Below are 72,089 nucleotides of genomic sequence, written 5' to 3' on the forward strand. Positions count from 1 at the left end.
TGATTACATCATTTGAACACCTAGATTCAGCCTTATCTGAAGCTAGAACAACTCCTAAGACTTCCCAGTCATACGAGTCATTAAGTATCCTTTTTCCTTTAGCTGGTATGACTGGATACAACAACTGGAAGAATCCTAGAAAACAAACTTCTGTAAAGTCAACTTGACTCTGGACAGTAATATTAACAAATAAGAGTGAGAGATTACAGATGCAGTTGTGAAAATCATTGTACACACAGAAATTAGCATAACTAAATGGTCCTGGGATATCATGTTTGATATAAAAGAGAACTTTCCCTGATGGAAAATATTTGAAATAATAGTACTTTTATCTTTTTCTATGACTCTTACCGAGATCAGTAAAGGTGGACACAGAGTTTGTATAGAGACTGAGTAACTTTATATCACAGATTGCTCCTGAGAAAAACATGAAAGAAACCAATCAATAGAACTATTAAATTGCTGCATAGATAGGCAGATAGATATACTTAATCCTCACAAAACTCTAAGAAGTTTGTACTGTTAAATTCCCACTTTATGGATGAATTACTTCTGACTTAGAAAGCTAAGAACTTGTCCAAAATTCCAAAGCTAATTCATTACAAACCTTTTGTTTCTCAGGTATTATGCACCAGACAGGCTCTGATGATAAAAGATGAACAGGAGATTCACAGTAGAAAGTAGAAAGCTGACAATAAATAGGAAAATCTGTGGAATTTTTCAAAATGGTAGACTTGTCATATGCTACAGCATTCTCTCCCAAATAAGTCCATATTAGTCTGCAAAGATTTCTAAAAATTCATTACCATGCTAGAGGAGAAGAAGAGATTCCTTCAACAGAACAGAGAATATGAGAAAACCTTAAAAGATTGAAATCAGAAGGGACTGGATGAAAGTATGAAACTATAATCCAAAATTAATTCAAGACTAGATTTGTATAAAACAAAACTTTTACGTACCAGGAGCAAGAGGAATCTCTGGGATGACTGAAAGGGAAATTCAGGAGGTATGATCCCTCCACACACCCTAGGAAAGCATTGAGGATGTGTGGTTGGAAAGACAGAGCAGTGCCAGGAATAACCTCTAAGACGAGAAGGGAAAGCATGGACTCTTGGAAGACTAGCTGTTGGCACACAGCACCACAAAATATTTCTAACAACTCTCCCAGAAGAAAATCACAGAAACAAACCCAACATTTACAGAGAGGCTAGCAAGGAATCTCAGATGCAAAGATGAGCACATAACTAAAAACTACCAATCATTTGAAAAAGACTAATACATGAGAGGCCTCAAGCACAATAATCAGAAAAAATTTACATGCCAAAGAAATAAAGTTAAAATGGCACTGATACAAGAATTTGGAATAAGTATGATTAATTACCAGAGTGACATGAGAGGATATTGTAGCCATACTTAGAGTGAACTAGATCTCTATTAAATTTAAAAAGTGATAGATGAAATAAAGGAAAATTTGAGGGACATGCTAAAAATCAAAATGAAAACAATAAACTGGAGAGATGAAATATTAGCTCAAAAACTCCCCCAGAATATAGAATAAAAGGAAAATGAGATCAAAATTATGAAAGAACATTTAACAGATATTAGATCTCAGAATTAAAAGGTCATTGTAGACGACATTTCGGGCCAGATGTGGCCTCGGGCCATATGTGGCCCAGACCTGGGAAATGTCCCTGGGAATGTCTCCTTGTTGTTCTGTTCCGAAAACATGCCTGTGGGCTTGCACGCTAGCCAGGGCGCCCTGATCCTGCAAACAGGAGGGGCTGGAGAGTTCAGGATGCAAACACCTGCTCTCCGGAGACAAAACAAGGACCTGCTGAGAGTAGGGACAGTGTGGGAACAAGAAAATTGTGGTGGGACAGTTGCCAAACAGGCTGTGTTAAAAATAAAGACAGTAAGAAGGGGCTGCAGTAAGAAGGGGCTGCAGCCTTGTACCTTCTTTGTGTGTGTATGTGTCTCTTTGTCTTTGTGTTCTGTGTTCATTCCTCGGTCCTGCATAACGGGCCACGTCAGTCATGGCCCCCAAGAACCTATTCCTCCATAAAAGTAACCAGAATCCTCGCAACAGGTATCAAAATACACTTTTTGAGGACACTAAAAATTAATGAGAGGAACATTTATACCAAAAAAAAGCTGAATCTCACTAAGAACAGTGAGCTCTGTAGTGTTTTAACATCTCCCTCTCCCAACTTTGCTATAACTGAAAACCAACAGCCTTGCAACCATGGTAGCTGTGAAATAAGAAGGCTTGCAGACCCTGGAGGGGACAGGCATGTTTGGAGTTCCCCAAAACGTCAGCCCCACTATTTAACTTGTCTGGCAGTTCCCTGGGGAAGCTCCATTCCCAGGGCTTTTCTTTGTTTAACTGGAATCAGAACTTGCTCTGTCTAAACAGCCCTATTCCCAATGCATTTGCTGAAAACGATAGGCAGTAATAGCTTAACACTGCAGCTTCCTGAGCCAATAAGGGGCTAACAAGAAGTTTACCAGAAAATGTAAAGAGAAAAACTAGAAATGAGATGCCCATGTGCTTTTAAAAGCTCTGAACCATTCCTAGGAATATAGGGTAATTATAATTTAGAATAACTATTTCAGTGCATGTGCAGGACTATATGTATGCCTAGGAAAGCTGAACAGTGATTAATCTCTCACTTTTCACTGATGTTGAAGTGCTGTGCAAGCAGGAAGTGAAGGCTAAGTCAGAGTTGGAAACTGCTTACCAGAAAGATGAAGGCATGCTCCAATACACACACATAGCCGCTCAACAAAGCCTGGGAAACTTACTGGATCAAGGCATTGCATTATTAAAAATGTCCAGTTTTCAACAAAAAAATTATGAGGCATGCAAAAAAAGGAATGTATGGCCCACACAAAGTCAGTAGAAACTGTGCTCGAAGAACCCAGGAGGAATTCTTAGTCTTACTAGACTAAGAATTTAAATTAGTTACTATAACTAAGTTCACACAATTAAGGAAACTGTGTCTAAAGAATTAAAGGAAAGTATGAAAATGTTGTCTCACTAAATAGAGACTATCCATAAAGAGATAGAAATATCCATAAAGAAATAGAAAAAAAGAACCAATTAGAAATTCTGGAGTTGAGAAGTACAATAGCTAAAAGGAAACATCTCCTAGATGAGCTCAACAGAAGATCTGAAATGTCAGATCAGGGTTTGAAAACTTGAAGATATATCAATTGAGATTATTAAATCTTAGGAACAGAAAAAAGTAGAATGAAGATTAACAGACAGAGCCTCAGAGACCTGTGGGACACCACCAAGCACACCAACGTGGATATAAAGAAAGTCCCAGAAGAAGAGGAGGAGAGAGATAAGGACATAAAAAATACTTGAAAAAATAATGGGCAAAAATATCCCAAATTTGGTGGAAAACATTAATTTACACAACCAAGAAGGTTAATAAACTCCAAGGAGGATAAACACAAAGAAATATGCATCCAGACACAGTGAAACTGTCGAAAGCCAAAGAAAAAGAGAAAATCTAGAAAGCAGCAAGAAGAGAGTGACTCATGACAAACTAGGGATCCTTAACAAGACCAAGAGCTGACTTCTCATTGGAAATCATGGAGGCCAACATGCAGTGGGATGACATACTCAATCAAGAATCCTATATTCTGCAAAACTGTCATTTAAAGATGAAGGAGAATTTAAGACATCTCCAGATATTAAAAAAAAAAAAAGATGAAGAAATGAGATTGGTCTCTTGCAGAACTTCCCTACAAGAAATATTTAAGGAAGCCAGTAGGCTGAAATAAAAGGGCTCTAGATAGTAACTCCAATACACATGAAGAAATAAAGAATACTGGTAAAAATAACTAAATAGTATTATAAAAGACAGTATAAATGTATTTTTGTACGTAACTTTTTTCTTATCCTATTTGATTTAAAAGACAACTACTTGAAGCAGTAATGGTAAAACATTGTTGATGGGTTTAAAAAAAAGAATTAAAGGGTCATGGGCCATTAAAAGTACCAAGCAAGATGAAGATAAAAAGATCTGCATAAAATTTCATAGTAAGAAGGACATAGAGAAAATGCTAAAAAGATCCAGAATTATACTAACTTTAACATTTGATAATTCATCAATGACATTGGATACATGAAGACAATGGAACAGTATCTCCAAGGCTAAGAGGAAAAATATTTTTCAACTAATTTGACAACAAATAAACTTATCAACTATTTAGGAATTTAAAAATATATTCAGTCTTGTATTGGCCCTCTCTGAGAGAAGTGCCAAAGAATTTGCACCAACAAGATAAGACATAAATCCAGTAGATAGCAGTAGGTTTTAGGAGCAACATTGGTTAAAGAAATCAGGAAAATAATATTGCACAATTGTTAGTGAAGCTATATGTAAAACTTACTCTTAAGTGTAAATAGGAGTAGTAAGGGTGCTGATGGTAGTAATTGATGATAATTACCTAGTACTTAAACTAAGTGCCAGACATTGTTTTTAAATGTTACACATGTATTAATTCATTTAGTCATCATAACAACCCTAGGAGCTATATTCCTAGAAACTGATGATACAGAGGCACAGAGAAGTTGAATAATTTGCCATTTGTCAAAGAGTTAGTAGGTGGGTGAGCCAGAATGTGAACCTATAAATAAATAGCACTGATTGTAAAAAGTGCATATATCGGAAAGATGAAATAATATTCTAGATGATATTAACATCAGAAGTGATAAGTTAGAGAGAATGAAGAGCAGTAACAGTGTAGTAAAAATATTTGTCTGTTCATAGGAAAATTTTAGATGCCAGTGAGTTCTACATACATTTTAAAAAAATATAAGCTTAAGGTCACTGTGTTTTAAAAAATTAAGAGTAGCCCATAAAAAACACTTAATTTTAAAACAGAAGAGAGAAAAATGTAACAATGAAAACACAATTGAGGGGTTACGAATAAAGAGGGGGAATGGGGAGAAAAGAAAACAACAAGTCATAGTAATTGGATTTACAAAATGTGATGGTAGAAATAAGTCTGTACATATTAGCAATTATATTACATATAAAGGAGTTAAATTTCCTAATTAAAAGAGAGACCAGGTTAAAATTAAAATCCAAATATACACTTACCACGCAACCCAGCAATTGCACGCCTGGGCATTTATCCCAGAGAAAGAAAAAGATATATTTATAACAAATCTATACACAATTGTTCATAGCAGCTTTATTTACAATACTTAAACCCCAGAAACAACCAAAATGCCCCTTAATAGGTGAATGGTTATACAAACTATCATATACACATACAATGAATACTATTCAACAGTAAAGGGGAATGAACTATTGACACATGCAACAACTTGGACAGACGTAAAGACGTTACGCAGAGTAAAAAAACCAATCTCAAAACAACCAATACCGTACGATTTCACTTATATAACATTCTCGAAAAGACAAAATCATAGAGACTGAAAACAGATTAATGATTGCCAGGGATTTGGATTGGTGGGAGGGGAGGGTGGGTCTCACCATAAAGGAGTAGCATCAGGTGATTTTTGCAGCAATAGAACAATCCTGTATCTTGATTGTGGTGGTAGCTACATAAGTCTACACATGTAATGAAATGACATAGAACTAGACACACACATCGTACCAATGACAAATTCCTGGTTTTGATATTACACTGTAATTTTCTGTCATAACCACTGGGGAAAATTGGATGAAGAGTGCATGGGACCTCTCTGTACTATCTTTGCAACTTGCCATGAATCTATAATTATTTCAAAATAAGTAGAAAGAGCTATTTTATGCTCTTTTAAAGAGGCAAACAAAAAACAAAGTGATATAATCAAGTTGACATATAGAGGTACAAGAAAATATCAAGCAAATTCTAACAAAGCAGACAAAAAAAGAATTCAAGGCAAAAAGCATTCAAATGACAAAAAATGATATTTCTTGTTGGTATTTGAAGAAATAATGACCAAAAAATTTTCAAATTTTATGAAACTTCAAGCCAACTGATTCAAAAAGCTCAATGACTCCAAGCATATGAAACAAGAAGAAAATTACACAAAGGAAATCATACTCATTTGTTTAAAACTAGTGTTGGCTCAATCGCAAAGATGTGGAAACAACCCAAATGCCCATCGATTCATGAATGGATTAGCAAAATGTGATATATGTATACCATGGAATATTACTCAACTATTAGAAATAATGGCGATATGGCATCTCTTTGGTTCTCTTGGAGAGAGCTGGAACCCATTCTATTAAGTGAAGTATCCAAGAATGGAAAAATAAGCACCACATGTACTCACCAGCAAACTGGTTTCCCTGAGTGCACATTTGGGAATAACACCAATTGGGTATTGGACAGAGATCGGGGCTGGGTGGAAGGGATGGGTGTATACCTACTTGTTGAGTGCGATCCGCACTGCCTGGGGAATGGACACGCTTGAAGTTCTGACTGGGGGGGATGGGGTGGGGGAGGGGAGGGGTGCACACCTACATGATGAGTGTGATGTGCATTGTCTAGGGAATGGACACAACTGAAGCTCAGACTCAGGGGGATGGGGAGGCATGGGCAATGTATATAGCCTGATCTTTTGTAACCCCATAATGAGCTGAAAAACAAACAAACAAAAAAAATAAAAATAAAATAAAAATAAAACCAGTGTTGAAGAAAAAAAAATCTTAAAAGCAGCCAGAGGGAAAAATATACATCACATGCAGAGCAGTGATATTTCTCAGCCTATTTTTTTGTTATCACTCTACTAAGGAGCTTCTTTAGACATATTTTCCTAACCAACTCCCCATTATGAAATTTTAATACCAGATATATGCTCTATAACTATTCATGGACTATAAGTTTATTTGCACTTCATATAGAAAAAAAAAAAATGTAAGATGCTTTCACCTCTAGAGGGCAGATTTCTAGCAAGTTCCAGAAGGCAGATTTTCAGCACGTTTTTCTTGTGGGACACAATAGGGATTTCTCTGACAATCCATGAGTCCTATGCACTGTCTTTCCAACAAGGTCTAGATCTCAGTCCTGGGATAGGGAGATGGGGGATCTTCCTCGGGTGCCCTATTTCAACTCTAGAGTTAGTGACTGCTTCTTGTATCTGTTAGTTCTATATACTTCTTACTGTCCAATCCCTCATTACTCTAATTCCCTGTTATAGTTAATAATTCCTCATATTAAACTTTCCCTGTTCAAATTACTATGTGGTTTCTCTCTCCTAATTGGACCCAGACTAATACAACCTGATATCAAAACCAAACATAGACACTTCAAGAAAGAAAGAAAAGAAAAAAAATATACACCAATATCCCTCATGAACATAGATGCAAAAATTCTAAACAAAACCAAATTCAAAAATATATTAAAGGAATAATACATCGTGACCAAGGGGATTTTAATCCAGGAATTCAGGGTTGATTTGACATTCAAAATCAATATAATTCACCATATCCACACACTAAAAAAGAAAAACCATAGGATCATCTCAATAGATGCAGAAAAGCATTTGACAAAATTCAATATATACTCCTGATAAAAACTCTCTCAGCAAACTAAGAATATGAGGGAACTTCCTCAACCTAAGAAAGAGCATCGAAGGAAAACCTACAGCTAACATCATAATTAATGATGAAGACAAAAATTAACTCAAAAGTAATCATAAGCCTAAATGTAAAATCTAAAGCCCTAACTTCTAAAAGATACCATAAGAGAAAATCTGTCTGACCTTGAGTTGGTCAAAGATTTCTTAAATATGATACCAAAGCACAGTCCATAAAAGAACAAATTAATGAGCTGGATTTCATCAAAAGTAAAAACATCTGTTCTTCAGAAGACATTGTTAAAAGAATGAAAAGGTGAGCCATAAATTGAGAGAAAATCTTTGCAAAGACAAAGGACTTTTATTCAGAATATATAAAGAACTCTCAAAACTCAACAATAAGAAAACAAGCAACCCAATTTAAAAATGAGTAAAAGATTTAAACAAACACTTCACCAAGGAAGATCTATGGCAAATAAGCACCTGAAATAACACTAAACTTTTTTTTGTCATTAGGGAAATATTAAATTAAAATCACAATGGGATGCCACTACACATCTATTAGAATACTTAAAAGTAGAAAGACTGACCACAGCAAATGTTGGTGAGGATATGGAGGAACTGGAATTCTCATACACTGCTGGTGGAAATACAAAATCTACAACTACTATGGCAATACACAGTCTTGTACGTGATTGTTCATAGGCAGCCTGTTTGTAATAGCCCCAAACTGAAGGTAACTCAAATTTCTATCAAAGATGAATGGATAAAAAATTATGGTGTATCTACCCACGAAGGAATATCAGCTCAGCAGTAAAAAAAGGAACGAACTATTTAATATTTATATTAATATTAATACATGCAACATAAGTGAATCTCCATTATACTGAAAAAAGCCAGACCCTCCTCAGCCTCCCAAATATATATATATATATATATATATATATAAAAAATAGAGAGAGTTATATTTCTATTTATCAGGACACTTTATGATTCCATTTAAATAAAATTCTAGAAAATACCAACTGATCTCTAGTGAGAGAAAGTCTATCAGTGGTAGCTTTGGGATGGGGCAGCAAAGAAAGTTGAGAAGGAAGAATTACAAAGGGGCACAAAGTAGTATTTAGGGGTGATTGTGGTGATGATTCCATGGGTGTATGTATACACATGTCAAATTTATCAAATTATAAACTTTAAATATATGTAGTTAACTATATACCTCAGTAGACCTTTTCCTAAGAATAACTACTAAAGGATATATTTCAGGAGGTAGAAAATTGAAAACAGAAGGAAGTAGTTACATAAAAAAAGCAAAGTTGAACCAAGAAACTGGTGTCCACTGACGATATGTTCTCTTATGTATAGTTGTCTTGAGACTCTAGGTTTTCAGAGGAAAGTCTATCCATAGAATCACCAGAGGTATTTTTACACCATGATTTCAAGGACGTTTGCTGACTTAGAACTAAGATATTTCCACCCCCAAAGGTCCTTGGTAACAGATGAGGAGAGAAACAGGAATCTCAAAGAATTGCTGAGGAACACCTAGTTAAAAGAGGCTGTGGACTTTTACCACCATCTAATTGCACTATTCCTTATTGCCCCTTCAAATCTACGCCCCAAGATAATAATAAACCAAGTGACAGTGAATACGGACTGATAAAAATAAATGCATTCACAGACAAGAGAAAAACAAGTTTCACGTAGCCACAAGAGCCAGTTAAGAACTCACAGGTACTTTTTCAGCTACCCAGGTGGAAGACATCATTAAAACAGGTGAGTAAGCACATCTATGAAGACTGCCTTTCTCTACCTCTAATCTTGCCTGTGGTCAGTGGAGGGGAAGCAAAGCCAAAGAAATTCTGTGTCTCTGCCAAGGTCTTCTCTCAAGGAGAAGAAAGAGAAGAAAAGGGAGAGAATTCAAATGAAAGTGTAGAAAACAAAAAATGACAGTGAAAGCCTCTCTTCCTAACAAGGAAAGGCTGGTTTTGACTGTGACATGGCAAGATAAAATGTTCTCCTGGTAACCAACCAGCAAAAGTCCCCAGCACTCCATGGGGGGCAGACACAGATACAGTCACTTAACCTAACATCTAGTTGGAGAGAGGGAGAAGGATGTCAAAAATACCTGCTTGCAGCTCATAATATTTCTTTGCCTTCTTTCATGGATGACATTGACTGGGTGGGAAATGTATAAATATGCCGCAGGAATTCAGAAAGTGGGAGAGATCAATGTGGTCTAGAGTTATTCTAGAAAGTTTTCCGCAGAGATGGGCTCTGAATTGGACGAGTTTGGACTGGTGCAGGGGCAAGCATCCCAGGTGGGCAGCAGGATGTGTCATAAACAAAGCCAGAAAAACCCAAAGTTTTTTTTATTTGTATCTTTGAAAGTATGTGTACATAGAACTGTGTATATGTGTATATCCTTGTATTGTACCTTGTGTGTATATTTTAAATTTACATAAAGAATGTATTTGTAACACTTATTACTTTCTTCACTTTGTACTGTTTTTAAGGGCCCTCTATGGTGTACATAAATCTAATGAGTTGCTTCTAACTGCTGCATAGTGTCCCATGGTACACCTCCACTACATTTTTCTTAACCTTCTCACAGAAATACACAGGAAAGTCTATTTAATTTCCAACAACTACACACACAGATACACAATCAACTGCGATAAAATTTTGTATGTGATTCTTTAAGGACCTGACTGAAAAGTTCCCGGTGATATATCCAGATTGGATTGCTTGGACTTAGAACATGATTAGACACAATTTAAAACAAAACAAAACAAAACAAAAACATCGCCATACTGCTTTCAAAAATGATCATATTAATTTATACTCTTACCAACAGTGCCACAGAGTTATGTATAAAAGTGTGATTTATATGACCCAGTTGGATTTATGCCAATAATGGTAGGATGGTTTAGCTTTAGAAAATATATTAATTGGGCCGGGCATGGTGGCTCACGCCTGTAATCCTAGCACTCTGGGAGGCCGAGGCGGGTGGATTGCTCGAGGCCAGGAGTTCGAGACCAGCCTGAGCAAGAGCGAGACCCCCATCTCTACTAAAAATAGAAAGAAATTATATGGACAACTAAAATATATGTATAGAAAAAATTAGCCGGGCATGGTGGCACATGCCTGTAGTCCCAGCTACTCGGGAGGCTGAGGCAGTAGGATCGCTTCAGCCCAGGAGTTTGAGGTTGCTGTGAGCTAGGCTGACACCACGGCACTCTAGCCCGGGCAACAGAGTGAGACTCTGTCTCAAAAAAAAAAAAAAAAAGAAAATATATTAATTGAATTTATCACATTTAAAGACAAAAGTTAGAAAAATCATATAACTACTTTAATAAATCTGAAAAAGCCTTTGACAATAACTCAACTTCCATTAATGATAAAACACTTAGCACACTGTGTTTTACAAGAGAACTTCCTCAATCTAGTATTCACAGAAGGCACTAAAAAATGCAAATATCATACACCAAACATCATATATTTAATCAACATGGTGAAATGTTGAAACTAACAATGCAAACAAGACAAAGGTGCCCAATATGGTCACTTCTAATCATCTTTGTTCTGAATGTGTGCTGATATAAAAGCACTCTAAAAATAAAGCACTTGCATTTCTATATATCAGCCACAAACATTTATTTGGAAAATGAAATTAAAATACTAAATATAGAATTAATGTACATATATACATACATATGTGTGTACCACATATATTATAGTATATAATTTATGTTTCCAAATGTAGATGTGTGTGTGTGTATATAAATATATGTGTGTGTTTCAAAAAATAATAGACTAGCTTGTAATCTCCTTTTGAGAACAACTAGAAAAATTGGATAATTTTATTTTTAATCTTTTGGAAGCATCAGAGAGTGACCAAGGTAATGAGAGCTTGAGAGACCTAGAGCCCAGAGACAAAGTAAGAGAGGAACACAGAGTAATCGGGAAATAAAAGGAAAATGAAGAAGCATATTCAAAGTGCTGATGCCCTCCCCACCAGAATAAACAAGCAAACAAAAACACTTGTCACTCTGCAAAATAACCCTCAAAATGAAAGCAAAATAAGATTTAAAAATTGTAATTTTAAGAATTTGTCACTAGCAGATTTAGACTTACAGAACACTAAAGGTAGTTCTTTAAGCTGAAGAAAAATTCTCCCAAATGACAGTACAGAAATGCAAGGAAGAATGAAAAAGAAGGAAACTTAAGTGCACAAACCTTAATTAATAAGGATTATACAAAATAACAGTAATAATATATTGTGGTGTTTTAAATATTTCTAGAATTAAGCAGGGCACTGTAGTGCACACCTATAGTCCCAGCTACTCAGGAGGCTGAAGTGGGAGCATCACTTGAGCCCAGGAGTTCAAGTCCAACCTGGGAAACACAGTGAGACCCCATCCCTAAAAACATAAAATAAAATAAATAAATATTTCTAAAATTAAAATACCTGACAATAATAGCAAGAAAATATGAAGGAGTTAAATGTAAATGGATTATAGTTTTCTAAGGTCCTTCATTTCCTAGAAATTAGTAAAAATGCCAATTTATATTATATTAGACTTCATTAAGTTAAAGATGCATATTGGAATTTCTAAAATATAGTAGAAATTACTAAAGTATTTTGTATAACTGACAAGATAACTGAGAAGGAAAATAGAATAATAAAAAAAATTGATTAAAACAAAAGGAGAGGCTGGGCAGGATGGCTCACGCCTATAATCCTAGCACTCTGGGAAGCTGAGGCAGGAGGATTGCTTGAGCTAAGGAATTCAAGACCAGCCTGAGCAAGAGCAAGACCCTATCTCTACCAAAAATAGGAAAATTAGCCAGGCATGGTGGTACGCACCTGTAGTCCCAGCTACTTGGGAGGCTGAGGCAGAAGGATCACTGGAGCCCAGGAGTTTGAGGTTACAGTGAGCTATCATGACGCCACCACACTCTACCCAGGGCAACAGAGTAAGACTCCATTTCAAAAAAAAAAAAAAAAAAGAGTCACAAAGAGAGAAAACTGAACAGAGAACAGGTGGGACAAATAAAAACCAATTTGTAAGATAAAATTACATAGACATATCAATGGTAACATGAAGTGCAAATGGACTAGGAGGTTCCAGCTCCAAAAGATGGCAGCCTGGCCTAAATGAGATTAACATTTCACAGACAACAGTATTAAACTCTGGAAAAAGTATATTTTAAAAAATTATTTGAAAGCACAAGGAAAAGGCCAAAACTGGCAGAAATTGGAGGGGATTTGACCCTTAAAAGAAGGGAATCATGCTGGCTGGGGGCCATGCTTTAAGGACTTTTCCCTGACAATAAACCTCAATGTATATTGCACACACAACTTAAATTCAAGCAGAAAACTGCAGACTTATGGCCTGGAAGTGTCATATGATGGAGTTCAAGGCAGTCAGAGTGACTGGAGACTGAACAGGGAAACTGCAGAAAGGAGAAAGCCTTAGAGGAAATTGCCCCAAAGTCTATTCTCAAATCCTTGACTGACCCCTGAACTGCGTGTGCACAAAGCAGACACCACAGAGCCCAGCAGAGAACAACTGGAAGCCTGAAATAACTGAGTAGGGATGTCACCTGTTGTCCACTGCAGGCGGAAACAGAGTTTGTAGTTTGAGTTCCAGCAAAGTAGAGGAGTTGGATAAAAAGCCCAAGCCTTTCAAGGCCCACCGGATAAAACTAAGTCTCTATAGGTTCAAACTGAGAAATATAAACAATGTTCATGAATTCGAAGACAATGTTGTTACTAGAGCAATTCTCCTCAAATTCATCTACAGAGTAAGAGCAATAAATTCCAGTAGACTTTTTGCAGACTCATCAAAAGTTAAACATATGATCCAGTCATTCCACTCTTGGGTATTTACCAAAAATAAATAAAAGGCTTTGTCCATATAGGGAACTGTACATGAATATTCACAGCAACTCTATTCACAATAGCACCTATCTTGAAAAAAGCCAAATTGCTCATCAGATGATGAATGGATAAAATATTATTGAATACAACTCAATGAAAAAGAACAAACTACTGATAAATGCAACAACATAGATGAATGTTCAAAAAATACTAGACTGAGGCAAAGAAGCAAGACACAACAGAGGACCTTCTACATGATTCCATTTATATGAAACTCTAGAAAAACAAATCTGCTCTATAGCACCAAAAAGCACATTTGTGATTATCTAGGGCCAGATGCACAGTAAGTATCCAGGGATGTTGGTTCCGGGGGAGGGGGACACAAACTGACTAGGAAATGGCACATGGGAAAAATGGTAATAGTCTACATATTGACTGTGGTGGGTACACAGGTGTCTACATTTGTCAGTATTCATAAAACACTCATTTAAATGAACTTAAAATGCATGTACTCTTATTATATGTAAATTGTGCTACAATAAAAATTTTTTAAAAGCTAAAGTAATTTCAAGGTAATGCCCCAGCAAACCCTGTAGTAGGCAGCAATAGTGATGATAGAAAAAGGAGCACAAATGGAGGAGATATTTAAAAAGTAGATATAGACAGGCTGAACTGCTATGGAAAAAAAAAAGATTCCCCAAAGGCAATGACTTAAACAAGTAAACAACATAGCGGTTTATTTCTCTTTCATGTTACTATCCAGTTAGGTTCTACCCCTTATGGTCATCCAGGAAGCCAGGCATCATGGAAGCTCTACCATCCTCTGCCAATGGTCTTAATCTTGGGTTGATGGGCCCCCAAATAAATCCATGAATAGAATTTAGGAGGTCTATGAACCTGAATGGAAAAAAAAAATTACATCTCTATTTTCCTTACCCTCTAAATGAAGTTTAGGGCCGGGCTTGGTGGCTCACACCTGTGATCCTAGCACTCTGAGAGGCCAAGGCAGGAGGAGCACTTGAGCTCAGGAGTTTGAGACCAACCTGAGCAAGAGCGAGACCCCATCTCTACTAAAAGTAGAAAAGTTAGCCAGGCATGGTGGTGTGCGCCGGTAGTCCCAGCCACTTGGGAGGCTGAGGGAGGAGGATCGCTTGAGCCCAGGAATTTGAGGTTGCAGTGAGCTATGATGACACCGCTGCACTCTAGCTGGGATGACAGCAGGAGATTGTCTCCATAAATAAATAAATATGAAGTTTAGCAATCTCTTCAATTATGAATAATGACAACAAATTCTGTAGTATTTGAGCAACACCTCTGGTTTGGTCAACAGTTTGAAATCACAGATATTTTTATATTATAATACAGTTACTAAAGAATCTTGAAATATCACTCATCATTGCTTTGAAATTATTGTGAACATAAAACCTGGCTGCTACATTTTGTTATTTAGTGTGTTAATAAAGAATTGCTATTGACTATATAACAAATTAGATTATTTAAAATGTTGATAACTATACCTCAATATAACTTGGTTTTGTTACAATTTTATATTTTTATTTTATGTATTTGGAAAAGAGGTCATCAGACTCTCAAAGGGGCTCATGTTACAAAGAAGTTTTAAGAACCCCCTGTTCCGGGATGTTGCCATCAGTTCCATGGTCTGCTAGGCTGCAGTCATAGCTAGTTGCAGAGAGTAGGAAGAGGAAAGAGAGGCTGGAGGAGACATGGCACTGTCACCTCTGCTTACATCCATTTCAGAGACGTCAGTCTCACGGCCACATCCAAGCACAACAGAGGCCGGGAAATGTCCTGTGACTGGGCTGCCGCGTGCCCGGCTACAAGTTTCTATCACTAGTGATGAAAAGGACAACTAGCAGTCTGTGCACATTGACTCAATAGCGTCTGAGGATGGCCAGATACGAGCATAAGGAGACAAATGGTACAAGACAGTGGCCAGGTTTCTGACTGGGGATACCACTCACAAAGACAGGTAGAGGAAAGAAGCAGAGGACATTTTGAGGAAGAGAAAACATTCCAACAGGACAAGTCGACTTTCAGATTCCTATGAGCAGGGGTATGCCGATAAACCTGCTCTCCTGGGGACCTGTTTACAGCCTTTGCTGATTTCCTGAAGTACATAAACACATCATGGCCTATTTCAAGCTACCACGATGATGTCACTAAAAGAGAAGCTGGAAAGAGATGTGTACAACAGGGTCTCACAAACTGGTATAAGCTCACCTCTACTGGTGAGAATTTCCACGTGGAAACATCCTGAAGACATTTGGATTTGAAGAGCTCAAGCTAAGGAGTACACTCTAGGTGAGACATTGATTTTGGAAAAAATGAGACTGGCCGTAAGATCCCAAGAAGAATTCTGATTTGCAGTTATTTGTGGTTTAGACAAATGTGACCTTGATTAAGGGTTCAAGTAGAAAATAGATGCAAAAATGATAACGTTATGGAAGATGGGATTAATACACTTTCAAGACCATGCCATTAGTAAAATTCCTTCTTAAAAGAAGCACTCTGGCCACTCTTGAAGGAGTCAGGTCTGACCAAAGTTGGTACTGGAACAATGGAAATGTTAAACCAGGGATATGAGCAATAGAACTGCCTGGCTGTCAGGACCAGGATTTTGTGATACACACATCAGCAATCCAAGGTGGGAGGGTTCAGCCTGCGGTGATTCTTCTCTCGAGTGGGGGGATCTCTGAGGGACTCCCCTCCTGAATGTCCATCCACCTAAAGAAGGAATGGGCACACAAGGAAATACAACACAGTGCAGCATGTACCGTAACAGAGGTATGCATAATAGACTGGGGGAGCACAAAGGAATAAATTACTAATTAAACTACTGAGGAAAGAACAGTTGGTATTCAATCCAAACTCAAATAATGAATAGGAATTTTCCAAATTAACCAGGAAGCCTGTTGGAGATTGGGGGAGGGAGGTTCTGGCGCGGTGAGCACAGAGGTGAAGACAGTCAGGAGGAACAGTGTGGGCAGATCCAGGAGCATGGAAAAATAAGGGTTATTCAGACACCAGCAAGAATTTGGTATTTCTACTGCTGTATTCTCATCCTCCAAAATGTTTATTTAATTCATTTTGTTGCTTCTCTTTATTTCCAGTACATTCTACGGTACCTGACGCATATTTGGTAAGTACTCAATATTTTACAGAATAAGCTTAAAGATCTATGAAAAGGAGGTTGATAGTCTAAGATTCATAAAAGTGCAGTGATAATCATAATTTTCTTTTCAGTGTTGCTGAAAGTTATCTATACACGCTACTTCATTAGGTAAGGAAAAATGAATCAGATCAGACATTGTAACTCAGACTTCACAAAATTCACTTTCAAGTCAGAAAAACAGGGTCAGTCAGGGGAGAGGTAGTCAGGGTGGCCCCTTGACTCTGACTTTTTGCCCCATTGAACATGCTATTTTGTACACTTGGAAAATATGAAATTTCAATGGATAGAAGTTGAAGTTGTTCTGAAATCAGGATTCTGTTTTGAAAGTATTCAACAAATATTGTGCTTGTGGGACACAGTGCTAGGCACTGGTGTGTAATGTGACATAGACATTATTCCAATTCTTCAGTAATTGACAGTCTTTTGGCCTTCAGAAAGTAAACAAACTATTGCAATATGGTGTGTGGCACAGATTAGAGCTGCCCCCTTGTCCTCTTCCCTGCATTCATTCATTTTGTCCCAGTACCAGCCTTGACCCAGAACTCAACACCTCCCTAAGTTCCCCCACACCATGCTTCAGTAACTGGGAAGTCAAAGTTCAATCAGAAGGTAGTGATTTAATATGAGTTGCAACTGTGTACTACATCTTGTTTAAAATAATTTCATCTTGGACACTCGAAAGGTTAACCAGCTCTAAATTTACCCTTTGTTCTCTAGCTTCTACTCTGCAAGTGAAGTATCTTTTTGCTCTGCACCAACCAGATTAAAAATACAGAAAATTTTTGGATTCTGCCAAACGAATCCATTTAAACAAAAGCTTTTCACGCAATCTAGATTTCACTGAGGATTTGGTAATGGACAGAGAGGAGAGGCGTTACGTTTTGTACCCCAAAATAAGGCAAAGTATATAATCTTATTTGTGTTCTCCAAAACCATATTATTAATATAATAACATGACCATGGTGGGGAGGAGCTTCTCCCTCTCTTTCTCTTTCTCTCTCTTTCCCCCCAACCTCCCCAACATCTCTTTCTATCTCCTTTTCTTTCCCTTTCCTCATGCAGTACCTACCCTTGTTGGATCATCTCTTCTTTGTTATGCAGAGTAATTCAGTCCGGAAGGAGTTTCTACTTCCAAATTTCATACTTGGTGCTCAGTAAAACAAAAGCTACCCACCCCACCTCCCTGCCCAGTTAACAGGACCCACTTTCTTTAAGGGCGTTTTACCGATTATGTTTCATAACATGAGAATATTCTTGTGGCCCCATCAGCTACCCCAAGTCTTCCCCCAAAAGACACGCTGGTAGATTAATTGCTCTCCTTCTCATTGAAATTGTGATGTGTCATAACTGAGAAAATGCAGAGTGCAGTGAGAGAACCTATGAGGGGCATCGGGCTTCCATTTCAGGTTCCTGGAAGGAGGAAGCAACAATCCCAGCTAGAACTTGGACAGGAGTAGCCAATAGGTGGGCAAAGGGGTTGGGAGTATGGGTTGTTGGTGGGGGGAGGGAAAGAAGAGAATTGCTCACAAAGGAGGAAAAAAATCTTGGTGGCAAATTACAGATTAAAAATAAAACAGTGAGGGAGTACAGAGGGACTCACTTCTCACAGAATTCCTCTCTTGTGTCATCTCTCCTAGGACACTCATCATGTTTTCAAATAAGATGCTTCAGAAAATACTGCTGATGTTGCTATCTTTTTTAGTAGTTACCTGGATAATCATAATTTCTCAAAACTCCACAAAGGTAGGAACAGTTTTCTCCAGTGTGACCTGCGTCAAGCCAGGCCCAGTCCATCAGCCCCTCCTCCCCCTCTCCAAGCCTGCTGTCTTCTCCCTTCTCTGTCCAGCTTCTCAGAGGGACTGTGGACACCACGACCTCCTCTCCCTCATTTCCCACTCATCCTGTATCCATTCCCATCAGTATTCCACCTCCCTCATACTCCCAAAACAGCCCTTGTTAAAGCTACCAACTTTCTTGTCACTAAATCCAGGTGCATATGTTACCTGACCATGTAAATCCAGTTTGTCATTTGGTCCTTTTGTCTATGATTTCTTGCTCCATGCAAAAGTTTTTGTTTTTTTTTTTTTTTTCGTAATTCACTTTCTCTTATTGTTTATGGATGTTAAGTCATTGTTAGAAAAGTTTTTCCCACTCTAGTTACATAGGCATTCACCCATTTTTTTACTAGTGTAGTTCCATTGTCTGTAAAATCTGATCCACTTGGAATTGTGCTGTTGAATAGTATGACAATCTAATTTAACTTTTTCCCTATATCTGTCCAGTTATCCTAATCCCCTTATTAAAAATTCCATCCAATATCCCCACTGATTTTGACTGCTGCCTCTATAGCATACTAAATTTGTATGTATAATAAGGTCTATTTCTGATTTTCAATTCTGTTCCACTGTCTTTTTATTCATGTGCCAATACCATGCTATTTTAATTATAGAGATTCTACAAGTAAGTTTTAATATCTAGTAGAGCTAATCCTACCCATACCCACGACCTTGTTTTTTTAATTCCCCAAACATTTTCTAACTATTCGTTCTCATTTATCCTTTCAAGTGAACTTTCTAATTGACCTGTCTGGTCCAGAAAATATTGGGGATATTTTTATTGTGATTTCATTAAATGTATATAAATTAACTTTGGAAGACTAAATAGCTTCCTTATGATGTTAAGGGTTTTTATCCAAGAACATGGTTTCCTTTCCATTTGCTCAACTTTGCTTTCTTCAGTAGTATTTTGTGAATTTTTCTCATATAATTCTTGGACACTCATGTTCAATTTATACCTAAGTATTTTATTATCATTTTGCTACTATATATCGGGTTGTCTCTTCCATTTATTCTCTCTGGGTTTTGTCTGTATATACAAAGGCTATTGATATTTATACATTAATTTTATTACCTACTATCTTACTAAATTCTTTTATTGGTTATAGTAATTTTTACACTGTTAGAGTTTTCCAGATAAATAACCATTGCATCTGGAAATAAAGATTGTTTTAACTTCCTATTCAAGTCCAGTGTCTCTAATTGCTTTCTCTCATCTAATGTATATATTAATATTTTATGTGAAAAGAAGAGCCATACATTCTTTTTTTACTGTTTTTAACATGAATCTGTGCTAATATTGTCAAAGTCTTTTTGTGCCTACATGGTGATAATCATAAAATTTTTCTCATTAGCTATACTAATATGATAAATCATATTAAAAACTGAACCAAATTTGTATTCCTGGTAAAAAACTTTCTGGGTCATGAAATATTATTTTTTTCTAACGTTCACTTGGATTATGTTTGCTAACATTTTAAGATTCTGCCTCAATATTCATAAATCTATAATTTATATTGTTTTCTCTGGTATAATCTTTATCAGGTTTTGGAAAATACATTATATTTACTTCATAAAATCAATTTGGAAGTTTTTTGTTTATTTTCTGTTTGTAGTACATTGAAGTTGCTTAAGTAACATTAGGATTGACTGATCTTTAAAGTTTAGTAGAATTCCACAAATCTGGCTTTGTGTTTTTCAGTAGGAGCGTGCTATTATTTTTTCACTATTTTTTTATGCCACTCAGGTAAATTTTGATAGGTTGTATTTTCTGAATTAATTATTTTATCTAGATTCTCATATATATTTGCCTGAAATTGTAAAAAAATCATTTCATGACTTTTTAAATTTTCTGTTTTCATATTTTCCTCATAAGATTTCTAATTTTGTATATTTGTGTTTTCTCCCTTTTGCTTTGATTAGATTCACTGGTGGCTTGTTTATTTTGATTTTTTTCTTTAAAAAACTTGGCTTTTTGTTTGTTCTACTATTTTTCTGTATTTTAATGCATTACTTTTGCTTTTACCTTCATATCAATTCCTTCTTTCTGCTTTCTTTCAACTTACTCTGTTTGCCTTTTTCTAACTTTTTCTCTAAGTGCTTAACTCATTTATTTTTTGTCTCCTTATTTACATAGGTAGTTAATGCTGTAAATTTTTACCTGATATTTATTTTAGCTATATCTCATAGATTCTAATATAACATGTGTTCATTATGGTTATATTCACAATACACTATAATTTCATTTTGTATTTTTCTTTGACTCAGGAGTTGTTTTAAACTTTTTAATTTCAGGGTGGAATGGTATTTGGGGGGGTTGAATAAATTTCTACTAAATACCACATTATAATCAAAGATATTATTTTTATTATTATTTCTATTAATTAGCATTTATTGAGGTCTTCTTTGTGACCAAAGATATAGACAATATTTGTAAAGTTTCATATGTTTTTTGAAAAGAAGATGTATTCTCTATTACTAGAATTCAGAGTTCAGTATATGTCTACAAGATCTTTCTTTATTGCTATTAGTTATTTTGTAACCTTACTAATTTTTTGTCCATATAGTATTCCATAGATAGCTCATGTATTAAATGCACCTATCATTAAAATGAATTTCTCTATGTCTCCTTGAATCTCTTATAGTTTCTGCTTTATGCTTATATTGCTATATTGGGTGCATAAATATTACTTGTGAATTAATTATCCTTTAGTATATAAGGTGTCCTGCCTTGTCACTTAATACTTTTTGGTGTGAATGTTACTTTATCAAATACCAAGATTACGATTCCAACTTCCTTTCCCCTTTTTTTCTTTTTTTTTTTTAACCTGGTATATTATTGTCCAATTTTCCAATTCTAATTTTCTTAAGATTTAATAAACTTTTTATTTTAGAATAGTTTCAAATTTACAGAAAAATTGCAGGAATATTACAGGGAGTTCCTCTATACCCTGCACCCAATTTCCCTTAAATTTTTAACATTATTATATGAAGTCCCTATTTTATTCAGATTTCCTTAATTTTCACCTAATGTCCTTTTTCCATGATCCCATCCAGGGTACCATATTACATGTGTCACTTCTCTTTAGGCTTCTCTCAGACTTTCTTTGTTTTTGATGACCTTGACAGTTTTAAGGAATAATGGTCAGGTATTTCGTTGAATGTCCTTCTAGTTTAGTTTGTTGTTTTTCTCATGGTTAAATATATTTTATGGGTTTGGGGAAGAAGACCTTTGTAAAATGGTCTTCCACTCATCACATCATATCAAGGATGATGCCATCACATGACTTATCACTGATGATGCTGACCTTGATCACCTGGCCAAGCTAGTATTTGTCAGGTTTCTTCACTGTAAGCTTATTCTTCCTCCTCCCCAGCCCATTCTATACAGTACTCTTTAGAAATAGATCACTAGGTCAATTCCACACTTAAAGATTGGGCAGTTCTGTTCCACCTCATTGAGTGAAGAGCATCTACATACATTATTTGGAATTTTTTTGTAAAGAATATTTGTCTGTTACTCCCCATATATTTGTTTATTCAAACATTTATTTACATCAGTGTGGATTCATGGATATTTATTATGTACTAGTATTTATTGGATATTTATTATGTATTAGTATTGGGTTAGAATCCAGTAGTACATTATTTTGTTGTTCAAATTGTTCCAGCTTTGGCCATGGAGAGCTCTTTCAGTTGCCTCCTGTGTTACTTTGTTTGTTTTCTTCTTTTGAGCTTTCCTTACTTTCTGACACAAGATGCTTTAGGCTCATCTTATATATCCCTTGCCCCATCCCTAGAGTCAGCCATCTGCCCAAAGGGCCCTGGTTTCTTTTATTGGAAAATGGTATTAAAAACCAAGATATGGACACTGGCTTTGTTTGTTACTATTGGAGTATCTTTGCTTCTAGGCCCTCTCAGAAGACAGAGCTCAAAAATAAAATGTCTATGCTACCTAGAGTCATCTACAGATTCAATGCAATCCCTATCAAAATACCAATATCATTTTTCGCAGATCTAGAAAAAATAATTATACGCTTCATATGGAAACAAAGAAGACCCCATATAGCCAAAGTAATCTTAAGCAAAAAAAAAAACAAAAAACAAATTAGGAGTCATCGATTTACCAGACTTCAAGCTATACTACAAGTCTATAGAGCAACCAAAACAGCATGGTACTGGCACAAGAACAGAGACATAGACCATTGGAACAGGACTGAGAACACAGATATAAAACTATCCTCATATTGTCATCTGATCTTTGACAAAGCAGACAAAAACATACACTGGGGAAAAGAATCCCTGTTCAATAAATGGTGCTGGGAAAATTGGATAGCCACATGCAGAAGAATGAAACTAGATCCGCACCTCTCACCTCTTACAAAAATCAACTCATGATGGATAACAGACTTAAACCTAAGACATGAAACCATAAGAAGTCTAGAAGAAAATGTCGAGAAAACTTTTATAGACATTGGCCTAGCCAAAGAATTTATGAAGAAGACCCCAAAAGCAATTACAACACCAGCAAAAATAAATAAATGAGACCTGATCAAATTAAAAAGCTTCTGCACAGCCAAGGAAACTATCAATTGAGTGAATAGTCAACCTACAGAATGGGAGAAAATATTTGCAAGCTACACATCCAATAAAGGGCTGATAACTAGAATATATATAGAACTTAGGAAAATCAACAAGAAAAAATCAAACAATTCCATTAAAAAGTGGGAAAGGACATGAACAGGAACTTTTCAAAAGAAGACAGAATAATGGCCAACAAACATATAAAAAATTGTTCAACGTCTCTAATCATCAGGGAAATGCAAATCAAAACCACAATGAGATATCACTTAACTCCAGTGAGAATGGCTTTTATCAAAAAGCCCCAAAACAACAAATGTTGGCATGGATGCAGGAGATAGGAATGTTCATACACTGCTGGTGGGACTGAAATTAGTACAACCTCTATGGAAAGTAATACGGAGATACCTCAAAGAACTAAAAATAGATACCATTTGATACAGCAATCCCACTACTAGGCATCTACCCAAAGGAAAAAAAGTCATTCTATAATAAAGACATTTGCACTCAAATGTTTATAGCAGCACAATTCATAATTGCAAAGATGTGGAAACAACCCAACTGCCCATCAATACATGAGTGGATTAATAAAATGTGGTATATGTATACCATGGAGTACTACTCAGCCATAAAAAACAATGGTGAACTAGCACCTCTTGTATTATCCTGGGTGGAATTACAGTCCATTCTTCTAAGTGAAGTGTCACAAGAATGGAAAAACAAGCACCACATGTACTCACCATCAAATTGGTACTAACTGATCAACACTTATGTGCACACATGGAAGTAATATTCACCGGGTGCCAGGCAAGTGGGAGAGAGGTGGAGGGGATGGGTAAATTCACAACTAATGGGTGCAGAGTGCACTGTCTAGGGGATGGGCACACTTGCAGCTCTGGTTTGTGTGGTGCAAAGGCATTATATATAACCAAAATGTTTGTACCCCCATAATATTCTGAAATTTAAAAATAAAAAAAAAATACATGTGTGATACTATTAAAGATTTCCTATTGTACAAATTAAGGTTTTTTTAGTATTTTCCAGAGATATATAAAAAGGTTCTTATTTGGGATGTTATTTATTTGCATCTCTCTCTATTTCTTGGTTGGCTTTGCCAAAGATTTGTCTTTTGGCTTTGCCAAAGTTTTTTCAAAGATTCAACCTGGGTTCTGTTCATCTTTATTTTAAATGATATCTCACTTCCTTATTTCTTGTCTCTTTTGGTTTACTCTGCCACTTTGTTACCAATCACGAGGGTTTTATAAATGATGCTGGGATGCAGTGCAGCCCGGCCATGCATTTTTAAAAAGTGTGACATGTGTTTTAAAGTGTGAGAGTGTTGGCAATCACTGGTGTATAATCCTTGTTCTCAACCCTAGCTGATCACAGGGTTGCCTGTGAGGCTTTTGGAAAATACTCCTGGACAACATAGTGATAATGACTAAGGTGATCTGGACCACAGCCTGAGAATCCATGTTTCTAGAAAAGCTTGGCAGGTGCTTCTGACTATCAGCAAGGTTTGGAAATCCCCAAATTTGAATTCCTATAAAACACTGTGTAGTGCTAAAAGTATACATGACTTCTAAGGCTGTAGCAATTTCTAAAATAGAAGTTCAGAATGTCTAGGTGGTTTTCAGGGAATGTGGAGGTGGCTAGCAGTCCAGAAAGAAAAGAAAACATTAGTGAAGAGCAAGAGCTGAAAGAAAGGAAGGTCAGCTCCTAAAAATAAAACAGTCTTATCAAAACATCAAGTGCAAAGGAGAGAGTGGCAAGAGCTAGAAAGTTAAAAATAGGCCACAGTGTAATGTCATGTTAAGAACAGACTTCACCCCAAGAGTTATGAGAAGCCATGGAAGGGGTGTAAGCAGGGACACAAATATGGTTTTGCTTTAGAAGGACTGATTTAGCTACAGGGGAGGAAAGTAAATGGAGAGAAAGCAGCACTGTCTTAATGAAGTCTGAGGACAGCTTTCATCCTTGAGGTGACTGCTACAACCAGGACATAAACGTTGGTGGCTTGAACTCTGAGACAGTTGGGGAAGAAAGGACTGTTAGACATATGAAAAAGATATGTAGGGGTAGACGTAACAGAAATTAGTTATTGGATGTCAAGTGTATATGAAAAGGAAGAGAAAATGCAATGATACCAATTTGTTACTCATAAGCATTCTCTGAGCTATACATTTTGGCTATAACATATTTATCTACAACTCTTCAGGCATTTTCTGAAATATTCAGGTAAAAATGTAAATGTTTACATTTTATTCAAAATTGTCAGAGAGTTTAAATAATATTGATAATAGTATATAAATAAATATTCAAACTCAAAATAAGTGAAAATTACTAGGAATAGGTTCGTTTCATAGTATGTCACATTTCTTGTCATTTCAGCTTTGGTCTACGCTGAACTTATCCATCTCCCTCTATCACTGGAACACCTCCACGAAGCCCTCATTTCCCACAACACCAGTAAGCCCATTAAAGTCACCAACAGAGACTGAGCTGCGAATAAAGGCAATCATGGAGAAAATAGACCAGCAGATCCCGCCCAGACCTTTCGCCCACATGAACACCACCACCAGCGCCACACACAGCACAGCCACCATCCTCAACCCTCAACACACCTACTGCAGGGGGGACCAGCTGGATGTCCTGCTGGAGGTGAGGGACCACTTGGGATGCAGGAAGCAATATGGCGGGGATTTCCTGAGGGCCAGGATGTCCTCCCCAGCCCTGAAGGCAGGCGCTGCAGGAAAGGTGACCGACTTCAACAATGGCACCTACCTTGTCAGCTTCACTCTCTTCTGGGAGGGCCAAGTCTCCCTGTCTGTCCTGCTCATCCATCCCAGCGAAGGAGTGTCGGCTCTCTGGAGGGCAAGGAACCAAGGCTATGATAAAGTTATTTTCAAAGGTAAATTTGTTAATGTGACCTCCTATGTCTTCACTGAATGTGGCCTGACCCTAAATTCAAGTGCTGAGCTCTGTAAATACCTGGATGATAGAGATCAAGAAGCCTTCTACTGTGTGAAGCCTCAACACTTGCCCTGTGAGGCCCTGACCCACATGACCACCAGGAATCGAGAAATTTCTTATCTTACTGTCCAGGAAAAAGGCCTTTTCCACAGGTAAGTATATTTCTTAATACATGGAGAGATGCCCCAGGTAGAGCTACGTTGCCCATCTCAATACTGAGAATGACCCTCTCAGATGCCTCCTCTACTCAGATGTGGTGTCTTCATGGGACCTCCTGTTCATGACTCTATGCCAAGGTTTGCATTTTCACTGAAATGTTCAATAAAAGAGGGCTTCACAAGGTGGAACTCTGTAATACATATGCCTGTTCTTCCCCAGGGTGACTGGTATTGTTACTCAGCCACGCCTTCTACTATAGACCTACAGTTTTTATAAAATATGTTCTGTGGACAACTATTCTGCTATGTGTTCACAGATTACCACTGAGAAAAGATTCCTTGATAAGTGTATGATAACATCCACGCTCCCTCACCTGCCGTATCACAGTCTGTTGATTCTCCCTCTTATATATCCTTTGCATTCATCCATTTCTCCCCATGCCCAGTGCCGCTGTCCAAGTTCAGACCACCATCCTCTCATCTGGATAACCTATAACAGCTTCCCAACTGGTCTCCCTCCCAGCAGTCACCTCCCCTTTAATCTATTCTCCACACTGCAACCTGAGTAAATCTTTCTAAAAAGCCAGGGCCCACTGGTCATCTCCAGTTGATCTCATGATCAGATATTCCTCAGAGTGGAGGAGTCCTTCTGCTCCCCAAATTGTAACCTAGTGATTCCTGGAAGCCTCTGGTTGAACAGGCCTCCACAAGCCCATGTGTAAGCATGTTTCTTCTACCAATTGCGGCTGCATAAACACCATGTCTTTCTCCCCCGCTCCCAAACAGATGCTCACTTCCTGCTTTCTCTGTTCTCCACTGAGCTGGAAAACACTTCACTGATTAGAATGAACCATCAGGGTCTCTTCAGAGGCCACTCTGGAGATTTGCAAAGGGTAACTACCTGCCAGCACAAAGCCCAGAACTGTGCGCCAAGCCCTAAGGCACCTATCAGTTTCAGAGTTTTTTGCTCATTTGATAACTTTCCATAAGCCTGGGGGGGAGGTTCAGTCCATTTCCTTCTTCCTTTCCACTCTGCCAATATCCATATTTCCTCCCACTAAGGATTTATTTTCCCTAAGCTTGATGACAGAGTAGAATGCTAGGTCCTTAGCAATCCCTTTTTTAACAGTTTTCAAAGTCAAGCTTAGAGGTTTTTTTTCCTTAAGCTTTCAAAAAATATGCTAAGAGGACATAAGAGTGGATAGCAAACATGGAAAAATAACAGGCATTCCAGAATCTCACCTCGTTAGCCAAGTTTGGGCTCTTAATCTATAATCCGTGAGTCCTTTCTGAGTAAGTAAAAGCACAGCTGGGTTTCTGTTCCTTTCCTTTTACCTCTCATGGTACAGCTTACCAAATCTCTTCCTACCCACCAACCATACTTAGCCAAAATCCCAATAAGGATGAAAACGTGCTGATTCTTTCCCTTCTCGGGATTGGACCTGAAGAGACATCCATAGTAAAGAATCAGGTACCACTTACACCTGTTGTGCCTGGCACCTGGGTCCCCATTCTCCCAGTAACCCCTTTCTGCCTTCCTCCACTTACATACACACACACATAGGTTCGAGACAAAGAATGAGTCAAAGGGAGGGTGAGAGCTTTCAAACAGGAAGAGTCAGGTGGTTTTCATCAGTTGGAGGAAAGCAATGCAGTGTATGTTTATTCATACATAACATTGAACATTACTTTCTACCGGCCACTTTGGTAGATATTAAAGATACAGCAGTGGGCCAGGCAAATGCATTCCCTTCCTTCATAAAGTGTACAATCTTCAGAAAGCAAGTTTGTGGGAAAAATTGAAGGTAACCATAGCAGGAAATGTGGATAAAGAGGGAAGCAGAGGCCCCATGATAAGAGGTCTACACGCCACACTAAGGAGCCTGGACTCCTTAGATAAGTGACAGGGAGATGATTAAATGTTTTAAACAGTAATGCACTTGCAGTTGCAATTAGAAAGGACGCTCTGGCAGTTGTGTTGAAGAATTCAGGTGGGATGAAACTGAGACAGGCCGGCCAATTAGAGACTCACAGTAATCCAAGAAAAATATTCTACAAACTTGAACAGGTGACGTGGAAGCACAAAGAGAGAAGGGGACTTGCAAATTATAAAACATTTTTAATCTAAAATTTCAGGACACATTGATTGCATGTGGCAGACGAGGAGAGCTGCTGATTTCAGGTGTTCTCAGCAGGGTGGAAAGTCTTCCAAAACCCTAATTCACTTAAAATGCTCATTATGTATCTAAAATTTGCAAAAATAATAACTTTCAGTTATATAAAATTAAAAATTATCCTTTACTCACAAGCAAGTGATTCATGTTACCTTGTTATGTGGACAGACAGTAGGCTAATTTGTTGTCCTATTTTTGAAGGTCCAAAGTGGGAGTTGAAATGATGAAAGACCTAAAACACATTGATGTCTCCCGATGTAACAGTAAGTCTGCTCTGCCCTGTGGTAGGTGCTGCTTGGTATGTGTCTTGTGCAGAGGAAATCTTATCAGCATTAACCCTAGCAACTGTGGTTTTCCTGGAACACAATTCCTAGCAGGTGTCTATGGTGTCAATCACGTTAGACTTTAAAGAGAGAAATTCACTCAAGGAAATTGTTTCAAACTCTCTTTATAACAGATTTCATCTTGATTTATCCAAGAGGAGAAATATGTAGGAGTATCCTACATTCATATTTAAGCCTGGGAGTTCACCTCCCTAGGGTCTGAGGCGCTGTGCGAACATCTTTGATGGATACCCATAGCTTCAGAGTGGGAATATTCTGGTTTTGGTTTCCCAATTCTCTGTTGGCATAACCTCCCAACTTTTATTTGATACACTTACCAATTTTACGTTGTTTCCATCTTATTAAATGTTTTATTGACAAACCCAAAGCTACACTACTTATGAAACAGTCTTCATACTACCTTAGCTTTAAAATATCTTCCTATAAAGTCTTAGTTTACCAATAACATGCGTTATTTGATCTACTCCAACTTATAATGATTTATTGCCACTATTTATTCATTTATTCAGCAAACATTTGTTGAGGGTCTAACAGATGTGAGGCATTATGGGCAAATGGAGAAAAACAAATGCTCAGTACGCTCGCAGTCTGAAAGACATTCCACCTATGAACTCCATGAAGACAGTTAAAACAGCAAAGGGGCCGGGCGCGGTGGCTCACAGCTGTAATCCTAGCACTCTGGGAGGCAGAGGCGGTGGATCGCTCGAGGTCAGGAGTTTGAGACCAGTCCGAGCAAGAGCGAGACCCCGTCTCTACTAAAAATAGAAGTAAATTATTGGGCCAACTAAAAATATACATAGAAAAAGAAATTAGCTGGGCATGGTGGTACATGCCTGTAGTCCCAGCTACTCGGGAGGCTGAGGCAGTAGGATCGTGCAAGCCCAGGAGTTTGAGGTTGCTGTGAGCTAGGCTGATGCCACGGCACTCACTCTAGCCCAGGCAACAAAGCGAGACTCTGTCTAAAAAAAAAAAAAAAAAAAAAACAGCAAAGGGCTTATGTTAAAGTTGGTATTTCACTGTGCCCTGAGGGATATCTGTGGTCAGAGAATGAGAAAGAGAAATCACATAAAGATCATGGGTAGTATTGCCAGACTTAAGGAAATAATAATACAGACCATCAGTTAAATTTGAGTAACTTCTAATTGTCTTTGTTGTATACAATGAGATAAGGGCAAGTATTGCAGGAAATATACTTACACTAAAAAATTATTCCTTATTAGAAGTAATTCAAATTTAATATGGTGTCCTGTATTTTTTACCTGATAACTCTTTTTATCTGATAATTCTAGTCATGAGCAAAATTATCATGGACTTATTCAGAAGGCCAAGGGGATGAGCATATGGTGGAATGGAGCAAAGGAGGAGTCCAGAAAGAGGAAGACACTAGATCATGGAAGTTCTCAAGTGCCATGCTGAGGACTTCCATGGTTAGTCGGGAAGCTTTTCAAAGCCACTAAAATAAGAGTTTCTATTACTAAAGAGGGAGGAATAGAATGATAAGATCCACTTTGTGTGCTTTAATAAGCTAAATCATAATTAACAAAATGTATGATCTATAGAAAGACAACTTAAAATGTTACTAAGACAGATAAGATAAAATATATATAAACAGAAGAAAAAACACTGTTTCTGGATGGGATGACTTCATATGAGAAAGAATGTCAGTTGTCTCTGTATCATTTTCTTATTGCTGCTGTGAGAAAGTAGCTTAAAACAAAACTGCATAATCTTACAGTTCTGTAGTTCAGAAGTCCAACATCTGGTTCAAAGAGCTAAAACGTGTCAGGAGGCTCTAGGGGAGAACCGGTTCCTTTGTCTTTCCCAGTTTCTATAGGCTTCCAGCATCCCTGGTGGCCCTCTTCCTCCATCTTCACAGCCACAACAGTGGGTCAGGCTCTCACACCACATCTTTGACCCACTCTTCTGGCTCCCTCTTCCACTTCTGAGGACTACTGAGATTAAATTGGGTCTACCCAGATAATCCATGATAATCTGTCCCATCTCAAAGTCTGTACACTTAGTCACATCCGGAAAGTCCCTCTGGCTGAGGAAGCCAACATATTCACAGGTTTGAAGAATTAGGATGTGGGTATCTTTGAGGGTCCATTAGTCTGCCTACCACAATCTCTAAAGTAATCAAAAATTAATGGAATCCTAACAGTATTACCCACATAATGTTCAAAATACTCAAGCCTATTCTAAAATTATTAAGTAAAATAAGCATGTAAGAGTAATCATAAGATAATTTGTTATATGTTGGAAATAGTCCTTCAAAGAACTAAGTTTGAAACCTGGCAAAATGAATACCCTGGCACATTAAAGATTATACAAGATATGGTTTACAATAATAAGCTGAAAGGCTATCTTCTCACCAAGGTAAGCCTGTACATTATTAGGAGGTAGAATATTTAATAACCATGGATCTCAAGTTTCCAGAGTCATGATATTTAACCATCCAGGATACAATGCTGTCAAGCCTCACAGAAGCTCAACCATGACTCACTGAAATTACAACATCATTATAAGACTATGAAAATTCCCTTTAGTAAGCTAAATCACCAGGATTTAAGAGCTATTCCAGGTGCATTTTCCAATTCTGCCATCGGCACCTTTTTGCCACTTTGTCCACAAGTTACAAATACAGTACAACCATGCAATGATGCACAATCCTGTGGACATAGGCAACCAGAGGCTGTAAAGGCCTTTAAGGAACTATGCACCAGAGACTGCTGGTGATCCCCCAATATCCATTCCCTCCTCCCTCTTTAGTAATAGAAACTCTTATTTTAGCTGGACTCCTGGCCACCTTTCCTTGTAACTAGTTGTGGCCATGACTAAATTTTTTCCAGGAGTGTGACTAGAAGGGATATGGGAAACTTCTAGGTCATGCCTTTAAAAGAAATACAACTGGCCCTTCCCTTTCATCCTCCCTTTCCTACTAGCTGAATGATAGATATAATGTGATAAAGGCAAGACCCAGGTTAGACCGTGAGATTGAAGCCACATGTTAAGAATGGCAGCACAGGCCAGGCACATGGTTCATGCCTATAATCCCAGCACTTTGGGAGGCCAAGATGGGAGGACTGCTTGAAGTCAGGAGTTTGAGACCAGACTGGCAACATAGCAAGATCTTTTCTCTACAAAAAATACAAAAATTAGCCAAGCATGGTGGTGCATACGTGTAGTCCCAGCTACTTGAGATGCTGAGACAGGAGGATTCCTTGAACCCAAGAGTTGGAGGCTCCAGTGAGCTATGATTGTGCCACTGCACCCTAGCCTGGGCAACAGATGGAGACCCTGTCTCTAAAAATAATAATAACAATAAAAAAGAATGGCAGAAGAATAACACAGGAGAAATAAGAGTCCCTGACACCAGGCAATATCATATTAGCCCTGACCTGCTCACTCTAGGTCTATTACACAAGGGAGAAATACATTTCTATTATTAATTCATTATTATTTTGGCCTTTCTTGTAGCATACAAACTTGTTTCTTATCCAATACAGAATGTGGTATCAGCACAGAAGTGCTGTTGTAACGAAACCTAAATAGGAGGCATTTGGCTCAATGATGGGGTAGTGGTATAGAAAGTGGCAAGGACACATGACGGGGGAAATCTGATAACCTTTGCAATGCCATGGCAAAACATTTGGGGCATGGCTACTGTGGTACCTGGGAAGGCAGGCCATGTACCAACAGAGCCTGTAATGCTAGTGGAACTTGCTGGAACATCTCAGAAGATTGGTCTGTATTAGACACTGAATGTTGCTTTTAGCAAAGTCTTATTTAAAAAATAAAAACATTAAGTCAAGCTAGGTATTTTATACTGTTTGAAGTTTTTTTTTTTTAAATATGCACATATTATTATATTTTAGGCCATTTTTTTAAACCTGGAAAAATTAAGATTATTCCTTCATTAATGGAACAAAGGTAAGTGATTTGATAGAAGGACACCAAGTAGCAGATCACTAATATCATTCAGGTTAGAATAAAGCACCCAAGTCAGCACAGAATCAGTAGGGACGGCAAAGAAAGGACAGACAGAACATCAAGACTTAGCTAATGACCCAGCGTGGGAGAAAATGAACAGCAAGGAGGCAGGACAACTCAAAATCTCTCAAAGGAATAAGTAGAAGTGCCTAGAACAAAGCTGATGATCACAGAAAAGTACTAGGAAGGGATAGAATTATTAATAGGAATGAGATTTAGAGGAAGGGAGAAAGTGATCAAGAAAGGGCAGGACCAAGAAGGAAGCTGGATGTTTAACTTGTGCCAATAAAACCACTTACCACAAGTATCCCTGTTACCAGAGAGTGAAAACATGACAGCGAAATGCCAAGTTGGAATGAAGACTCCTGTCCCTGGCGGCTATACTTTACAAGGAAGGTGGATAACAACATTTTGCAACCAGATTCAGTTAGACACAGTTAAGATAAATGACTGTTTAAAAGGAAAACTCATTTACCTCCTCGGAGACTCTACACTGCGTCAGTGGATCTACTACTTACCCAAAGTTGTAAAAAGTATGTAGTTATTTTATATTATTTTAGAAATTCAGGCTGATACTTTTAATGAGGTTCCTATTCTCTCCTTTGAGCTGTTTTTTACTTCACTTACCTTTCTGAATTTGAGCCTTTTAATTCAAAATATATTTTAGTCCCTGTTTCCTAAGAAATGTTGTTCCTCTTTAAAAATTCCAATAAAAATTTGACATTTTGATTGACATTCCACATATGAACAGGTAATCTACCCTAAAGGGTAGGCATGCCCCAGTCAGAAATAATCTAGGTCGGTAATCTAGGTGGGTGAGTATTTTAAATGATAGGATATTCTTTGTTAAAAATATTAATCATTATCTTCTAGTTAAAAGATCTATTTATTTTTTACCAGCACTAAAATTGTTTGATCTTCATGAAACCGGAATTTTTAAGAAACATGTGCTTCTGGATGCAGAAAGACACACTCAGATTCAATGGAAAAAACACAGCTTTCCTTTTGTCACTCTTCAGCTCTACTCTCTGATAGATGATGATTATATGCCTCGGGAAATTGACCGGCTACCAGGTGACAAAAACACAGCCATTGTCATCACCTTTGGCCAGCACTTCAGACCCTTCCCCATTGACATCTTCCTTCGTAGGGCCCTCAGTGTCCGAAAGGCTATTGAACGACTGTTCCTAAGAAGCCCGGCTACAAAAGTGATCGTTAAGACAGAAAACATCAGGGAGATGCACTTAGACACAGAAAGGTTTGGAGACTTCCATGGTTACATTCAGTATCTTACCATGAAGGATATTTTCAAAGATCTCAACGTGGGTGTCATTGATGCCTGGGACATGACTATTGCATATGGCACCAATACCGTCCACCCACCTGATCATGTGATTGGAAATCAAATTAATATGTTCTTAAACTATATTTGCTAAAGCATGTATACTATACAAAATAACTAGGAATGGATCTCTGCAAATAATCCCACATGAATTTTCAAGTCAGTTTTATTCATTTTTAGAAACTAAGAGAATCAAATTTAAAAGAGTCTTTGTTGGCAGGGAGGACACTTAAAGACAATGACAACTAATATGGGATGCAAAGCCAAGAGAATCAGACATGAAGAATGATCATACCATGTCTGGAAGTTGTCTATGTGTGATAATGAATATTTTTATTTTTTAGGCAAGTTTGGTTCACGATTTCTATTGCTTGTGGCAGAAAGCATCCTACCTGATACTTTAGTAGGGTAAAAGAAAGCAAATATATTATCATTGTGTTCTAAAAACAAGGGTCACCTAACTTTTTCTGTAAAAGACTAGACAGTAAATATTTTAGGCTTTGCAGGCCATACGGTCTTTTGCAACTACTCAATTCTGCCATTGTAGTACAAAAGCATCCATAGACAACACGTAAGCAAATGAGTATGGTTATTTCAATACAACTTATTTATGAAATAAACTGATATTTGAATTTCATAAGTTTCATATGTCAGGAAATATTCTTCTTTTTATTTTCCTCCAACTTTTTAAAAATGCAAAATCCACTTTTAGATCATGGGCCCTAAACTTGATAGACTATATTTGGCCTCTAGGCCACGGTTTTCCTATGTCTGATTTAAAACAAAAAATTTAGTAGGGGCTGGGCACAGTGGCTCACACCTATAATCCTAGCACTTTGGGAGGCTGAAGCAGGAGTATCAGCATTGAGCCCAGGAGTTTAAGACCAGCCTAAGCAAGATTGAGACCTTGTCTATACAAAAAATAGAAAAATTAGCCAGGCGTGGTGATAATAAGGATTATACAAAATAACAGTAATAATATATTGTGGTGTTTTAAATATTTCTAGAATTAAGCAGGGCACTGTAGTGCACACCTATAGTCCCAGCTACTCAGGAGGCTGAGGCAGGAGGATCACTTGAGACAAGAAGTTTGAGGTTACAGTGAGCTATGATGATGCCACTGCACTCTAGCCAGGGTGACAAGGCGAGACCCTGTCTCAAAAAAAAAAGAAAAGAAAAAAAATTCATTGGAGGTTGAAGGGAAAACTCATAACAAACTGGAAATAGAAGAAAACTCTCATAACTTGAGAAAATTTTTATGCCAGAAAACTATAACAAACATCACTTACTGAATGCAACATAACAGACATTTCCAAATAATGTCAGAAGCCAAACATGAATGTATATCATTGCTTCTATTCAGCAAGGAACTGGCAGTACATGTCAGAATGGAACAGAAGGAACTGTTCCTGGTTATTTGATCATTCTCTTAGAAAAAAACTAAGAAGCTAAATATAAATTTAGAAGGTGGCCTAACATAAGCTCAACATACAAAAATTAATAGCTTTCCTCACAGTAGAAATAGATAATTAGACAATACAATTAAAATGGCATGGTATCTCTGCATCTAGATCATGCACGTCTTTCATTATATTTAATCCTAGAAATTTGCTAGTTTTTGATCTATTATAAACGTATTTCTTAAATATTTACTATTGCAAATATTTTTCTATACATAGAAATGTGCACAAAACTTTAAAATATAGCTCAGTGAACTATGAAAAGCAAATACCCAAGTAACCCAATGGTTAGGAACAAATATAACAAAATATGTATAAGATCTCTCTATAGGTGCACACACACACACACACACACACACATACACAATCTGGTCAGATTTTGACTGGAATTGTGCTGAGTCTGTAGGACTATTTAATCTTTTTATTTGTGTGTGTGTGTGTGTGTGTGTGTGCGCGCGCGTGTGTGTAATTTGGCAATATGATTCTAAAAGTTCTAAGAAAATGCAAAGGGCCAAAATAAGACACTTCTGAAAAAGAAGAAAGTTGAAGAATATACTTTTTCGGGTATGCCTACACAATGAGTGCATTGCGCACCGTTTGGGGAGTGGTAACACTTGAAGGTGCTGACTCGGGAAAGGGGGGGTGGGGAAAAAAAATATGAAACTGTTGTTTTTAACTTGCATTGTTCACTTAATATTTTATCATGAATATTTCCCATATTATTTCAAAAAAAAGATATAAATCTTTGTATTTGCTTTTAATAAAAGTAATTATAAATGCACTAAAAAAACAAAAAAAAAAGAATATACTTTTTCAAAAATCAAGACTTATTTTAAAGCTATAGAATTATGACAATGTGGCACTGATGCAAAGAGAAAGCAAAGACCAATGAAACAGCATAAAGAGAAGAGAAGAAGGTCCTGCACATATGGACAGTTGCTTCAAGGCAAAGCAAGCACTGCAGACAGTGAGAAAAAGACAGTCTTTCTAATAGATAATCTGAAAAAATAGGACATCCATGTGGAAAAATTAAAACTGGATTCCTACATCATACTATTGACAAAAAATAAAATAAAATAAATTAAAGTTCAGGGAGATCATAGACCTAAATGTGAAAAGCAAAGCAATGAAGCTCTTTTTTTCCTTTTTTTTTTTTTTTGAGACAGAGTCTTGCTCTGTCACCTAGGCTAGAGTGCTGTGGCATCAGCCTAGCTCACAGCAACCTCAAACTCCTGGGCTCAAGGGATCCTCCTGCCTCAGCCTCCCCAGTAACTGAGATTATAGATGCACACCATCACACCTGGCTAATTTTTCTATTTTTAGTAGAGACAAGGGTCTCTCTCTTGCCCAGGCTGATCTCAAACTCCTGACCTCAAGCGATCTTCCCGCCTCGAACTCCCAGAGTGCTAAGATTACAGGCGTGAGCCACAGTGCCCGCCCAGAAACTTCATAAAGAGTACATCTTACACTATCTACAGTAAAAAGTCAATTTCTTTTTAATATTTAGCACCTTGACTGCCACACTAGAAAAAAACATTTTATTCCTTGGGGCCACAGTGTCTTATAACAAAAATAGAATAAAAACTTCAAAAACAAAATGGTCCTTTCCAATTTAATGAAAAATTTGTTATTATTTACTATTTTCTGTGCGTGAGATATACGCAACTTGAAAAATAGTTCTTGCAGCTCCAGGGTGAAGAGACATGTGAGTTACATATGCTTCACAAGGCCCCAGGTTCAAAACTAGCATGAGTTAAATACAACTCACATGGAAGTTAATGTGCTAAACTTTCAAACATCCGTGCACAGTACCACTGCATACAATTGATATGCAGCTTATGCCACCTGCAACTCACCAAGTGAGTCTGACAACACCCAAACTATCAATGAGACGAGTCCACCAGTCACACACCTGCATATCATGGTAATGGCACATTACCATAAAAGTTTCTAAACATTTATTCTCAATTTCTATACTTATCATGGACCAGCAAAAAACAGGTCCTCAGACCATAATTAAGTTGCACAGTAACAATTCTTAGACTGTTGAACATAATATAGAAAAATATCTTCATGACTTCATCGTAGAACATGGTTTCTTAGACTGAGTTCCAAAAGCATTAATCATAAGGGGAAACACAGGTTAGTTTCAGTACACTAAAAATAGGAACTGCTTATCAAAAGTTACCATTAAAAGAGTGGAAAAAAAAAACTCAAAAGCTATGAAAACACATTTGCAATACACAGAATAAAAGACTATTTTCTCTGTTTCTAGACTAACATGACATCCAGACTGACAAATTGGACAATATTTTTAAAAATAGTTTACATACCCCCCTAAACTATAAGCAAAGTCAAAAGATAAATGACAAATAGGGAGAAAATGCTTGCAGCTTATATCCTAGACAATAAACTAATAGGCCTATTGTAGAAACAGCTCTTAAAAACTGGGAAAGAAAAAGATCCAGATAGAAAAAATAACAAAAGATATGAGTAGGCAATTCAGTAGAAGAAATAAAAATGGCCCTTAAACATAGAAAAAGAAATACATATCTAAACTTTACTGAGAGACCATTTCTCACCTATCAAACTGGCAAAAATCTAAAAGTTTGAAGACATACTATGTTGATGGGTATGTGCAGAAACAGGCATTCTAAAGCATTGCTGATGGGAATTCAAAATGGTGCAGTACCTATGGAGTGAAATTTGGCAATATTTAGAAAAACTATCTACATATTTACCTTTTGACCTAGTGTTTACAAAGATGCTGGCAAAAATATAAAATGACTATACACGAGATTATTCATTGGAGCATGATTTGTAATAGCAAAAGATTGAAAAACAAACCAAATGTGCACCAATAGGAACACTGGTGAAACAAATCATGATACATCTTCTCAAAAAAAAAAAAAAATCGCGGCTATAAAAATAAATAGGAAGAGCTCTATCAACTGTGATGCTGTGGTCTCCAGGAGAGATTGTTAAAGGAGAAAAGAAAGCTGCAATATATAGTTGCAACCTCTTGGGTAATAAAAATGGAAGGATATATATATATATATATTTGCTTATACTAGCAACAGCAACAAAAAACCCACTGAAAGATAAATCAAAATATGAATAAAAAGCCATTCATAAAAGCATGGAGAATTGAGGGATAGAAATAAGACTTCTCTTAATATAACTGTTCCATAGTTATGATTTTAGAACCATAGATATGATTTACATATACAAAAAATTAAATAAAAAAAAGTAATTTCTGAAAACTAAAAATAAATAAACCTAACTGCAAATTGAGATGATGACATAAAATAATTTTTTCTCTTTGTGTTTAACGGTTTTAACAATAACATTTTGACTATATTTCCACAATAGAATATATTATAAGGATAAATAGAACTGAAAAAAATGCCAACCTTCACATAATAGTCTTTTTTATTAAAATTAATATTGATTGGCATTAGTATTTTGCAAGTATTCTTTACATTTTATTGGATAAAGCAAATGCTTATATTAAGGACATTAGGAAATGAGATTTTTAGTATAAAAAAGAGATGCAAGTTAAAAAATTAAAGAAGTTTTTAAAAAACATGTTGTTAAATTGATTTGGAAATATCTGTACAAATTCATAATTCTTTCTTTTTCCAACTATATATATTTCCTAGTTCTATCTATTGAAAAGGGCTAAAAGTAATAGTAACCCATTAACAATAATCACTCCTAGAACCCAGATTGTGGTCTCTAAAAACCCTTCCGTCACTAGAAGAAAATGAGCATCCTTGGAGGAAAGGCTGATTCCAAGACTGGGGCAGAAAAAATATATATCATGAATCTGGACATCTTGTTATGCCAGAAAGTAAATTATCAAAGACAAATGCAGTCATATCACTGAACACAGCAGGTAACCCAAAGGGATTTCTTCATTGGCCAAACATAGATGGAACAGTTTCAGCATCAAGAAGACTAATGACTGCAGTTTACTGAAATACATAATATATTAAATCCAAGATCTCATAATAATACTAAAAAAAAAGAGGCATGCAAGCACAAAAACTCTCATGAGTCATTAGTGGAGTAGGCTAAATCCTTACTCCAACAATTAGAAATTAAAGGGAAACATATGAAGATTTATGCTCTTTCCCATTAAAGAGGAAACCAATAGCCCTAACAAATGAGGGAAAGTTCTTCTTTGCAGAAGAATTACAGCTAATGAATGCAGAAGAAATGACAGAATTAGAAAATCACCACTCGTTTATGAATATATTAATATGCATCTCATTAAGATGCAAACAGGGACAAGGTTTCCAGATCCCCTTCTCTTTTAAGGCCAAAACTATCAGCAAGAACCCCAAGAACAAAACCAGAATGTCTACGCATAACATGACCAAGGACAAAACCAGAATGTCCAGGCATAAGGTTGCAGACAGGTGACAGGATGGATCTAACAATCTCGAGAAGCACAGCCAGGCACATTTTATGAGCCTTTCATATGGCAAATATTAAATTTTGATAACTATTTTCCAAATTATACACACTTTTCTAAAGATATTTACAGAAAATCTTTTTTGTAACTTGGTAAAAGAGTTAATTCAATGAGTCCAATGGCAATAATCAATGATTGATTATAAAGTCCATTTCAGCATCAGATGCTGTCCTGTCTGTCTTTCATTCTTATCCTATTAGCACTTGCTCCTGGTTGCAGATTCTGAAGATTTCTAAAGAGATTGTAAAGCTTTGATCCAGAAATGTTTTAATAAAAGTCCTCCTTGGGAAAGAATAAAAAACAAAATTTAGTCTCTTTCCTCAGGATGTTCACACATCGTCTATCAGAGATGACAGATAGTTTTTAAACACATGTTTTTGTTTCTATTATAGAGCAAATACAAAAATATTATGGAAACACTGTTCTTCCTGGGGGAGTCAGGGAAAGCTTTACAGAAGAAGTGAAATTTAAACTGGCTTTTGAAGGGTGAGTAGAAGTTTCACAGGTGGCAGGAGGGCATTCCAGTTAGAAGGAACAACATGTAGAGTGGTGCAGAGGCATGGAAGACTGTGATGTATTTGAAAATGTATTTGTACTTTGTGTGAGAAATTTTTCTTTAGAAATTTTATTTATGTAGTTATTTTTTAATTTATTTTTATTGTATATATTTAAGGCATAGAATGTGATGTTTTGATATACATATACATAGTAAAATTACTACAGTCAAGCAAATTAACATATTTATCACTTCACAGTTACCTTTTTTTGTGGTAAGAATACCTAAAATCTACTTTCTTAGCAAATTTGCATATAACATTAACCATAGTCCTCACACTGTACATTAGATCTCGAGACTTACTCCTCCTACATATCTGCAAGTTTGTGCCCTGAGAGCTACATCTCCCCATTTTCTCCCCCTCTCAATCCCTGGTAACCACCATTCTACTCTCTGTTTCTACGTGTCCAACTTTTTTTATTCCACATAGAAGTGAGATCATGCAGTATTCTTCTTTCTGTGTATGCCTTATTTCATAATGCGTAATGTCCTCCAGGTTCATCCCTGTTGTTGCAAATAGTAGTATCTCCTTTTTTAAGGCTGAATGATATTCCATTATACATATATACTACAATTTCTTTATCCATTCATCCGTTGATAGACACTTAGATTGTTTCCATATCTTGGCTACTGTGAATAATGCTGCAGTGAACATGAGAGCACAGATATATCCATGCAGTGCTCATCTCATTTCCTTTGGGGTATATATTTGCAGAGGGATTTTTGAGTCATATGGTAGTTCTATGTTTATTTATTTATTTATTTATTTTTGAGATACAGTCTCAGTCTGTTGCCAGGGCTAGAATGCAGTGGTGTCATCATAGCTCACTTCGACCTCAAACTCCTATGCTCAAGCGATCCTCCTGCCTCAGCCTCCCAAGGAGCCAGGACTACAGGCATGCGTCATCATACCTGGCTGATTTTTCTATTTTTTGTAAAGACGGGGCCTCACTATGTTGCTCAGGCTGGTCTTGAACTCCTGGGCTCAAGTGATCCTCCTACCTCAACTGCCCAAAGTTCCAGGATCACAGGCATGAGCCACTGCGCCCAGCTTTATTGTTAATTTTTTGAGGGACTGCCATACTGTTTTCCAGTGGCTGTGTCAATTTACTTTCCCACCAACAGTGTACAAGGGGTCCCTTTGTGTGTGAGCAAATATTAACGTCTGCTCATCTTTAGCTGCCACCTATATATACATGGATGATTTCCAAATTGAACATCTTCCTTCCAGATCTCTCTCCTGAGTTCCAAACTCACATTCTATCTGCAAGAAATCTCTATTTTGATATTTGTACAAGGACCTCAACCTCATTATGACTAAAACCTAAATTCATTTTTTCACCCTTCCCCTCAATCTCTTCCTTCTCCTTTATTTCCCTCTTCGGTGAACACTAGGATTCTCCTTCCAGTTATTTGTGTTAAATTTGCAGGTGTTGCAGCAAGCTGCTAATTGAACTGCTGTGTGTGTGCGCACGCGGTCAGGGCCGGGGGTGGAGAGGGTGATTATTGAATATAACCATGTGCTAAAATTAGGTAAGCATTTTTCACATATCATCTCATTTAATGCTTTGAATTAAACACAGAAGAAATCAAAGTTCATAGATTATTAGTATGCTAAACAGATTGCAAAGGCTGTCACACTATATGAAATTAACTAGAGAAATAATTGTTTAGAACATTAATGTGTAAATGTTCAAAATTGCATGGTAACCCAAGAAATTAATTTCTAGTTATCTTACCTTATATCCAATATAAATGAAAATTAACTTATATTTGAGAGAAGCTGAGGTAAAGTAAATTTGCAAACATTGATTTATAAGTTTCCTTTATTTTTTCCCAAAAGCATTTCCCCTAATTCACAGTCCTCCCCTAGATAAGTCAAGACTTTTGACACTCTCAGGCATCAACACAAAGCAATAGATAACTCAGAGAAAGGTGATGGTCTCCCCATTCCTCAATTCCCTCCATTCCATTTCCAACAATTATGAATTTAATTTCAAAATATACCCATAAGATCTTCAAAAACCAGAAAAAAAAAAACCCATTCACAAAAACAAGGCACCCTATATACAGTAAAAACATTCCTTCTTTGTCAAGGTTTATTTTTCCAGTCTCCATCTGAGGCTGGTAGCTGACAGTATCTTCTTTAAAGATAGTTCTTTGACTATCTAGGTACATTTTACAGCCTAAGAGTATAAAACCTAGAGCTGCATTGCTGTGGGGCTGAACATGCTGACCTAGTCCTAAAGTTTTCTGTACCTCTCAGCAGATCTCGGAGAGGCAAGGCAGATGGTTGCTGAGCACAGTGATTCCTGCCCCTGCTCCTGGTCTCAAAGCCTCAATCGTGTTGACTGCAGCACTTGCTAAGGGAAGGAGTGCTGGCATGAAAATGAACACCAAATAGCAGAGGGCCACATTCAACCCAAAGGCTTATAACCAGAGTGCAAGAACACCTGGGTTCCATCACTGCATACCGCAGAGCCTACGCCAACCTCACAGGGGCCCAAGGCATTCAGGCACCTACATATTTTGGTGACCCTGTTCCCAATATTCTCAAGGGTCTCTCTGTATCCACAGTCTGTGCCTCCTTCTGTACTTGTGTGGCTACAGCAACAAGGAGGACTAGCAGAGAAAAAGCTGCAGGAGCAGATCCACCAGAAGTTCGACTGGGGCCTCTGTCAGGGCACAGTTTTTGAAAGCCCCTAAATGCTCCTGGGTGCCACTTTGGTCTCTCCTTCTCCCCCTGCTTCCTGCCCCCCAACCTTTGGTTTCTCTATTCTCCTCCATCCCTCCAGAGTGGAGAAAGCATCCTCCAGGAGATGCACAGCTGTGACCCCAGCTCCATCCCTGGAACCATCTTATTCATCCCTAGTCCCTAGCACAGGGCCAGGTACATAGGAGCAAGTATTAATAATAAATATTTGCCAAATGAATGATGCTGCATCTCTATATATCCAGAACATGATGTGAAACAGAACATAAGTGATAGTGGACATAAAAAAGGGATGCAGCAAATTTTAAGAATTAATCAATAAGTTAATAAATCTTCTATAAACTGAGAAGAGGAAGAATCAAGATAAAACAGAGAAGTACCATGATCATCTATGAGCAAGGGACCAAACTTCCGTGTTTACAGTGAAGAACAATCACTGAAAACTTTTTTACACCTCCTGACTTCTGGGCAAGGGAGGAGGGTCACAGAACTGACATTATAATACAGGAAAGGGACAAATAATCTAAGAATCAGGAAGCCTGGGTCTTCTAAAACATTTACATATAGCCACTAATCACCTTGTTTTCAATTTCCCTCCTTTTTGATTATGCTAATGATACATACTGAGAACTGGAAAGATTCCAGTGGAGAAGAAATTGAAGCAGCTGTGAGGAAAAATAGATTCTGGTCTGAGATTCATTCATTCACTTAGTTACTCAACAGCTTTCACATGGCAGGCCTTTTAGATGGGGACACGGAGCTGAACAAGACAGGGGTGGTACCTGTCTTCATTAACAGGTGGTCTAGAGAGACTGCATGATACATGCTACAGAAGGGTGCCAGGCGTCGGTGGCAGGGGGGAACCACGGGAGTCACCTGCCCCAGAGTTGACAGTTCAGGGAAAGCATCTCAGAGGAAGTGATATCTAACCCAAGACTAGAAGAATGAGTAGAGTTTAGGGAGGCAAAAGAGGATGTACAGGGGAAGCAATCCAGGGGGAAAGGGGGAAAGTGTTCCAGAAGGAGCAGCATGTATTATACAAATGGGATTATCTTTTCATGTGACTTAGTGTAAAATTCCTCCCCTGTGTGCGCTCTTATTTTCAAATAAGAGGATGTGTAAATTATCGCTGGCACTTCTGTTAGGGCTCATTGCACAGATCATTTTTGCAACTGTCTAGATTCCAAAAAGGTTTGCTTCTTCCACTTATTCAATAAAATCTCTCTCAGAATTCCATCTAACCCAGGTCAGCCCAAGAGCATAGCACTCAGTTCCCCGGTGATGTACTGTGGGTGGGGAGGATTTTTTAATTGAGAAAGATTTAATATTCCCTCAGTTTAGCCCTAACTTTGTAACCTGAGAGACTAAAGTAAAAGACGGATAGAGTTAAACCCACTTTCTCTTAACTTGAGACTCCTACTAAATTTTAAATTGCTCTAGAGTAGGCTCCTGAATGCCCTACCCTTGCTTGGATATCCCAACATAAGACATACTCTAGTTTGTTTGTTTTGTTTTGTTTTGTTTTGTTTTGTTTTTGTCTGCTCCTGGGACTCTGCACCAGCCCTAGGATTCTGTTCAAATAAAGCACAGTCCCCCTCCCACCTCCCCCACCACACACACAACCGGGCTGCAGAATGGTTAGACCACAGGCTTCAGCCATAGACTACCTGGATTTTGACTCTGGCAGCTATTAATTGTGCAGCCACAGGCAAATTACTTAACATCTTCCTGCTTAATTGCCTAATCTATGAAATGAATATAAGATAGGACCAACCTCGTAGAGTTGTTTCCCCATATTCACTGAATAATCAGGCACCTGGCTAAACCTTCATCTTTCCCCCAAAACCCTCCTATTATCCTGGAAGAATTTAGACCCTACATCCCAACCCATTCAAAACTCCAGCCTCCTGGGGATTTTTCTTTTGAAGTACCAGTGACCTTCGCATTGCATGTGCTTGACAAGCCACCTTGAGGGCCTCTCGAATTGCACCACATCAGAAAGACTGACATCTCACACTCACTTTCTAACCACAGCCTCTTCATCTTATTTCTTATACTTTCACTCTCTTTACACCTCCCAGAAACTTTGAATTCAGTCACAAATCCAGTAAACAAAAACAGATGGAATGCCTTTTATGTCCCAGGCACTGTTCTTTGTTTCTGCCACTTTCTTTCAATGTATCAAACTCCTCCTAGCCCCAATGTTCCTTTTCCTCCCACCTACACCCTGTAGTTAATTATTTGAACTATTTTCCCCTCTGTGCTCCCTAACTCGCGGAACACATGTTTTTCTTTTTGAAGTCTCCGTTTCCTCAAAGGAAAGCATATATTAATTCTTCATTTGTCTCTTGGACAGTTTCATCTTTCTGAAGGTTAAAGAAGTAATCAGGAAAATTATCTCACTAGACACTGTGCATTACTGGAGGTTACAAGTTAATTTGTAGTCTCACCTCATACCACATATCAAATAAATCCCAGGTTATTTATAGATTCAACTTTTTTTTTAAATCTAACTATTACAACAAACTCAAGGGATATAGTTCCCATAAGAACATTTTTAAAAATGTAAAAGACCAGCTTCAGCTAAACAAGAGACAAATGGTAAAGACTCTTACAAACAGAATGATGATGGATACTGAATCCACTTAACTATAGCACTAACCAAAAAACAAAATAAAACAAAACTACGGCGATTAGAATTAGAAAACAGAATGTAGATATTATAAACTGTGACAATCCAGAAATGTAAATTTAAAAAGTTGGAGGAAAGACAGGTGGAGATAATTTTCTTATCATTTTTAGCCTGGTATTAAAAGATACTATATAATATATTTTAACCATTAATATGATATTTACACATATAGTTTATTAAAACTTTTTTTTGTGGTGGCTCACACCTGTAGTCCCAGCACTTCGGGAGGCCAAGGCAGGAGGATCACTTGAGGCTAGGAGTTCAAGATCAGCCTGGGCAACATAGCAAGAACCCATCTCTACAAAATATTTTTTAAAAATTAGCCAGGTGTAGTGGCACCTGCCTGTAGTCCCAGCTACTTGGGAGGCTGAGGCAAGAGGATGGCTCAAGCCCAGGAGTTCAGGGCTGCTGTGAGCTATGATTGCACCACGGCAATCAAGACTGAGCAAGGGAGCAACACCCTATCTTAGAAAAAAAAAAAAAAAAGAAAATACTTTTTAAGGAAATAGGGGTAAACACAAAGATAAATACACAAAAATACAGTAGTGAAGGGATGAAATTGGGGCAAGGTAAACAAATATTTTGGTCACGCTTATCTTAGGGATGTAATAAGTACTGCCAAATAAAGAAAAGGTAAAGTATTTTACATAAATTCATTATACATATCAATTTATGTTATTTATTAAAAGAAAAGCATGGCCGGCACGGTGGCTCACGCCTATAATCCTGGCACTCTGGGAAGCAGGGGGCACTGCTTGAGCTAAGGAGTTTGAGACCAGCCTGAGCAAGAGCGAGACCCCATCTCTACTAAACATAGAAAAATTAGCTGGGCATCATGGCACGCACCTATAGTCCCAGCTACTCAGGAGACTGAGGCAGAGGATGGTTTGAGCCCAGGAGTTTGAGACTGTAGTGAACTATAATGATGCCGCTGCACTCCAGCCTGGGCAACAGAGCAAGACTCTGTCTCAGAAAGAAAAGGAAAGAAGGGAAGGGAAGGGAAGAAAAGGGGAGGGGAGGGGAGGGGAGGGGAGGGGAGGGAAAGAACCTTTAAAAATGCAAATAGAATTAGGTCATGCAACAAACTTTTTCAATGGCTTTACATCAAATGGAGAATAAAATCTAAATGCCTTACCATCCTTATAAGGCCCAGCGTAATCTCTCTATGCATCTCTTCTCTCAAAAGTCATCCTGCTCACTACTGTAGTCATGGCTTTCTTGCTCTCCTTGAACAGGCCAAGCTCATCCTAATGTCAGGGTGTTGGCACTAGCTGCATTACTTCCAGCTCCAATGCTCTTCACCCAGATCTTGGCATGGATCTTTCCCTCACTTTATCCATCTCTTGGGAAGACCTACACAGACCATCTTATCTAAGATACCCTTCCAACACTGACAATGATTTACTTACTTATCTGTCTCCCTTTTTCAACATAAGCTCCATGAAGGAAGGGACATCCATAATCTTATTCCCTAGCACTTAGAAGGGCACTTCACCAAAGAGCAGGTACCCAATAATATTAGTTGAATAAATGAAATGTCTGCAAAGTGCCAGGCATCATGCTAGGCCCTGGGGACACAGTGGTGTGCTAGCACCTAGTCTTAGGGAGCTTGTATTCGAGAGGAGGTATCTGAGGCTGACAGACAGACTCTGCGGGTGTGTGGTAGGGAGAACAGGGGTTCATGGAAGGCTTCCTTGAGAAAACAGTATTTGAGTTGATATATAAAAGTTGGGCACATGGTAGAGATAGGGTGGGGGCAGAGAAAAAGAAGACTGTGTGGAGATCCATGGCTATGTCACAGTGCGATAGGAGAGGGAGAGTGATAAATGGAGCTGGAGAGGTAGGCAGGGGGCAGACAGAGGCTATGTCAAAGCTTTTCTTTCTACTGTAAGCGGGTAATAGACCAGTGAAGGCTGCTGTGGTGTAGGGAAGTGGGGAGAGGAACATAATCAGATTCGCCTATTTTTGAAAGATCAATTAAGCTGCAAATTGGATAACAGACTGGAGTGAGTCAAGAGTATATGATTTGGGGTATGATAAAAATTAGATGGCAGTGATGGTTGCACAAGTCTGTAAATATACTTAAAACCATTGAATCATACACTTGAAATGGGTGGATTTTATGGTGTATGAATTATGTCACAATAAAGCTGTGTTTGTTTGTTTTTTAACAAAAGAGAATATGTAAAGAGATGAGTTTTCAGCCTATTCCTATAGCCTGGATGATAGGATGATAATATGAGCCAGGGTGGCAGTGGCAGAAATAAAGAGAAGTAGACAAACTCAAAGGATATTTAGTAGGCAAAATACAATGATTGATGGAGAGTCAGCGAAATGCAGGGGTTAAGAATATATTAATACTTCTAGGGCTGGGCAGGGTGGCTCAAGCCTATAGTCCCGGTGCTTTGGGAGGCCAAGGCGGGAGGATCACTTGAGGCCAGGAGTTCAAGATCAGCCTGGGCAACACAGTGAGATCCTGTCTCTACAAAAAATTAGCCAAGCATGGTGGTCCTAATTACTCAGGAGGCTGAGGTGGGAGAACTGCTTGAGTGTAGGAGTTGGAGGCTGCAGTGAGCTATGATTATGCCACTTTACTCCAGCCTGGGCAACAGAGAGAGACTCTGTCTCTAAAAAAAAAAAAGAAAGAAAGAAAGAAAGAGAGAGAGAGAGAGAGAGAGAGAGAAGAGGAGAGGAGAGGAGAGGAGAAAGAAATGAATAACTTCTAACACTCATATGATCAGATGATTTTCATCAAGAGTGCCAATACAATTGAATGGGGAAAGGATAGTCTTTTCAACAAATGGCATTGAGAAAAGAGAAAATCAGATATCTACACGCGAAAGAATGATGTTGGACCCTTATCTTACACTATATTAAAAATTTAACTCAAATCAAAGATCTAAATACATGACCTGAATCTATAAAACTCTTAGAAGAAAACAGAGGAAAGCTTTATAACATTGGATTTTGCTATTATTTCTTGAATATGACACTCCAAGCACAGGTAACAAAAGTTAAAATAGATAAACTAGACTATATCAAAATTAGAAACTGTGCATCAAGGGACAACAATCAACAGAGTGAAAAGGCAACCTACAAAATAGGAGAAAATATTTCCAAACCATATATGTGATAAGGAGTTAATATCCAGAATATATAAATATTCTCAACAATAACAGCAAAAATTAAAAATGGGCAAAGGACTTGAACAGACATTTCTCCAGAGGACATATACAAATGGCCAACAAGCATATGAAAAGATGTTCGAAAGTACTAATCATTAGGGAAATACAAATCAAAACCTCAATGAGATATCACCTCATATCCATTAGGATGGCTGCTATCAAACAAAAAAATCAAACAAACAAAAACAGAAAATAACAAGTGTTGGCAAGAATGTAGAGAAATTAGAACTCGTGTACTATTCGTGGGAGTATAAAATGGTACAGACATTACGGAAAACAGTATGGTAGTTCCTCAAAAAATTAAAAATAGAATTATCAGATGACTCAGCAATACTGCTTCTGAGTATATATTCAAAGGAATTGAAGCAAAGTTTCAAGAGATATTTACACACCCACACTCACAGCAGCATTATTCACAGTAGCCAAGAGGTGGAAGCACTCAAATATCCATTGATGAATGAATGGATAAACAAAAACAAAACATGGTATATAAAATGGAATATTATTTAGCCTTAAAAGAAAAGAAAATTCTGTTACATGATATACAACATGAGCAAAACATGCTAAATAAAATTAGCCAGTCACAAAAAGAAAAATACTGTATGATTTCACTAGTATGAGGTATCTAGAATAGTCAAACTCATACAAACAGAAAAATGGTGGTTGCTGGGGTTCACAGGAAGGGTGGACTAGGGAGTTTTTGTTTAATGGGCATATAATTTCAGTTTTGCAATATGAAAAAGTTCTGAAGATTGGTTACACAACAATGCAAATGTACTTACTATTGACTGTAACCTTAAAAATGGTTAAGATGGTAAATTTCATGTTATGTGTATTTTATCACAATTTTTTAATAAAGAATATACTTCTATTTCTCTTAATATGGTAGACAGTATAATATAAAAACACATTTGCTAGAAAATATCTAGAAATTCTAGATGATTTATAACAAATACCTTTTTTTAAATGCATGGGAAATCTTATAAAATCCCATGTAATTTTATAACATGTATAACCTGACACTTCCCAAATTTATATGCATATGCAGACATTTCCTCTGAACTCTCCCAGACTCATATATTCAAACACCAGTAAACATCTCCACTTGTATGGCTTGATAGACATCTCAAGCTTAAGATCATCTAAATGTCCAAAATCAAATCCTTGATTTTCCTCCATAAATATGCTCCCTTCCACAGTTTTCCTCATCTCAACTAGCAATACATTTCTTGCCAGTTGCTCAGGCTTAAAAACCTTGCAGTCCCTCACATACACTCTCTATTCATTCCATCATCAAATCTTATTTTCTTTACCTTCAAACTATATCCAGAATGCCACTGCTTCCAACCACCTCCACCTTATATAACCACCCAAGTTCATGTCATCATCATCTCTCACCTATAATATTGCAATAGCATAGAACTTCATCTCCCTGCTTCCACTCTTGGCTCTTACAGTCCATTTTCCAGCTGCAACCACACTACTCCACTTAAAATATAAGTCAGATCATATTATTGCATCTTTACTCAAAACCTTTCAATGGCTTTCCATTTCACTCAAAATAAGAGCAAAAAACCTTATTATGATCCCCAAGGCCCCACATGCTCTCAGCTCTTACTATCTCTGACTTCTTGTCCTGCCACTATTCCCGCTCATTCATTACTGTCCAGCCTCACTGGCTTTCTTGCTTTAACTCAAATAGGACACAAGGTTTGGGGCCTGAAATCCCTGCATAAGCCTGAACTTTCAAAGAGCTACTCTCAAAAGGTAGAAAGGAAAAAATGTACCCACTGACAAAGATGCTTCTCAGTTTTGGCCAAGACTCTGATAAAGAAGAGAAAAAAATCTCCCCTTGAGAGTTAGTAAGCCTTTATATATATCTGAAATTCTAATCTATACTACCTCTCCAGTTCAGGAAACCCCAATCCAATAATTACCTAAGTAAATAAATAAGCAAACAAGCTGAGGATAATAATTCCCCCAGGGACACTTAAAAGAAACAAATGCAAACTCTTTCTGAATTCACACACTCAAACCAAACCACATAGGATTCTCATAGATGATGTCTCACCAATCATAAGATCACAATCCAGAATTACACAAGAATACAAGAAAACCATCTACCATTAGCAAGAACAGGAAGATATTGTGGAATTAGACCTCTAAGAAATTCAGATGAGAATTATCATTAAAGACCATAAGCATTTACAATTACAAAGTAGAATCAAATACATAAGAAAGAAGATACTAAGAAAAACCACATAGATTTGTAAAAGTACTAAACAATACTTACAAATATGAAAAATATAGTCATTAAAATTGAAAACTCTATGGATGGGTTAGACAGTAGATTAGACAAAGGTGAAGACAGAAGTAGTGAAATGGAATACAGATCTGAAGAAATTACCCAGAATATTGTGTGAAGAGGATGAAAACATGAAATATAAGGTTAGCAACTAAAGCATATTAATGAAAAAGTCCAGAATGAGCCTTTTTGGAAGGGGTGGAGAGAGATATTTAAAAAGATAATGGAGTTTTGTTCCCAGGCTAGGCAAATGGTTCCCACATGACTGGAAGTCTCAAAATCACCTGGAGAGCTTTTAAAAACAGAAATTTTCCAGTTTTTATACTGAAAATTGGGCCTGAGGTCCCAAAATCTGTATTTTTTAAAGCTCTCCATGTATACACCTAGGTTGAAGAATCATTGCTTTAAAGGATAGACATTCCTACTCACATGAGTAACTATTCAGAGTTAGTACTGATAAGGCCCTAAAATAATGGTTTTCTGGGTCATAAGTTAGAGTTTTTGTTAAAGATGTCAGCATATTCCTAAATAATTCCTTAGTAAAATAGAATGTCAAAATTGCAATTATAGAAACAGAATAGAGGCTAGGCGTGGTGGCTCATGCCTATAATCCTGACACTCTGGGAGGCCAAGGCAGGAGGATTACTTGAGCTTAGGAGTTTGAGACCAGCCTGAGCAAAAGCAAGACCATGTCTCTACCAAAAATACAAAAAATTAGCCAGGTGTGGTAGTGCCCAACTGTAGTTCCAGCTACTTGGGAGGCTGAGGCAGGAGGATCGCTTGAGCCCAGGAGTTTGAGGTTGCAGTGAGCTATGATGATGCCACTGCGCTCCAGCTGGGGCAACAAAGTGAGACTCTATCTCCAAAAAATAATAATAATAAAGTAAAAAAAAATAAACAGAATAGAATGTCCAGAAATAGACTCACAAAATCACTCAACTGATTTTCAACAAAGGTACCAAGATAATTCAATAGAAAATGGATACTCTTTTCTACAAATGTTGTTGGAACTAGTTATCCAAATGGGGAAAAAAATAAGGAACCCTGACCTCTACTTCATATCAAACACAAAAATTAATTTGGGATAAATGATAGGATAAAACAAAAAGCTAAAACTGTAAAGCTGCTAGAAAAAAACATAGAATATATTTGCAATATTCAGGTAGGTGAAGATTTCTTAAATAGAACACAAAAAGTAATAAATATTAAAGAAAACAAAGATAAAAATAAACTGCATTAAGTTTAAAATCATCTATTCTTCAAAAGACACCATAAAAAAAGAAAGATAAACTACAGACTAGAAGAAAATATTTACGATACATAAATTTGACAAAGGATTTACATCCAGAATATGTAAAGAACTCCTAAAACTCAAATGACAACAACCAAAAAAATCCCCAAGCAACCCAATTTTTAAAATGAGCAAAAGGATTGAACTAACACTTCACCCCAAAAGAGTTATATGGATGGCCAATAAGCACACAAAAAGATGTTCAATATCATTAGCCATCATGGAAATATTATACAAATTAAAAACACATGATATGCAACTTTATAAAATGGCTAAAATTAAAAAGACTGACAATACCAGCTGTTAGCAAGAGTAAGGAACAACTGGAAGTCTCATACATTTCTGGATCAAGCATATAATGGTATAATCACTAGAAAAATAGTTTGGCAGTTTCTTATAAAATTAATCATACATCTACCTCTTAACACAGCAATTCCACTAAATATTTACCCGAAAAGAAATGAAAATATGTCCACAAAAAGATTTTTGTATGAATTCCTACATCAGCTTTAAGCATAATAGCCAAGAACTGGAAACAACCCAAAAGTCCATCCAAAGGAAATAGGATAATAAATTATGGTATCCTATTTTACATATATCCTATCCTGTGGTATCCTATACAATGGAACGCTACTCGGCAATTAAAAAAAAAACGAACTGCTGATGCAAGCAACAATATGGATTAACCTAAAAAACATTATGCTGAGGGAAAGAAGCCAGACACAAAAGAGCACACACTGCATGATTTCATTTATATGAAGTGCAAGAATCAAGAAAATGAACCTGTGGTGACAAAAGTCATAGCACAGGTTGTCCATGGGGAGTGAGGACTGACCAGAGGCAGCATAAAGGAACATTCGGGGAAGTAGAAAATTTCTGTGCCTTGGGTGGTGTATTGGTTACACAGAAGTATACATTTAATATTTGTCAAAATGCATCAAATTGTACAATTAACATAGTGCATTTCACTCTATGTAAATTTCACTTCAATAAAAAAACTCGCCAAATTGTACACTTAAGATCCAGGCATTTCCTTGTTTGTAAATTATTTCACAAGACCTTACAAAATGCAGTTACAGACCATTAAACCTTAAAAATAGCAAAATCTTCAAATCAAAACTGATATGGATATGATGAGGACAAATATATTCAGAAGAAATTCTATACCCTTAAATATATTTATTGTTAAAAATAAAAAACAAAAACAAAAACAAATTTGAAAAATGGCAAAAAAGAAAGAGAAGCCTAAGAGCTGAGGAGAAATGATTACTAATAATACAAAAGCAGAACTTATTAGAAAATAAAAATAGATTTGATAATAAATCCTAGAGCTAATGTCTTTGAAAACATCAATGAAATGGACACACTTCTTGCAGATTTAAACAATAGAAAACATATTCAAATCATTAAAAGTGTGAATTAGGCTTTATTCACAGATAGAGAAGTACTTTATACTGGTATAAGAAATTTAAATGCACTACTCTAAGCTAAAAATTCTGAAAATAAGGATGAAATGCATAATTTTTTAAAAAACACATAAACTTTCAGAAATGACTTGAGAAAGTAGTTTGATTCATTTGGATACCAGTAACTAGAGAGAGATTGAAATTGTGCCTAAGCAGTAACTTCAAAAGCTGTACCATGTCCAGACAATTTTACAAGTGAGTTCTATCAAACATACAATTTATAATGCTCCAGAGCACAGAAAAAGATGGCACAATTCCCAATTCATTTTCCCAAACCAGTAACACTCTAATACCAAAGTCCAGCAAATAGAGCACAAAAAAGGAAATCACAAACTAATCTCACTATTAACATAAATAATATGCTAATCCAGTAGCACATTAAATATACCAATTAGTCACATCAATACCTCAGAAGATTAAAAATAATTATTTTAATAAATGCAAAGATTAAAATAATTAAAATAAATACAAAAGCCTCCTGAAAATAGAAGAAAACCTCCTTAATCTATTAGAGAATAGTTATTGCACATTGATAGCTAACATTATGGTTAATGATGAAATACTAGGGCCTATTCTCATTAAATTCAGGACCAAGAGCAGTGTGCTGATTATTATTTAGTATTTTTCTGGAAGTTCTAGGCCATGTAATACATGGCAGTGGAATTTTTTAATTGATAAATTTTTTTAAATGGGGACAAATTAATCTGTCTTTTCAAATGATGCTTCTCTATGTGGAAAATCTCAGTAAATCAAATGAAAATTCACTAGAATTCAATAATATAACTAGTTTAAAAATACGCAAATGTCAAGAGATAAATATATATAAAATCATATATATGTATATATATCTGATCCATACAGCCTAGTTGTGTAATAGCTATACCATCTAGGTTTATGTAAGTATATTCTATGATGTTTACGAAATGTAGTTTATTATATCTCAAACAAGAAGCTGTACAATTAATCAAAGTATGTGCCTAAATTATCGACACAGTTTTGCCAACCTAACAGCAGTTGTTTAGACTAGCAGTGAGGAAGCCTAGAGAACAAGTGGCCATGAAATCACGAAAGGCATTTTCCACAGCTTGTTGAGAATTGAATAATTTTCCTTGCAAGAAGTGTTCCAAAACCTGGAAGAAGTAAGTGGTAGTCAGTTGGTGCAAGGTCTGGTACATACAGTGGTTGACAAGCGAGTTTCCAAGTCCCACTTCTGTAGTTTGAGCAGCGTTGTTTGTGCGACACGTGGTAGAGCATTGTCTTGCAAGAGGATTGGCCTGTCTCTAGCAATCAATCTCAGCTGCATCCTCATCACTTTGTCCAGTTGGTTGCAGTACACCTCCGCTGTAATCGACTGACCAAGTTTCATGAAGCTGTAGTGGATAATGCCAGCGTTGGACAACCAGACACCATGCACTTTTTTTCATGAATATTCGGTTTTGGACTGTGTTTCAGCACTTCATCTTTATCCAACCATTGTGCTGAACACTTGTGATTGTCAAAAAGAATCCATTTTTCATAACATGTAACAATACAGTGTAGAAATTTTTTGCCTTTATGTTGTGACAGCAAAGAAAGGCAAGCTTCAAGACGATTTCTCTTCTGACGCTCATTTACTTGATGTGGAACCCATCTATCTAGCTCCTTTACATTGATGATTTGTTTCAAATGGTCCAATATTGGAATAGTAATGTCAAATCTTGCCACTAATTCACAGGTAGTAAACTGAGATGGATTCACTTCCACTATAGCTTTCAGTTCTTCATTATCCACCTTGGTCTCAAGTCGCCCACATGGCTCATTTTCAAGATGAAAATCACGAGAACAGAACCTCTCAAACTACTGATGTACTGTGCATTCAATTAGCCACATCCTTCCCCAAACACTTCGTTGATATCTTGAGCTGTCTGTATTGCATTGGCTCCACAAAGGAACTCATAATCGAAAATAACATGAATTTTTGACTCATCCATGTTTTCACAAAAATTGCTCTAAAAAAAAAATTTGAAAGATAATCACAAGCCAAAATGTGTGTTTGAAAGCACAATATCTAGTGTTTAATATGCATTGTCATTGCCAGAATAAAAGAGAATTTAATTGGAAGGGCTTTCTCCAAAGCAAGGTTGGTTAAACATACCTGAAAACATCTTCATTTGTTGAGATACTGTGCAGACCAAGAAATGGCTTGGAGAACAATGATTAGAGTAAGTTAATTAGTGGTCTGACGGAGAAAATTTACTTTTCAAAATCAAAGTAATTATATATGGAGACCTTTCTCCAGTCTCCAGTGAAGATCAAATGAACAGAAATATGCTTCGGACTGCATTCAAGGAGTTTCTGATCATAAATACCATAAGGGTAAATCCAAATCTTAAAAAAAAAAAAAAAAAAAAAAAAAAAAAAAACAATTTCCCTGGTGTAAAAAGGGAAAGAGACCCCTCTCCCTTTTCTTAGAGCATTTTCCCTTAGAAACTTGTGATTGTAATTCTTTCTATGTCCCTTTGAGATGTGTGTAAATCTTTCCAAAAGCTAAATAAACCTCTCCCCGCCAGCTTTACAACCAAAGAATACTTTTCTCAGGACTTGAGAGGCATCTCTTTGAAATGTAAACATCAAGGAAGATAGTGCACCTGGCTGCAAATTTTAGCTGTCTATCTGTTATACAGATATGAGAAGTATTAGTATTCCTTTGGACAAAAGTAATTATCAAACACAAATGTCCACTCTAATTGCCAGGTGACAAGCAGTGCTGCCACGACCTCCTACTTGAGAGTGGAGGGGAACTGAGTGTCAAACAACAGACCAGCAGATGTGGCAGGAACTCAATACCATAGACACCTGTGCACTGTAAAAGTTCCCACGAAGCACTGAAGGCTGTTTTACCAAGTACCATTCTTTGCTAAGATCATGCCCATCACCAAAGGCAAAGCTATACTTTAATCATCAAGAACTTTATCCTTGTTAGCCAAACCAACTTACCATGCTCTAAGAAAAAGGAAGAGGTTCTTTTCCTTTTATGTACCAGTAGATTATAAGGGTGGCCAATTTTTTTTTTTAGTTTTCATTTTCCAGAATTTTATATAAACATAATCATACAGTATCTACTCTTGATCTGGCTTCATTCACTCAGTGTGGTTATTTTAAGATTCTCCAATGTTGCTGCATATATCAGTAGTCCATTCCTTTTGTTTTCTTCAGACAATAAATTTATTATACTATTCATACATTTTTCCTCCCACAGAACTCCATTATTTCAGATTTACTATTAAAACTCTTTCTTTCTTTGTGAGGGGAGGGGGGAATCTTTCTTTTTTCCCCAGCTTTACTAAGGTATAACTGACAGATAAAAATTGTATATATTTACAGTGGACACATGATGTTTCAAAATATGTATTCATTGCTATGGGGAGACAAGTGCAAAAAAATTTTTTTTAAATGTGTACATTATGAAATGTGTACATTATGAAATGATTAAATTAAGCTAATTAGAATATCCATCACCTCACATACTTTTTTTGTGGTGAGAACATTTAATATCTATTTTCTTTTTTTTTTTTTTTTTTTTTTTTTTTGTTGAGACAGAGTCTCACTTTGTTGCCCAGGCTAGAGTGAGTGCCGTGGCGTCAGCTTAGCTCACAGCAACCTCAGACTCCTCGGCTTAAGCGATCCTCCTGCCTCAGCCTCCCGAGTAGCTGGGACTACAGGCATGCGCCACTATGCCTGGCTAATTTTTTCTATATAGATTTTTAGTTGGCCATATAATTTCTTTCTATTTTTAGTAGAGACGGGGTCTCGCTCTTGCTCAGAGCTGGTCTCGAACTCCTGACCTCGAGTGATCCACCCGCCCCGACCTCCCAGAGTGCTAGGATTACAGGCGTGAGCCACCGCGCCCGGCCAATATCTATTTTCTTAGCAATTTTCAAGTACACATTATTATTAACTATAATCACTGATATAAATTGGTTATTTGGCCCCTCTAAATTACACGTTGAAATTTGATTCCCAGTGCTGGAGATGTGGCCTAGTGGGAGGTGTTTGGGTAATGAGAGTGGATCCCTCACAATGGCTTGGTGCCCTCCCCTTGATAATGAGTGAGCTCTCCCTTTATTGGTTCACCTGAGAGCTGGTTGTTTAAAAGGCATAGGCACCTCTTCCTCTCTCTTGCTCCTCCCTCTCTCACCAAGTGCCTGCTCCCCCTTTGCCTTCTGCCTTGATTGGAAGCTCCCTAAAGCCCTCAGCAGAAGCAGATTCTGGCACCATGCTTCTTTTATAGTCTGCAGAACAGTGAGCCAAATCAACCTTTTTTCTTTATAAATTACCCAGCCTCAGGTATTTCCTTTATAGCAATGCAAATTGGACTAAAACAGTCACCATGCTGTGTAATAGCTCTCCAAAACTTACTCAACCTAATTGAAACTCTGTATCTTTTAACTAACATCTCCCCATTCCCACCCCTTCCCCTCTCCTTAGCATCCACCATTATACTATCTGCTTCTATGAGTTCAACTTTTTTAGATTCCACATATATGTCCATTCCTTTTTATTGGTTAATAGCATTCCACTGTATAAATACACCACAATTTATTTATCCATTCACCTGTTGATGGACATTTGGGTTTTTTCTAGTTTGGGGCTATTACAAATAAAGCTACTATAAACATTCATGTACAAGTCTTTGTAAATACCCAGAAATGGAATGGTAGAGTCATAAGGTAGGTGTATGTTTAACTTAATAGTATAACTTAATAGCATTAGCTGGCTTCTATTGGTTACACAAAATTACCCCTTGCACAACCAGGTCCTTCTCCCCACCACAGCCTCTACTTCCATAGATACACTCTTATGTTTTTTTCTCCATTTAAATCATAGGAGCTTTAATTTTACAACTGGAAGAAGAAAGGAAATATTGGTGGAAAGATAAACAAAGGTAGAAAGAAAAGGAAGAAGTGTTTTGATGGGTGCCCGTTGGGTCTTTTGAAGAGCTTATTTGAGTGATGCTATTCTATTTGTAGCATTATAGAGAGATATATGTACAACTTCAGGTCAGGTTTTTTAAAAATATTACATCTTTTTATTAACAAATATTTTACTTTAAAGCTATAACTAGAAGAAGTCCTCATTTTGCACAGTTCTGATACACAGGAATTTTAGTTGCCATAATTTAGTTAAAGAGCACCAGTCCCTCAACAACATGGTTCAAATTTCAGTTACCATGTATATTAAATATGAGTAATTGCATAAAGTACAAACTGCACTGCTAGCTCCTCAGTACACAAACTACCGCACAAATAACAGAGAGGCACTGTGGTCAGGGGCCAATCACATCACTCTTTCCAAGTCTGCCAGTGACTGGCCACTGTGTGTCATTCTGCTCAGGCAGAAACAGCAAAGTGTGTAGTTGCGTTGCTTCCTTGTCTCCCAGTGATAAATCTAAGTGACATTTTACAAAATGGGATAATTGAAAGAGGAAATTGGCCACCCAAGATGAAACTGCAGCAAAGAAACAAAAAGCGATGCCACTGAAAGTGAAATGCTAATTGAATATAAATGGAGTTACAGAAGAAAGAGCTGACCGTGGGAATGTTGACACTCCCACTGTTTGAAAGACTCCAGATTCGACACCTGAGAGACGTCATGAAGGTGAACTTAATGGACATAAACAAGAAAACTGGTTGTGACAAAAAGGTCTCAGGGGAAGTGACACCAGCAAAAAAGTTCACACTAATGAACTCTTGGAGATACTTCACAAGATTGAAAGAGAAAAGGATAAAATGTTGGAAGCTGATCCAAACACAGAAAGGAGTATGACAAACAGAAATGATGCTTGCTTCATATGGTAAGTTATACGATAAGAGGGCAAACACTGTTCAAACTACTCTAAAGTTTTTTAAAATAAAATGCAACTTTAATTTTCAATGTTTCTAATGTCTTAAATTACAGTGTACTATAAATAGCTATTAGTATTTCTATTTTCTCACTTCTAAATTCATTAACAAAATTTTATAAATTTGATAAAAAATTTTAAATGTCCCAAGACAATCATAATCTTTCCTATTGATTATTAAGATTGCTTTGCTAGTTTGTATGGTCCTATACAATTATGCAAAGCAAGGACTTCCTATATTGCTTATTCTTCATTTAAAAAGTTAATACAAGTACTTGAGTTACAGCCTTACCAGGTGCATTGCCCACTGCTCAAGAGGAAGCCAATACACTCAGACAACGGGTTAAAGCAGAGAAAAGTTTAATATCGCAGGCGTCATGCAAGGAGATAGAAGAAGTTCTCAAATCTGTCTCCCTGAGAATTTGAGAGAAAGGATTTTTAAAGATAGTTTGGCAGGCAAAGGGCTAGGCAATTGGGACTGCTAATTGGCTGGGTTCACAGCAGAACCACAGGGGAGTAGAAATTTTCTTCTTTTCTGAGTCGGTTCTTGGGTAGGAGTCATAAGAGCAGTTGAGTTAATTCCTTGGTATGGGCCACTTGTCTGGGTGGGTCAGCTGTTCCACCAGAATACAGAGCCCAGAAGATATCTCAAAAACTAACCTTAGGTTTCACAAGGGTGATGTTATCTATGGGAGCAATGAAGAAAGCTGAGTTTTTATGACCATCAGCTCTATCTGTGGTCCCCAACGCCCAACCCCGCAGTACTGGTCCACAGCCTGTTAGGGAGTGGGCCACAAAGCTCCACCGCCCCTTCGACCCCTGTCGACGGAAAAACTGTCTTCCATGAAACCAGTCCCTAGTGCCAAAAAGGTTGGGGGCCACCGAGCTATATGACTCCTGAGTAGTAAGGAATCATAGGAAAGTGAGCTAGTGAATAATGGCTGGTTGTGTTTGTGTGTGTGTGTGTGTGTGTGTGTGTGTGTGTTTTCCCCCCCACACACATTTCCCATCTTGTGGCCCTTTATTATTAATAATTTTATAAAAGGCAGTTTCAACAGTGTTTGTCATACAGTAAGTACTCAATGAATGTCACCTATTATTTCAAAGACATTACGTATCATTTTTCATCTTTATTGCAAAACATTTTTTTTTAATGTCTGTATTTGCTGCTCCTATTTCCTTCCTTCTATTCTCTCTTGAAATCATTCCAGTCAGGCTTTTGTCCACACCCCTTCACCAAAACTGCTCTCACCAAAGTTACCAATCTGCTGACTGGCTAAATCGAGTGACAGCTGTTAAGTCTTCCTTGATATACTTGACAACAGTGTTTAATTCAATTAATCACAATAAACTGGTTTCTAAACACCAGACTCCCCCGGTTTCTTTCTATCTTATAGGCTGATCCTTTTCCATTTCCTCTGCTAGTCAGTCTCTCTGTCTGTGTGTGTGTCTCTCTCTCTCTGACATCTAAATGTCAGAGTGCCCTGGGGCTCAGTCTTTGGATTTTTTTCTCTAACTACAATCACTCCTTTGGTGATCACATCCAGTCTCATGATTTGAAATGCCATGCATATATGGATGACTCCCAAATCTATCTCCAGCCCTGACCTTTCTTCTAAAAGCCAAACTTGTATGTCCACTACCTAATCTACATCTCTCCCTGGATGGCTAACAGGCAACTGAAACTTAACTGCGAAAAAGCAAACTGATTTTCCCTCCACGACCTCTTTGTCCTCCTATATTTTTCTCTGTTCCATAAAGGACACCTTCATTTACTGAAACCTTAAATGTGTATTTCTCTCTCTCCTTCTCTCTCTCTCTCTCCCCCCCCATTCCCCTTTCTCCCTCCCCACCTTCCCTCCCATCCCAACACTCTCTCAAACACACATATAAGCCCATCAGCATATTCTATCAATTCATCTTCTAATTACTAGAATTATTCCCATGTTACAGATGAAGAAACTGAGCCACAGAAAAGCTACTTACTGGCCCAAGGTCACAGAATTAATTAGTAGCAAAACTAGGATTTGAACCCAGGTAATCTGGCTTTAGAGTTCCAAAATGGCAATTTCCTCAATCCTAGTCATCAAATTTTCCAAAAATTTGAGACGTAATTTCAAAACTGCCTTTTATTAAGATAAACAATTTCTAAAAGTTTCTTCCAATTAAACAATTCAATGTGCCCTAAATACAAAACAGCCTTGTAAAGCAAAACAGTCTGTAACAGAATTTTGTATTCAGTTTTATAACCTCTGTATATATAATTCTTGAAAATTGGGATCATATTTTTTTCTGTTTTTTAATTTGTTTTTAAATTAACAATGTATCATAACCCTTTATCCATTATAATGGAGTTCCTTAGTTAAACTTCAATTTTTTGAAACCTTGTGGATTAGAAGTAATGAAATTTGCCATTTTAAAGCTATATATAGTTTTTCTATTTCTCTAGATATAGATTGTTGAATTCACCTTTAACACACTGCTTGTTTTTACAAAAACATTCTTTGATGTTGCAAAGACGAGGCAAAAAACTGTGAAACAAAGTAACAAATGTAAGAACCCATGTTTGCTCATCTCTACTTGCCCAACATAATTTCACAACGTCCCCAACTGTGTGACAACCTGCAGCTTTCTGGAAAGACACTTTGAAGACAAAACAGGATAGGACACATGGGCCCCCATGTCTCTAGCTTGAGTCACTGTATCTCTTCAAAGATAAACGATCCTATCCCCTGCCTTTTCCTACACATAAAGTGACATCTGATGGGGTTGTTGATTATGCCTCCGTACTCTATAACCAGATATTCTCCTGCACCCAGACTCTGATGGGACTGTTCATGTGCTGAACCTCCACCACCTGTACACACAAGCAGTGGCTGAAACGCTGCCAGAACAGAGTGATGGAACCTCTCCAAAGGGCTGCTCCCAGGCTGCAGGCCTCAGTCTGTAGTCCTCGGTAAGACTTCTGATTAAAACTAACTTTAATTCCTTAAAAGCTTGATTTTTTTTCCCTTTGCTCAACATAACCTATTCTGAAGAAGGAAATGTTGAGAAAATCAAAAACTAATATTGCTCCACAAGGAAGCAAGAAAACTATATATGCTTGATATAATCTAATCTGATTTAATCACTGTCCCAAGACTGACTTGGGGAAAGTAGTATTTGGGGAAACGCTCAGAAAAATCCTGACACCTTCATCATCAGCTAATATTCCTTTTCTTAGAGGAAGAGGTGAAATTAGCAGATCATGATTATTTCTTATTCTTCACTTATAGCAATGCCTATCTGCCTCTTTCCCAGATAGTCTATACTTGAAGGATGAAAAAAATAACACTTTAAAAATCACTTACTCAAAAACCTCTTTGAAGACAATACTGATATTTTATTAGAAAATAGATTTAATTTAATACATTTTATTAGACATTTTTTAGGAGACAAGGTCTCACTCTGTCACCCAGGCTGGAGTGCAGGGGTACAATCAAAGCTCACTGTAGCTTGCACTCCTGGGCTCAAGTGATCCTCCTGCCTCAGCCTCCTGAGTAGCTGGGACTATAGGTGCACACCACCACACCCAGCTAATTTTTTTTTTTTTTAAAGAGACAGGATCTCACTATGTTGCCCAGGCTGGTCTTGAACTCCTGGGCCTCAAGCAATCTTCCTACCTTGGCCTCCCTAAGTGCTGGGCTTACAGGCATGAGCCGCCATGCCCAGCTGAAAAGAGATTTTAAAAAATGCAAAACAAAACTTGCGCTAGCAAGGATGCAGAGAAAAGGGAACTCTCACACACTGTTGGTGGGAATGCAAATTAATGTAACCTCAACGGAAAACGGTATAGAGATTTCTTAAAGAACTAAAAATAGAACTACCATAAGATCCAGCAATCCCACTTCTGGGTATCTACTCAAACGAAAAGAAATCAATATATTAAAAAAAGTTACCTGCACTCATATGTTTATCATGGCATTATTCATAATAGCAAAGATATGGAATCAACCTAAGTATCCATCCTAAGTGTCCAATGGAGGACTGGATAAAGAAAATATACAGCTAAAAAAAGAATGAAATCATGTCTTTTGCAGCAACATGGGTAGAACTGGAGGCCATTTTCTTAAGTGAAACAACCCAGACACACAAAGACAAAGCATGTTCTCACTCGTAAGAGCTAAACAGTATGTACACATGGAAGTAGAGTGTGGGACGATGGACAGTGGAGATTCAGAGGGCGAGGGGGTGGGAGGGGGGTTAAAAAAAAAAAACAAAAAAACTTGCCCCTCATTTCCCAAACAAGGAAAGCCAGTTATGATAGAATGACATCATAGACCCATGTGCCTGCCATGAGAAGACAAGAAAAGTCTTTACTTGCTCCATTTGAAACAGTTGTCTGCCATTAGGCAGAGCCTCTGGGATTGGGATTAGCGCCCTTACAAAAGAGAACACAGAGCTAGCTCACCCTTCCACCACATAAGGACACAGCAAGGAGGTGTCATCTATGAACTACAAAGTGGGTCCTCACCAGACACCGAATCTGCCGGCACTTTGATCTTGGACTTCTGAGCCTCCAGAACTGTGAGAAATAAGTTCCCATTACTTATAAGCCACCCAGTGTACAACATACTGTTATAGCAGCCTAAACAGACTACAACATACCCCCACCACTCTTTAGAAGGTTTAGAGAAATTAAAAGAGTGAGAGAGGGCTAGATAAAGCCATGACATACAACTTCGCAGTTTGTGTTCAGTGTGTGTTCTGTCTTCCAAGCCTGTGCATACTAGTGTGAGGCTGCTTCAGCCCACAGGAAGAGATGCCTTTTCATAATCTGCACAGAGACTCTGCATGTGCTAGAAGTAGCCATGGGGCTAGAAACCAAAAGTTGCCTAGCATTGCATTTTTTTTTTTTTACACTGTTTAAGTCTATGTAACAGCTTGTCTCACACCAAGAGAGAACACTGGAATAGGTTAGACTGTCTTGCTATAGCAAGCTCAGCATTGCCTTTTATTGGAAATCAAAAGTACTAAACCCTTTGATTTCTCTTCGTGTCCTAAAATTTCCAAATAATGGAGGATTAAAAGAATCAAAGTAAGTCTAAGACCAAAAAGTGGGAGTTATCCCTAATTTGGGCAAACCTTATAAAAGAGAGTATACACTACTTCTAATGTGGGGGGTGGGGGGGTTGGAGGAGTGTGTGTTTGTTTTTTGCTTTTATTCTCTTCAGTCCCTAGGAAATACAATTTTCCTGAAAGGTATCGTGCCCTGGTGACTTAGCCAAGTTTTTCTATAGGCTGATCATCACATCACCTAAATTGTTTACCAAGGCTGGCATTAATTACTGACAACATATTTGAAAGAGACAAGGCAAGGCTCAAGACCAACCAATGGGAATTGAACAACAGCGGCAGCTGCTCTGGTGTCCTGACTGAAAGGGCTTTCTTGACCATGTTAGAAATGAGATGAGGACATGGAGTTTTCTGTGCTTTTTGTTGGTTGTACTTTATTATTAATTTCCAGTTTTATTGTTCTAGGACCCAAATGAAGAGTTTATATATGACTAATAAGATCAATTTTTGCAAATGCTCCATAAACATTTAAAGAATCCGTAGCCTCTAAATGAGGACATACTATTAATTCTGCTATTTATACCATTTGTTTTGCATACTTAGTCCGAAAAAAATACTACTATTTTTCAACAAATGGTGCTGGAACAACTGAATATCCATATGCAACAAGTGAACTTCAATTCATACCTCATACCATCACAAAAAATTAACTAAAAATGAATTATAGACCTTGGAGTAAATCCTAAACCTATAAGCTTCTAGAGGAAAACAAAGGATAAAATCTTTATGCCCTTGTCTAGGCAAAGATTTCTTAGATATGACAACAAAATTTTTTGCTAAGAAAAAGTTGATGAAGTGGACTTAATCAAAATTAAGAAATTCTCTAAATGGGACCACCCACACAGCTGCTCAACCTAAAACAGGTGGGCTGAGAGTGGGGGTGGTCCTATTAAAAAAAAAAGAAATTCTCTTAGAAAAACACTGTTAATAGAATGAAAATACAAGCCAGACTGGGAGGAAATATTTGCCAACCACATATCTGATAAAGGACTTGAATCCAAAATATAAAAAGAACTCTCAAAACTCAGAGAACAAACAACTCATGATGGTTAATTTTAAGTGCCAACTTGGCTAGGCCATAGTACTCTGTTTTTGGCCAAACACCAGTCCAGATATTGCTATAAAAGTATTTTAAATGTAATTAACATTTAAGACAGTAGACTTTGAGTAAAGCAGATTACTCTCCAGAATGTAGTTGGGCCTCTTGCAGTCAGGTCAAGGAAGAGGAAGGCCTTAACAGAAAAAAAATGAGGTCCCACAAGGAAGAAGGAATTCTGCCTCCAGACTGCCTTTGGACTTGAGACTGCATCACCTCTTCCCAGGGACCCCAGCCTGCCCTACAGATCTTAGACTTTCTAGCCCTCACAATAATGTTAGCCAATTACTAAAAATATGTACCTCCCTCTCTCTGTACACACACACACACACACACACACACACATTCTATTGGTTCTGTTTCTAAATGGGCAAAATATCTGAACAGAAATTTCACCGAAGAACACATACAGATGACAAATAAATACATGAAAAGATACTCAACATCATTAGTCTTTCACATTAGGAAAATGCAAATTAAAACTACAATGAGATACCACTATACACCTATAAAAATGTCTAAAATTCTAATGACTAACCATACTAAATGTTGGTGAGGATACAGAGCAACTGAAACTTGCTCAAATAGCTGGTGAGAAGGTAAAATAGAATAATAACGACTTAGCAATTTCTTAAAATGTCAAACATATACTCACCATATGACCCAACCATTCCATTCCTAGGTATTTTCCCAAGAGAAACAAGAGCATACGTCCATGCAAAGACTTGTTTATGAACGTTCATAGTATCTTTCTTTGTAATAGCCAAAAACTGGAAATAACCCAAATGTCCACCAAAAGGTGAATGGATAAATAAATCGTGATATAGCCATACAATGAAATGCTACTTAGCAACAAAAAGGAAGGAATTGTTGTTACTTGCAACAACAGGGACATCACAAAATAAATATTCTGTGTGAAAGAAGACATACAAAACAAAGAGTACATACAGTATGATTTTATTTACATAAAACACCAGAAGATGCAAATTCGTCCATAGTGACAGAAAAGCAGATCAGTGGTTGACTAGGAACTGGAGGAAAGGCAGGGAGTGGGTGGACGGAAGGATTATTAACATGCACGAGAAAACTTCTGGAGTGCCAGACATGCTCATTATCTTGACTGTGGCATTATTTCATAGGTATAAACATGTATCAAAATTTAAGAAATTATACACTTTACATTTGTGAACTTTCTTGTAAGTTAATTATACTTCAATAAGGCTAGATTTTTTTTTCTTTTTTTAAAATCCAAAATTGAAGACATTTAAGGCTGTTTTTAAAAAATTACTACTATATTTAAATTATTCCTTATATGTCTAAAAGTTTTTGTTTTACCTATTTCAAGGTTATATTATTTAGTGTCCAAAGTTTTGTACCTCAAATATTTTCATTGTGAATTATACTTTTCCATTAAAAAAGTATCCTCCCTATAAATCATTTTACTTTAAATTTTACTTAGGCTCGTAGTAATGCCATAGCTCCTCTCTGTAAAGCCTGCATTTGTCTAGCATTCACCTTTCCCTTTGACCTGGCCTCTCCATTAGCTGTATGACACTGGGCAAGTTACCTATCTGCCTCAATGTCCTCACTTGGAAAATGAGCAGCTTTCATGGGGTTGCTATGAGAAGTACATGCATTAATACTCATTAACTATATAAAACAAGGTTTTACAATCTAGACACTGTATTTGGGGACTGATGATTCTCTGTTGTGGTGTCTATCCTCTGCATTTTAGAATGCTTAGCAGAATCCTTGGTCTCTAACCCACTAGACGCGAGTAGCAGCCCCCTCCCACTTGAACCAACCAAAATGTCTCCAGACATTTCCAAACGTCCCCTGGCAGGGGGAGAACAAAACCACCTCCAGTCAAGAACCACTAATTGAAAACAACACCTGGGATATAATAAAGGCTAGATAAGCGTTTGTTAAATAATTGTTCTGCGGTGATTATTACAGGGCTCTTTCTCCTTTCTAAGGCCACTGACCACTGCCCCACGCAACAGCCCAGTGGAGTCAGTGAGAAGCCCCATTGCCCACAGGGACACCTTGATGTAGCCTCTCAGCCCACTGCTTCAGATGCTGTTGATTCACTGCACGGAGAGCTCACTTTCTGTCCCACAGCCCACCCCCACCTTTAGCTCTCATCCCTCTAAATGAGGGGATATCAGTGGGGTTCTCCCATAATGTCCTCTGCTTATTTCCTGGGAGTCTGATTGATGGGTCTTCAGGAAGCAGTATTGCAGGCTAATTCACCATGCTCCTCCTGCTCTACAGTACATAGATGGTCTCTAGTACTGAGGCATGTGGATGGCCTTCCTCCCATTTCCAGAGCCTATTTAGGATCTGTCCTATTTTGGGATCATCTCAAGTAGTTTTGGGAATGTGGGGAAGCCTGTGCAGGCTTACATATTTCCTACGCCTTTTTCCTACATGTTTTTAGGAGTAGAATAGATCTCCTTAAAAAAAGACCTTTTTTCCCCAAAAAAGAAAAGATTTAGCTTTTCTCAGTCAAAAAGGTGGAACAGATTGGATTTTAGTAGAAAACCAATGTGCTTAGAAACTCTTGGTAGGAACTAAAAGATGTAAAAAAGAAAAACTGCAACATTTTTTTACCATCACAATATAAAAATACTAGCAGTTTATAGATTTATTATTAAACTAAGTTTCTGAAGCTCTGACCTTTGACAAATGTCAATGCTATGCTTTCCCTATAGATAGATGTTTTCCCTGGGATTACTTGATAAAGTATGCACAGTATATTGAAGTCACCTGAGACAAAATTTTGCAAGGCGTCAAAAGGTTATAGATTCTTGACATGCTTAAATTTGAGGTCACTATTGTATTATAAGGAAGATTATATTTCAGAGTTATCTACTATCCAGAAGCTGTCTGAACAGATGTGCTATTTATTGACTTACAGAACTGGCGAGGATCAGAGCTCACATACTTCAACCTCCAACTCGATTCTGCAATCTGGGCTACATCATCGCTGCCAGATGATCATCTTCTTCCTGCAATAAAAGAAGACTAAACTGCTCTACATGAAATAAGAAGAAAAGGCTGGGAATATTTGCTCCTGAAGAAGAGGAAGAAAAGAAGAAGAGTAAAAAGAGTAAGTTGAAATAAAAAAGCAAATACCAAATTGTGGAGAAAATAATTGCAACAGCTGATGATACCACCCTAAATATATAAACAGGTTTTACAAATTAATTTTAAAAAAATAAAAACACTGCTTCGACGATAGACAATTAGTAAAGGGCATAAACAATTCACATAGAATGAAAATTGGACAATATGTGTTTAAAAAAGTTAAACTTTACTTACAAGTAAAGGAATAAATATAACAGAAAATATATATATATCTACTTTCAAATTGCCAAAAATTATTTTTGAGTGTTAGACAATACTGCTCACCCAGGGACAAGGAAATGGGCACTCTCATACACTGTTAGTGGTAATCTAAATTAATGCCAAACAATACATATAAACACAAAATCATAGTCTATTTTGTAATATCATTAAAATTACAGTACTAAGAAGCCTTAGGTTGTCAAAAACAGAGATATTAAGATCAAGACTATACTACAGAAAGGAAAAATGAAGTAGAGAGTTTCAGAATTGCAACACCAAAATTATTTTCACTGCAGGTATTTTTATTCATCTAAGTACATTTTCTTATATCAAGCTACAAATAAATTTGTTCAATAACTGTCATAAAAATTACCTTCATACAAACTATATTTTCTAAGTCTAATGCAGCACTATTATTAAAAAAAAGAAAGAGATTGAACAATTGTATATGCCTGAAAACTAAAATGGTTTACTAAATAACACTTGTTTTAAAGAAAAAAGCATGAGGGAAATTGAGGGAAATTTTTAAAAGACTTCAAGCTAAATAAAAGCAGTATTTGAAAAATTTGTGGGATATAGCTACAACTGTTATTAGAGAAAACTATTTTGATGTAATTAATAAGACAATGAATAATAATAAACATTTATTGAGTGTTTTCTATACACCATGCAGTTGTTAAGATCTTCATACATTATCACATTTAAACCTTTAAATTTCTTTCTTTTTTTTTTTTTTTTGGAGATGGGGTCTCATTATATTGTCCAGATTGGTCTCAAATTCCTGGGCTCAAGCAATCCTCCCACCTCAGCCTCCCAAGTAGCCAGAACTACAAAATGGTATTTTTATTGTAAAATATGTAATACATACCTGTGAAAATAAAACATATGTATATATAAGAAAAAGAAAAAGCAAACATGTGGGCAAACATATTTAGTGTGAGGAAGATAGCACCAAAACCTTAGAAACTTCCTATTCCTGTTCCAATCACATACTTTCCCTCCCTCACAAAGGTAAGCCCCTATCCTGACTTTGATTCCTTATTCACAGTTGTTCCATTTAGGTATACGTTCCTAAAAATACACTGCTTAGTTTTGTCTGTTCTTTTAGTTTAAACCAAATCATATTATATGTATTCTTTAGTAGCCTGCTTATTTCGCTCAACAATTGTCTATAAAATTCATCCATGTTGCTGCATGTAGCTACAGATGTTTTCACTGCAGTGTCATCTAAACACAATACAATTAATTATAAATTCTACTGATGTTAAATACTTAGGTTATTCTCATTTTATGGCTACTATGAATATATTTACACTTGTCTTCTTGTGCATATGTGCAAGATTTTCTCTAGGTTACATATCTAGAAGTAGAACCACTGGATCTCAGGATAGCCAGACATTTAAATTTACTAACTAATGTCAAATTAATCTCTGAAGTATTAGGTTCTTAAGTATGGAATGTCCGATCTCCTTAAGTACTAAGTTTGACAGTTGAGATCTCTGACATTTCACTTTGACACTTCCTGTTTTTTCGTTTGCTTCTTATTGTGAAGGTAACCTCATTCTTTCAAATGCACATTTTGGTTTGTGATTATCTTTCAAATTTTTTTTTTTAGAGCAATTTTTGTGAAACCATGGATAAGTCAAAAATTTGTGTTATTTTCAAATACGAGTTTTGTCGTGGAACCAATGCAGTGCAGACAGCTCGAAATATCAACAAAGTGTTTGGGAAGGACGTGGCTGACAAACACACAGTATGTCAATGGTTTGATAAATTTGGTGACCTTAACCTTGAGCCATGTGGGTGACCTGAGACCAAGGTGAATAATGATGAGCTGAAAGCTGCAGTGAAAGTGAATCCATCTCAACCCATGCGTGAATTAGCAGCAAGGTTTGACGTTACTATTCTGACAATATTGGACCATTCGAAACAAATTGTCAAGGTAAAGAAGCTGGATAGATGGGTACAACATGAATTAAACAAGCGTCAGAAGAGAAATCATCTTGAAGCTTGCCTTTCTTTGCTGTCACAACATAAAAGTAAACCATTTCTACACCATATTGTTACGTGTGATGAAAAATGGATTGTTCTTGACAATCACAAGCATTCAGCAGAACAGGTGGATAAAGATGAGGTGCTGAAACACAGTCCAAAACCGAATATTCATCAGAAAAAGCTAATGGTGTCTGGTGGTCCAGCGCTGGCATTATCCACTGTAGCTTCATGAAACCTGGTCAATCAATTACAGCTGATGTCTACTGCAGCTGTACCAATTGAACGAAATGATGAGGATGCTTGCGATTAAGCAGCCAAGATTGGTCAATAGAGACAAGCCAACCCTCTTGCAAGACCATATGTTGCAAAAACAATGCTACTCAAACTACAGAGGCTGGACTTGGAAACTCTGTCACCCACCACATTCACCAGACCTTGCACCAACTGACTACCACTTCTTCCAGACTGTGGACCACTTCT

The 72,089-nt window shown here is 37.2% G+C and overlaps 1 protein-coding gene and 1 non-coding gene across 2 annotated transcripts; one reads left to right on the forward strand and one right to left on the reverse strand.

Moving 5' to 3' along the window:
- Positions 1–18,273: 18,273 nt before the first annotated feature.
- Positions 18,274–34,117, forward strand: LOC138383808 (NXPE family member 1). Its single transcript, XM_069468891.1, has 5 exons — positions 18,274–18,369; positions 25,434–26,167; positions 28,549–28,610; positions 33,002–33,214; positions 33,582–34,117. Exons 1-5 carry the CDS (start codon positions 18,274–18,276, stop codon positions 34,115–34,117), a joined length of 1,641 nt encoding a protein of 546 aa, XP_069324992.1.
- A 30,835-nt stretch (positions 34,118–64,952) lies between these two features.
- On the reverse strand, positions 64,953–65,044 carry LOC138385607 (small nucleolar RNA SNORA28). Its single transcript, XR_011233827.1, has one exon. It is a non-coding gene; the product is annotated as a small nucleolar RNA SNORA28 (small nucleolar RNA).
- Positions 65,045–72,089: the final 7,045 nt, after the last annotated feature.

Source organism: Eulemur rufifrons, chromosome 6 (assembly GCF_041146395.1).
Source record: "Eulemur rufifrons isolate Redbay chromosome 6, OSU_ERuf_1, whole genome shotgun sequence".
NCBI classification, from domain to species: domain Eukaryota; kingdom Metazoa; phylum Chordata; class Mammalia; order Primates; family Lemuridae; genus Eulemur; species Eulemur rufifrons.

Coding starts and splice junctions, on each gene's coding strand:
- LOC138383808 (XM_069468891.1), top strand. CDS start 18,274: ATGTTTTCAAATAAGATGCTTCAGAAAATACTGCTGATGTTGCTATCT. Junction 26,168..28,548: donor GAAAAAGGCCTTTTCCACAG/GTAAGTATATTT, acceptor CTATTTTTGAAG/GTCCAAAGTGGGAGTTGAAA. Junction 28,611..33,001: donor TGATGTCTCCCGATGTAACA/GTAAGTCTGCTC, acceptor CCCTGTTACCAG/AGAGTGAAAACATGACAGCG.